Source organism: Solanum verrucosum, unplaced genomic scaffold (genome assembly GCF_900185275.1).
Source record: "Solanum verrucosum unplaced genomic scaffold, falcon-dt-bn FXZP01000299.1, whole genome shotgun sequence".
Lineage (NCBI taxonomy): Eukaryota > Viridiplantae > Streptophyta > Magnoliopsida > Solanales > Solanaceae > Solanum > Solanum verrucosum.
Window position 1 is genome coordinate 793,498 of NW_026019922.1, and position 66,477 is coordinate 859,974.

General features: G+C 39.2%; 1 protein-coding gene and 1 pseudogene across 1 annotated transcript; both read left to right on the plus strand.

Moving 5' to 3' along the window:
- Window positions 1-32,240: 32,240 nt before the first annotated feature.
- On the plus strand, window positions 32,241-39,719 carry LOC125823445 (uncharacterized). The gene is given in 15 exon segments (XM_049502831.1): window positions 32,241-32,299; window positions 32,909-32,987; window positions 33,365-33,545; window positions 33,548-33,602; window positions 33,649-33,688; window positions 34,214-34,299; window positions 34,775-34,854; window positions 34,899-34,981; window positions 34,983-35,739; window positions 35,742-36,398; window positions 36,401-36,634; window positions 36,637-36,677; window positions 36,679-37,255; window positions 37,258-37,370; window positions 37,425-39,719. Coding segments are annotated over 15 exon segments (5,337 nt in total).
- Window positions 39,720-40,289: 570 nt separating this feature from the next.
- Window positions 40,290-47,800, plus strand: LOC125823456 (uncharacterized; annotated as a pseudogene).
- Window positions 47,801-66,477: the final 18,677 nt, after the last annotated feature.

Consider the following 66,477-nt stretch of genomic DNA (forward strand, 5'->3'; position numbering starts at 1 on the left):
TCTTTGAATTATCTTTCCAACGCCACCGAGTTTGATCAGTTTCGAGTTCATATAAGTGAGATATGGCCATTTGAAGTTTCGTTGTCTAGATAAGGAAAGTCAAAACCGGATTTTAGAAGGGTATTATGGACTTTTCACCATCCAATAAATTAAATTAGTTTTTGGTAATTAATATGGGGTCTCAAGATATGGGATTCAGTTTACACTATTGAAAATAAGTTAGGTTTTTGAGAGAAGAGAAAAGAAGAGGAGAAAAGAGAAGGAGAAGCACAGAAATCGCCAAGCTCTTGAAGAATTGCTTGTGGATTTCGCCAAGAGATGATCCCTACGAGGTATGTGAGTTCACATAGCGTTGGGTTCGTTCACCCATGCGCCAAATATGTTTATTTCAATATGATTTTCGTCCTAAAAGATTGAGACTTCGATGTTCTTGAGTTGTGTTCTTGAATTGCTTTTGTTCTTGAATTTGGGATGAGATTGAGGAGTTCTTGAGAGTTTAAGGTCGATTTTAGAGTTGTGTTTGATTAGATTCTTCTGACGATTTGTGATCAAAGAAAACTATACCTAAAGAAGGCAAGGCAGTTATGCTTATAGGGAATATGGACATAGCAAGGCTAATGATCCATGTGCAACAAGTTGAGGAGGAGAAGCTGGGGGATAGAGAAGAGTTTAAGAATAAGAGGGCTAAGAAATCAGGGAATGAGTTCGGGCAGCAGAAGAGTAATGCGAACCGGTCTTCTTTCCAACATAAACAAAAGGGACCTAATCCATCATCTGCTAGTGCACCTGCACCAAAGAACAAAAGTGAGTACAATAGTCAGAATTGCAGAGCTAAACCTACCTATTCTCAAGGTATTATGGCACATGGGAGTAGTAAGCCTCCTGAGTGTGCTAAGCGTGGTAGGAACCACTCAAGGATTGAGTCGTGATGGCTCCACTAGTTGCTTCAACTGTGGCCAGAATGATAATTTTATGCGAGTGTCCGAAGAACAAGTAGGGTAACGGTAATGGGGGGGGGGCAATAGAGCCTTCTTCAGTTGCTCCACCAGAAAGAGCTGCGTCTAGAGGAGCTACTGCAGGGGCATGCGAAGGAGGGAACCGTCTATATGCTATCACTAGTCGGCAAGAGCAAAAGGATTCACTAGATGTTGTCACTAGTATGATCCAAGTCTTTAACTTTAATGTTTATGCTTTTCTAGATCCAAGAGCGAGTTTATCCTTTATAACTCCTTATGTTTGTTGACAACCCATTTTGGCTCTCCACATTTAACTATAATAACTATAATAACAATAATAACAATAATAATAACAACAACAACAACAACAACAACAATAATAATAATAATAATAATAATAATAACAATAATGATAATAATAATAATAATGATAATAATAATAATAATAATAATAACAATAACAATAATAACAATAATAACAATAACAAAAATAATAACAATAATAAAAATAACAACAATAACAATAATAACAACAATAATAATAACAATAACAACAATAACAATAACAATAACAATAACAATAACAATAACAATAACAATAACAATAACAATACCAATAGCAATAACAATAACAATAACAATAACAATAATAACAATAATAATAATAATAATAATAATAATAATAATGATGACCGCACGGACTACTGCCCGTCTTCTGAGATCTTACTTTTACTTGAATCTGGTAAACCAAACTGAGTGCAGAAATCTCATAACTGAGATGAATAGTTGCTGACAACTCCGTCAAGAATAATAATAATAATAATAATAATAATAATAATCGTCGTCGTCATCGTCGTCATCATCATCATCATATCAATAATAATAATAATAACAATAATAATAATAATAATAATAATAATAAATAATATATATATATATATATATATATGTTTTGAAATTTTTATAGGAATACAAAAAGATTCTTAATTATTTATTTACCTGATAAATTTATTTCATAAGTGTTATTTCATATAAAAATTAAATATATTATAATACTACTTACTTTCTCATTTTTTAAATTAGTGTCGTTTTTAAGAATTGAATCTATTTTTGTTCAAATATAATTTTTTTTGTCGCAATAGATATTTTGTGTACATTGTTTAAAATTAGAAAGCTTAATTATTTAATGAGTTACTAATTTATATTTAATTTAATTTTAAGAGTGACTAATTTTATCAAATAAGTTAATCTTGCAAAATAATTATTTTTACTTTAATAAATTATGGCTATTTAATAAAGAAGAGGTTATAATTTAAATGAATTTAATTTGAGTAATTTTGGAAATCCAATTTTGTGTTTCTTGTAATGTTCTGTATGTGGCTGATCTAATCATTCTATGCTTGGGCTGATTGATTTCTGTACTTCTTCCTACTTCTGTTTTGTGTGGAGATTTGTTGGGAATTTCATGCATTAATAGTAGTCAAAAGCTTGGCTCGTATGTGTTGTTGACAGGGGCGGACCCATAGTGGTTCATCGAATTTTTTTGTATTATACATATATAAATTATTTGTAAAGTTGTAGATATAAACAAAATGAACCCATTCTTCAAACAGAGATGGCATGGATCAGTGGTGAATGGGTTCAATTTTACCGTGGGTATCCAAGGTCGAACCCTAGTCAATGTATTAATATTTGTATTTTCCATATACTTTTACTTTTTAAAATTAACTAATAAATATAGACTATTATAGTTCTAGACTTCTAAACTTATTAGTTAAGTTTTCTTTTTATGTTTGTATTTGAGAATTATTTAAAATTGTCAATAATTTACACAATATGTTTATAGTTTTTACATATTCTCTCCAATCCATCTAATTTTATCATTTCCCTTTACACGTATACTAAAAAATCATAAAGAAGAAAAATAATTTTACCAATCCACCCCTTAAAAACTTCTTACGAATTCTACAAATAAATTGAGACGGGGGAGTAGTACTTAGTTGTATTTTTTATAGTATACAAAATTGTGTATTTATTTTCCTTTTTACTTGGGATATACGAAAGTTAGGTTACGTTAGTGTAATTTTCATTTATTTATTTATGGTTTTCAAAGTTGTTATGGTTTTAGTCTAATATATAAGAGTAATAAGTAGCTTGTTAAATTGAAAATATGTGCAAAATTTTCTTATAAGTAGATAAAAATTTAATACAGCATATTTTTTGTTAGGAATATCACCTCAAAATAACTTGTTAAGGATATAATGAAAAAATGAAAATTATTACTATTGACTGTCGCCATGGTTATTTGTAACTCGAACCCACTTGAACAAAATCCTAGGTCCGCCACTGGTTGTTGAATATGTTGATAGCACATGCATTCCAACTCGTTCACTAATGCTTTCTAATCTTGTCGAGTTGATCACTGAATTTGTTAACTCTTAACTTTTTTTTGAGCCAAAAGTTTAAATTACCTTTGCTAATGTTTGGCAGTCAGGTTCAACTTTAATAGCGTTGTTGTAAGACTCATCTAAAGCTTGACTTGCCTAGAATTTTTTTTTTCTTTTCAACTCTTTGTTATACAGTTGCTTTGTCCCGATTCGATTTAGAATATGTTAGCTCCTTAAATTTTGCTCTTCCATTTTGTTCAACGTATGTGTTAAGTAATAAAGAATCAGTTGATCCATTCTAGACTCCTTTATAATTTCTTATTGTTCAAGAATGACGTATTTTGGTTCATAAAAATTGATGAAGTCTAAACACAAAAGTGATCTCATATTTATGCATTAGTTCCCTGTTGAAAACCTTGACATCAAGTTACCTGTTTCCTTTAGTTTAGCATCGTAGCTTCACTTTTGAAACTAGAATCTGCCATTGATTGTTAGTATGATTAAAACAAAATCTTAAAGTTTAGATTTAAATTTTTACCTTCTATTATAGTTCAAATTTAGTCCATGTCTTTCTTTAAACCCCCTCGCATTTGCTCGCATGTAAGAAGGCTTAGCATTAACTGGTTATTATGATCAAGTCATGGTGTAATAAATTAAGTTAGATTCATATTCTACTTCCTGTTTTTAAGATAGTTGTATCTCGTCTTTGACTAAGTGATTCAATTTGATTCTCTATTCTTTCAGTTCTCTGTTTCAATTTTCAAAGTTAGCCAATGATAACTTTTCGTGATCTGCCTAAATTGATAAACACGACTGTATGTATGTGTTAATTTAGCTTGTGCATGTAGTGGAAATGTATGGCATGAGAGGTCAAGCATTAGGAACATTTGATCTCTTCTTTGGTTTGATATCACCTTCCTATGGAGACTCTATAACTCTTCCCTTTTGAAATGACAAATGATAACTTCTTATCTTTCCATGAATTCTTCTTTTTTCCCAAAGTTATTAGTTAAGTTGGTTTAAATTTGGAATTCTCTCAAACCATTCCTATAAGTATACCTTGTGTGATTTCTGTTCCATCTTATCATTGCCATCCTGGTTTCTTTCAATTGGAATTTAGTACGAATGTCCTCCTCAATTACTTACTATATTCGTGCACTTTAACCGGTAACATGTATTATGCTATTCCTTTTCTTTTCTTTATTTCACATGTACACTTGGGAGCGCATTTGGAGTTATGATACGACTCCATTTATCTGCCCAAATCAGATTTGTGCTTGCCTACATTATCGCTTGTGTCTAGCAACCTTCATCGCGTCAATAGTGTCCTACGTTTCCTCCCCACTTCAAAGTTTCACGTGTTTTATATATACATATATGTGTTGCTATTTTGACTAACAATTTCCATATTAATGTTTTATATTTATATTTATATTTATATTTATGCGTTCTTTATTTTTGGGTTTATAGAAACAAATTGAGAGCGATAGTAAGACATAGTCGTTGATCTCCACATCCCTTTAGATATTTAGTTTATTATAGTTATTTAATATAGAATAACATATTTCCAACTAAGTTTATTTGTTACTTAGACGCATTTTTGCAGTCATGAGAACATGCTTTTTTAAAGAAGTTCTTATTTGGGAATAATGTTTTCAAATGTTGTGAATTTATTTTCAGATTTTTCTTTCATAAACAAGTGTTTAGAATACAAGTTTAGAAAATTAAAGTTTGGTATTTTGGGTCTCAAAAGTGCAGCGCTTCAAGCTTGAAAAGTGTTGAATTTTAAGCTCAAAAGGTGCAGTTTTTGAGTCTGAAACTGCAGGTTTTTTTTTTAGATCCAAAACACAACCCTTTTGTGGGCTTTAAAGTGTATGATTTCAGCTTTAAAACGCAGATTTTAAGAGGTAAAAACTGCTGCTTTAAACAGCCCAGCAGCGCAGATTTTTTAGTGCAAAATATATGTATTTTTAGGAATAAAAATGCTATATCATAAGAGCTTTATGATGTGGTGTTTAGAGTTCAAAGTGATGTACTTTGGTGCATATTTTTTTAAAGTTTAAAAGCATCACATTTTAAGGGCTTTAAAGTATAGCAAATTAAGTATTAAAGATACAACCTTGAAGACAAGAACACAAATTTATTAGAATGTATAAATGAGAAATGTTTTGTACAAATATTGATTTATTTAGAGTAAAACACGCAGCTCTTTGAGAGGACTTTAAATAGGCAGCTTTAAGAGATGAAGATGTAGTTTTCAAATGAAATAAAAATACCCTTCTTTTTCAAGTCAAGCATGAGTGTTACATATGCCAAAATTTGGCTTCCTTAGCCCGTAAAAACTTTTGTTACATTAGGTTTTCATGGAAAAGTATCTCTAAAATTATAGTAGACATTGTTTCACTTTTGAGATCCCTTTTTTCAATCCCTTTCTTTTATGGTTAATTAATATTCCGTTGGATGTTTATATTTTTCTTAAATCTTTTTAGTCCTCTCTTAATTAATCTAATTTTGGCCGATTAACTACGTTTCAACAAATCTTAAAAAAAAGAGAGCTTTCAACCCTTCCCTTTAGGATAATCAAATTCTCTTACGTAGAATTACATAAGTTAAATAGACCAATAGGAGTTACTTTAGCATTATTTAGTTAAATATTTAGATGCCTAATTCAATTTCTTTGAAATAATTAGGCGATTTTTTTAGATTCTTTAAAATTAAAGGTAGAAGGATAATGATTTGGGGTGGGACACCAATAACTAGGCACATTTTATATTCTTTAAATCATCTCCTTTATAAAAAAAATTGTATTTGTCACTATTATTATCTCTCAAATCAAATATTACAAATAATATTTAATTTCTTAACACGTTATTTCAAGATTTTAGATATGCTAACAAGTTCAAAATATAAGGTACATACATATATATGTCATATGCAAAAAGGTACAAACTGTATATATTTTTTTAGTTTTCTCTATAGGTAACTTATTATTTTGTTACACTTCATTTTTTTTTTCTCTCATATCTAATATCACTTTTATAAATGTTACTTTTTTTTTAATTTATAATTTATAAATCCCTACACTTTAATATACACATTATTTTTCTACATATTTGCACCCGACTACTATCTCATTTTATTTCACGTCTTAATTCTATATTTATAAATAAAACAAAAATTTTAATATCCTTTAAACTCAACATTTATTTTATATTCATTCATATAAGACACATCTATATTTTTTCAACATATAAAATTGTCATACATTTTTAGTACATTTATTTATTTATTTTCTACCCTATTATAAACATACTACTATTAATTTTATTTAATAGACATATATATGTTGTACCTTGTATTTTACTCTTTTCTTAAACTAATAAAGTTTACTTACCATTGATTTAAAACAAATAAATAAACAAGTTTTCCTAACTACATTTTCCTATATTGAGTTTAAGACTATCTTTGGATAGGCTCTGAGGGATGCTTAATACTTTCCCCTCGAGTAACCAAAACTCTAACTCAGAATCTCACTGGTTTCGCAAATAAAAAAAGAGTTTACATTTAGATATTTCAAAAATGATTTTTCTAATACTTTCCTTAAAATTTAGGTGGCGGTTCTAAAACAAAAAATATGTTTTTTCAAAATTAGAGTGTCAGCCATTTTATGTTGTGAACTGTTTCGGCTGGTTCGAAATAAGGGTGCGACAGCTTGACGACTCTGCTGGGGACTTACTTAGGTTTTAACCTTAGAAAACTTAATTTAGGAATAATACTTGTGATTACTTGTTTATTTCTGTTTGTTTGCTTTTCCGAATTGATATATTGTTTTGACTGAAAGGTTGCAAGTGAAATCCAAACCCGTGTTCCTTATTTGTTTTAAAACACTACTTGTTACTACTTTCTCTACATTGTCATTTGCACTTTCTATCGAATCTTTGGTCGTACACGCACACACTATACATGCGAGGGGTGTTCCTGCACTCCTCGGAAACTCTCTTTGGATTCCTTAGTTTCAGTGTTGGTGCAATTAAGATAGTGCACCTTCTCGCAATTACTCAGTTCCACTCTCAATCATCTAGGAAAAAATCATACTCTTAAAATAGGTCATAGACTTAGGCAAGACAATAGACGGTATTGGCATTGTGTTTAGGAAACAACCCAAATGTCAATGAGTTTCTTCTTTAAAACTCGACGACATACACTTTATGTGAAATTGATATAAATTATAACAGATTTGGAGCAAATGAACTCATCATACCCTTTTACCTTTCTTTCAGATGCAAATCAACCAAAACATTCCTAATATCAGGATGATGACTGAGGTCCCCCGAACTTTGAAAGAGTGGTGGGGAAACATTCGAGTGGCATACGGAAATTAGATTATGCCACACTTGGGGTCATTAACTGATCTACTAAATATGGAGGCAAACAAGTCACTCATTACTCTAATGATTAAATTTTGGCAACCAGTAATAGTGACTTTCCAGTTCATAGATTTTGAAATCACACCAACACTGGAAGAGATAAGTCAAATTGCTAATTTACCATTGGCTGGCAAGGCACCCTTGGCCCCGCGCACTACATCGAGAATTGGTTTTCTCCAGTCTTTGGGTTTGAGGGTAGGCCCATGTTTGCAAAGAGTTGACGAGGGATGGGTTAAGTTGGATTATCTATTTAAAAGGTTCGGTCGTTGAGATAGCTATGATAGGTTCCAACAAGAATTCTTCATCTTTAAGGTTGGTTGGGAAAGGCACATGGCTATTATTTTCGTTATGACCTTTTTGGGTATTATGATCTTCCCAAAGAAAACGGTTTGTGTCGACATCAACCAACTTCCTATGGTTATCTTCATGTTTAGAGGACCTGTTAGAGTGATCATCGTACCCATGATCTTGGCATAAATATTTCGATCATTATCCCTCTGCTCTAGAGGATATGATCACTTTAAGGGAAGTAACCTGTTGCTATAGATTTGGGTGTTGGAACACTTCTATCAAAGACAAGCAAAAAATAGCGTTGAAGCAGACTTACACAACAAAATCAGAATCCATGCGGCGAGATTTAGCATGTGGGATTCCCCAAATAATAAAGATGGTTGGCGCCTTTTCCTGACCCACCTCATAGGGAACCGTATTTAATGGCGACTACTATGGGTCTATGCCCGAGCTCTGTTGAGAACTAACCATGCCTATTTCATTGAGTTAATTGGGTTGGAAGGCTTTCAGTCTTACGCACCTCTAAGAGTCCTCTGATAGTTTGGAATTACCTACGGCGTTCTTCTATGGTAAAATATGGCATTAGTAGAGGTAGATTATGAAGGAAAGATACCAATATAGATGATCTCTACTTTGATACAAGGATGGTATGACATTCTTGACTTATGCATGAAGGTTGAGTCCTGGTGCACTCCTGAATATTATACTTGGTTTATGATGGGAGGAATTCACGCAACGACCAGCTGTGACGGGATTTTGGGGTACACAGACACAGAAAGATCAAATCAAATTGGCACAGAGCTATTGAAGCTCATGCACATCACTACAACCATGTATCATCAGGTGACCCCACGGTCTGTTGACCATCTAATACAGGCAGTTGATGATGAACCAAATGAAGAGATGGAGAAAGACCCAGAAGAGGATCCTAGAGAGCCAACTAAGGAGATGGAAGATGATTCATATTGATATTCAGAGCATGACCCTAACTTGTATGAACCTAGAGATGGATGAGTGATGCATATGGAGAATGATCGGTTCTAACAGTAGAAGATGCTAACTCGGAATATGGTTTCATAGGGTTTGATGAAAGGGAAGATTCAAACAACTGGGAATGGAGGATTGACAAATCCCTAGAGTACCACCCAGAGCCATATAATGATGGGGACGATGATGGTGATGATGCCCCAACTTGGTTGTAGGTCGTCTTTCTCTTTCAAAACTCTCTCCTCAAAGTGTCGTATGGCCTATCCCTCTTGTATGCCTTTTGGCCACCCCTGTACTTTCATTTCTTAGGTTTCTGATTGCCTACCTTAATGGAACATCCAAGACTACCTTAATCAACGAAGTTATGTTTGCTCCAAATCTAAAATGTATTTAAACGGATCATTTATTATCAAACCAATCGTAGCATAGGCCCCTCAGGCAAAAACAGGTTCATCATTAGGACGCGTTGTGAATGTCGCCAAATTGGCGTATATATGTGTTACACTTATATATTTCTTACATCTTTCAATACTTCCCAAACTAACATAGTTTTCATTTTTCTTTGTTTTCTTTTCTTTTTTCATCATTTATCCCAAAAGTACGTTAATTTGTGCCGACTTGTAAACTGACTGACTCACAATACAATCTTCGATCAAAAGGAAAAATGACTGATAAAGACGACTTCAACACTGCTTCAAACATAATTATACCTATTGAGAACCTGAAACATTCTCGAAACATGATAGACATCCAAAGTAAAGAGAAAAAGGCTCGCATGGAGCAAGAACTCGAGATCTTGAGGGAAGAATTACGCCAAGTGCGAGACTTGGCCGAACTGTCGGCTACCACTTTCCCTACTTTCATGACGCCTATCTACTTCACAAAGGATGACTTGCCTTCTGCCAACCTGCCAAATCAGCCAGAACAAACTCAACATGCTCCCGCACACGATCGAGTTCCACTAGCCTCTCCAACCGCAGTCAGGACCATTCCTAACCTCTCTAATCGTGACCCTACCGTACCTACAATGCAGCAAATACTTGGGGCACATGTCGCCGCTCCCTATGAGCCATATGTTCCACCCATATATGCCGCTGAAGCTCCTACATTCACAACGTCAGCTGTGATTAATATCCCATACGAAGTCGATCAATATGCAGAAATGGAGAAAGATGCTCGGTTGAAAGAGGATACATCGATCAATGCCCAACTTCATGGTCTGGAAAAGGCATTGAAAATCTTGCAAATCACTAGAGGAGCAAAGATTCTAGATTATGACGACATGTGCATCCATCCAGACATTGAACCACTGAAGTTTGACACGTTCGATGGAAAAGGTGACCCTCAAGCATATTTAAGGGCATACTGTGACAAGTTAGTCGGGGTAAGGAGAAATGAGAAGATGAGGAGGAAGTTCTTCATCTGGAGTCTGTTTGGAGAAGCATTAACCTGGTATACCCGCCAAGACCCTCGCAAATGGCGTGACTAGCAGGAAATGCCTAAGGACTTCATGACTCGTTTCAGATTCAATACTGAAATTACTGCTGACAGAATCTCATTGGCCAATATACAGAAGAAGCCATCTGAGAATTTCCAGGAATATACTCGATGTTAGAGAACTGAGGCCGTAAGGGTACAACCACCACTAGATGAGAGTGAGCTCTTGAAGTACTTTATTCGAGCTCAAGAAAGTATCTACTTTGACTAGATGATGTCAATGATGGGCCAAAAGTTTGCAGAATTGGTAAAGATGGGAGACTTTATAGAATAGGGTGTTAAATTTGGGAAGATTCAATCTATGGTGGCATTGCAAGCTGCAAGTAGGGCTATACAATCGGGTTCCATTGGCGGCATCAAAAAGAAAAGGGAGGATGTTTCAGTTGTCACTTACCAACAAAGAGGACCGTCACACCGATACCTAGTAATCCCCAAATCGCTGCGTATTCTTCATACGTCCCATAGTCAGTATATAATACACAATCACACTATAATCCACCCCGAGCACTAGCATACCAAAATCCTCCAAGACCATATGTCCTTGTCCAAGCACCAATCCTCCAAAATAGACCAACATATGAACCGAGACCACTTCCAAATCTTGAAGCTATAAATGCTCGCACTTATACACCAATTGTCGAACCCTACGCCCAATTGTTTGAGAGGTTGAGAACAGCGGGAGTGCTGCAACTAGTTGAAGGAAAACTTCCTGATCCAATCCCTCGTAATTTTGAGGGAAACAAGCGATGCGCTTACCACTCAGGAATCCAAGAACACGCCACATAATATTATTATGGTTTGAAGAACTAGATTGAGTCTTTGATCAGAAGAGAAGTAATCAAATGCATTACAGTGCCTCCCAATGTGAACAACAACCCCTTTCCAAACCACGAGAATCGGGAAGTCAACATGGTTACTATAAATGAAGAATAGGGGGGCCCTAACTGCCCAGACATAGATGAAGCAGATGCCATGACATCTTCGGTGTAACTTGTTATAACTGTACAACTAAGGGAAACTCTGATTATTCAAAATATCTCCCAGAGAGTTGTAGTGACCACTCTAATCACTGGAAAGCCTGAATATGACACCAAAGCAGTCCCATGGGACTATCGAGCAGACTTTAAGGGCAAGATGATCCACACTGTCGTAGCTCAAGGGATGACTAGGTCAGAGAGGTTTTATGCCCCAAGGGATCTAAATCAAAGAGCTGTTGGACAAGAACAAAATCCAAAGAAGAATGTTACCGATGTTGAAGCCACATAATTTTGGAAGAAGATGCAGCCTAAAGACTATTCAGTCGAAGAGCAGCTAAAGAAGATGGTAGCCCACATATCCATTTTGTCTTTGCTTATGAGATCTGAAGCTCATAGGAATGCTTTGATAGAAGTGTTAGACGGAGTGAACATTCCGAAAGAGACCACAAGTGAAACCTTAGCTTTAACGATTGGAAGAATAGTAGAAGCTAACAGGATTTATTTCAATGATGATGAGTTCCCTGCAGAATGGGATCGGCATAACAAAGCGCTTCATATCACATTCAAATTTTGTGATAAGATTATGACTCAACTTCTAATTGATGGTGGTTTTGGATGCAACATTTGTCCTTTCACCATTCTGAAGGATTTAGGTGTTAATATGGGAGAGATAAAAGAAAGTCGTGTGAAAGTTAGAGCTTTTGATGGAGCGCAAAGAAGTGTCATTGGAGAGATCTATCTCACTATGCAGGTGGGGCTGACTGAATTCCCCATCCTATTTCAAGTGATGGATGTATTATCCAACTACAACCTGTTGCTGGGAAGACCATGGGTTCACATGGCAAGAGCGGTTCCTTCCACTCTTCACCAATGTGTAAAGTTTGAGTGGGGTAGCATAGAAGTTACCATCCATGGGGAGCTCAGTCACCCCATCATTTCTGTTAATTCTATCCCATTCGCTGAAGATTTAGATGGAGCCATTTTTCACACTTTGGAAATTATGCAAGTTGTAAGGGTCGATGAGGAAGCAGAAGCATGTAATGCAAAATTGTCAAGTGCAACAAAAATGGTTGCGTTAGAGATGTTGAAGTATGGATGTCAGCCTAAGAATAGACTTGGACCTAAGTCCTACGGCATAGTTGAGCCGATCCTGCTGAAGCATTAGAGAGGCACCAACGGGCTCAAATATGAGCCTACCTCGGGAAGAGACCGTCGCGGGTCAAGCGATACAATCTTTGTACCAGAATAAGCTTTGATTCCAGATCAAGCTGGCGTTGATGACATTATAGAATGAATAGGCAATCTATTCGTGGCCATTGTTGGAGAAGAGGAAGAGATAAATCTCAACAAGTTGACCATTCGTGATGCCGAACCTGGAGAAATCTTGCAGATTAGGAACATCAACCCGTCCCTGTTTCAACCAGAGTCCTGGTAGTGTGGAAAAGTAGTATTAATTTTAAAAATTGCATGATCAAATTAAGGCTTGAATCATGCCTAATCTTTTGTTGATTGCCTCTTCTAAAAAGCTAGAATGCTTTGAAATAAAAAGTCTTTATTTTCTTTAAAAAATTTCTCATTTTTTTAAATATTTATTTATCTTTATTTACCTTTTGCACTTTCAGCACTCATATTAATAAAAATCCTCGTTCAATGGTTATGACATGTAACGAATCCATCGAGCAAGGTGAAAATGATGAACAAGATCACGAAGAGTATGATGAAAGCATGATGCTTGAAAATCTACCACACGAGATCGAGCAGGTTGAAAGTCAGAAGAATCCCAATATGGATGAAACAGAGGTTGTCAACATAGGAGATAAGGAAATCATGAAGGAGACACGAGTTAACATACATTTGGAGGCTGAAAGAAAGCAAGAGTTAATAGAGTTGCTTAAGCAGTATGTTGATGTATTTGCTTAGTCTTATGATGACATGCCAGGATTAAGCACTGATTTTGTCTCGCACAAATTACCGACTGATCCCACTTTTCTACCTGTTAAGCAAAATACTAGAAAATTCAAGCCAGATTTGAGTTTAAGGATCAAGAAGGAGGTAACTAAGAAAATTGAGGCGAATGTTGTGAGGGTTACATATTACCCCACATGGTTAGCCAATATTGTGCATATGCCAATAAAGGATGGAAAGGTCAGAATATGTGTGGACTATCGAGATCTCAATAGGGCCAGTCATAAGGATGATTTTCCTCTTCCAAATATCCATATACTCATCGATAATTGTGCAAAACATGAGTTGTGATCATTTGTCGATTGCTTTGAAGGATATCACCAAATCCCAATGGATGAAGATGATGCAGAGAAGACAACGTTTATCACTCCATGGGGAGTGTATTGCTACAGAGAAATGCCATTTGGTCAAAAAAATGTTGGTGCAACCTACATGAGGGCCATGACTACCTTTTTCCATGATATGATCCACAAGGAAATTGAAGTGTATGTGGATGATGTCGTTATCAAATCCAAAAGAAGTTCAGACCAGTTCGATGACTTGCGAAAGTTCTTTGAGAGGTTGCATAAGTATAATCTGAAGTTGAATCCAACAAAGTGTGCATTTGGAGTACTTGCGGGAAAATTGTTAAGATTCATCATTAGTAGGAAAGGCATAGAGTTTGATCCATCAAAGATAAAGGCAATCTAAGAGCTACCTCCACCCAAGACTAGAAAGGACGTGATGAGTTTTTTGGGAAGACTAAATTACATCATTTGGTTCATAGCTCAATCCACAGTGATCTGTGAACCCATATTCAAGTTACTGCAGAAGGATGTTGCCACGAAATGGACAAAGAAATGTCAAAAGACTTTTGATAGAATTAAAGAATACTTATCAAACCCACCAGTTTTGGTCCCACTAGAGCCCGTAAAGCCTTTGTTATTATATCTATCTGACATGGATAATGCATTTTGATGTGTATTGGGGCAACATGATGAGACAGGTAGAAGAGAGCAAGCCATTTACTATTTGAGCAAGAAGTTCACACCATACGAGGCAATATACACCTTGTTGTAACGAATATGTTGCGCTTTGACTTGGATTACGCAAAAAACTAGGCATTACCGATCTGCATACTCCACGTACTTGATCTCAAGAATGGATCCAATCAAGTACATCTTTCAAAAACCAATGACTACAGGTAAGCTGGAAAAGTGGAAAATTTTGTTGAGCGAGTTTGGTATTTTGTATGTGACACAGAAGGCCATCAAGAGACAAGCCTTGGCTGATCACCTCGCAGAAAACCCGGTGGACCAGGATTACAAGCCATTCACGACCTACTTCCCTGATGAAGAGGTCTTGTTTGTAGGAGAAGACATATCAGAGTCATATGATGGATGTAGAATGTTCTTTGATGGAGCATCAAACTACATTGGAGTTGGAATAAGAATAGTTGTAATTTCAGAAATAGGTCAGTATTACCCGACCTCAGCCAAGATCAGGTTTTATTGTACCAACAACATGGAAAAATATGAAGCTTGTATTCTCGGACTCAGAATGGCGATAGACATGAATATCAAAGAACTCTTGGTGATAGGAGACTCTGACTTGTTGGTTCATCAAGTGCAGGGAGAATGGAACACTAAAAATGTCAAGATCCTTCCTTATTTGCATTACATAAAAGATTTGAGTAGGAGATTCAGAAGATTGAGTTCAAGCATGTCCCCCGAGCTTAAAATGAGTTTGTCGATGCTTTGGCAACATTGTCCTCGATGATTCAACATCCAGATAAGAATTACATCGACCATATCGATATAGAGATACATGATCAACATGCATATTGTTTTCATGTAGATGAGGAACTGGATGGAAAACCCTGGTACTATGACATCAGATAATTGATAGAATCACAAGAATATCCTGAAAATGCTACAAGCAAGAAGAAACGGACTTTGAGGAGGATAGCCAATCATTTCTTCCTTAATGGATAAATTCTATATAGGAGAACTTTGGATTTAGGATTGCTGAGGTGTGTGGACGCCGCAGAAGCGACAAGGATTTTGGAATAAATACATGCAAGAACATGTGGACCTCACATGAATAGGTTTGCTTTAGCAAAGAAGATTTTAAGAGCTAGATATTTTTAGATGACCATGGAGAGAGATAGCATCTGGTATGTGAAAAAGTGTCATCAGTGTCAAGTGCATAGAGATTTTATACAGGGTTCCACTGAATGAGGTCAATGTGATGGGTTCCCCCTTGGCTATTTGCCGCTTGAGGTATGGATGTTATTGGACCCATAGAGCCTCCTGCATCAAATGGACATCATTTCATTCTGGTGGCTATCGATTATTTCACAAAATGGGTCAAAGCTTTGACATACAAGGCAGTGACTAAGAAGGTAGTGGCAGACTTTGTTCACAATAACATAGTTTGTCGGTTTGGAATTCCAGAATCAATCATAACAGATAATGCGGCCAACCTTAACAACGATCTTATGAAGGAAACTTGTGAAAGATTCAAGATTGCTCATCAAAATTCCATGGTTTATCACAAATGAATGGAGCAGTTGAGGTTGCAAATAAGAATATCAAGAAGATTTTAAGGAAAATAGTGGACAGTCATAGGCAACGGCATGAGAAGCTACCATATGCTTTGCTCGGTGATCGCACCACAATCAGAACGTCAACTGGGGCAACTCCTTATATGTTGGTTTATGGTTCGGAGGAAGTAATACTTGCCGAGGTGGAAATACCATCTTTAAGGATTATCCAAGAGTTTGGTCTGGACGATGCAGAATGGATACATAGCAGGCATGAACAATTGATATTCATCGATGAAAAGAGGATGGACACGGTTTGTCATGGACAACTCTATCAGAACAGAATGACCAAATCATTCAACAAGAAAGTCAAACCTCGACAGTTCACACCGGGGTAATTAGAATTGAAGAGGATCTTTCCTCACCAAAGAGATGCCAAAGAGAAATTTGCACCAAATTGGCAAGGACCCTACATGGTTCATAGAGTACTCTCTGGAGAAGCAATAATCTTAGGAGAAATGGACGGAAGAGTGAGCACAAAGCCAATCAATTCAGATGCCATCAAGAAATACTATATTTGAAGACCTCAAGATTAGTGTGCATTTCTCGTACTTTTGTATTTTTCAATGTAACAAAACTACGTCTAGACATGACTTCCCACGGCTGGGTACGTAGGCAACCCACATCGGATCTGGCCTCTCTTAGAAAACCCAAAATCATCATTTCCATGTATTTAGAACTACTCTCGACCTGAATTCCCTCAGTGGGATACGTAGGCAATCCTTGTCGGATTCGATCCCTTGCATTTCATATATTTCACTTTCATTTTGTATTTAAACTACGTCCTGACCTGATTCCACTTGGATACGTAGGCAGCCTAAATCAGGCCCGGTCATTGCATGTCATATTTTTCACTCTCCCCTGTTTTATTTGAACTACGTCCTAACCTGATTCCGCTTGGATACGTAGGCAGCCTGAGTCAGGCTCGGTCATTGCATTACATGTTTCTTACTTTTCCTTCATATTTTTCAGTCTTCTATTGTAATTGAACGATGTTACGACCTGATTCCACTTGGATACGTAGGCAGCTTGAGTCAAGCTCGATCATTGCATTACATACTTCTATTTCTCCCACTTGTATTCGAACTACATTATGATCTGATTCCTACTTTGGGGATACGTAGGCAGCCTGAGTCAGGCTTGATCAATGCACTGCATAATTTCCATTTTTTTTCTTACCCTTAGGAAACACTTCCTCATAGTTAGCATAACCCCAGAATATGAAGAATCTCGATTGTCAAAGTGTCTACAAAAGAGCTAGAGAAGCTTCATCATGATGGTAAAAGCTACAAGAAGACTATGTTGGATATAGTCAACAAAATGGAAAGCTCGATGGACTTCGGAACATGTCATAATCTAAAAAACGCTAGAGAATTACTACATATATATACCTAAAATATAAGTAATACACTTATTTTCTAGAAAAAGAAACAAGCTAATTCTTTTCAAAAGATTTTTCTACTCATCCACCTACCAAGTCTCTAGGTTAAGAAACTATGTGCAGGCTAATAAGACGTTGAAAGATTCCAGTGACAAGGCTTCAGCTTGCAAGTCGATACAAATCAACACCCTTTCCCAAACTAAAATTTTTCTTTGAGCACAAGAATATAGGAATCAAGAAAATAACATCAAGTCTCGGGGTACAACTGGAGCCACCATTCGACTTCTATAATCATGAGGCAAAATACTATTTTCCTACTTTATTTCCCGAATGTACTTTAACTAGCATCTTATATCTAAAAATATTTCATTTAAATCTTTGCAAGTACGCTCAAGATCCAGACCAAATACTAAAGAGAGGGGCCCTACGTCGGAAAATAGAATAGTTAGCTATCTGTCAAAATAACTCCACCAATTGGAGACTGTACATAGCTAACATCGTCAAACTCCGCCAACCGGAGGCTGTATATAGCAAACATCAATCGAATTTCACTAATCGGAGCCTGTATATAAGCAAAAGAAGCAACACTCTGCCAATTGTAGACTAACATTGTAGCGACGTCACCGAAGCTCCACCGACCGGGGGCATGCAAGAATAGCGACGCTGTCGTACGCTAATAATAATACGTTACATTACAAGCTTTTACACAGCCGGATCCAGGCTTTTATATTACAACAGCCCTGCCAAGCGGAGGTCTACATTACAAGCTTTACAAAGCCGGATACATGCTTTTACATTACAACAGCCCCACCAGTCGAGGGCCATTACATTACAAGTTACTTTGCTTACATCACATTCACAACACAAAAAAATGGGACATCAACAATCGTTTGAACATCTATACTCTACTCTTTACATTACTATTTCAATTTATAATTTTGAACCGCAACAGGTACTTTTCATTCTTTTACATGTTTAATTTGCAGGACAATGCATTACAATGAGGAACTCCCTTTAAGCAGCAAACTAGGGCAAGTTAGTGCAATGTCAAGCATCACTAGCTATGTCAAGGATTCACTTTCGAAACTCAACTCATCTCGATTTTCAGAAATTCAGATTTAAATCTTACTTATAAATCTCTCAGGTCTCAGTTCATTATTACTCGACACTGGGGCATTCTTTTTAAAATTCATCTATCTACCATGAGTCTTCAGTAGAAATTGCTTCGGAGCATTTCTCGTTCAAGTTTCTTAAGGAGTGTATCCCGTCCCTCGATTCGTGCTAATCTCTTCATACCTCACCATCAAAAGATTATATTATTACCATGATTTGATACTGGTGCACATTTTAATAAAATTTGCTATGTTCCTACACTCTCGAACTACATATGACCTGATTTCTCATGAAGCCTTAGATATGTAGGCAACTCAGAAGTCAGAGTTCGGCCATAACTCCATAAACATTCTTGCCAAGTTATTGCTCAAAGTGTATTTTGGTGGGTCACCTAAAATTGGATTGTGTCAAATTTCTTTGTCCACGTCTTCTTTACTCTCTTCCATGGACAAAGAAAGGGGCAAGCTGTTGACACCCAATTTTGGCTCTCCACATTTAACTATAATAATAATAATAATAATAATAATAATAATAATAATAATAATAACAATAATAATATATATATATGTTTTGAAATTTTTATAGGAATATGAAAAGATTCTTAATTATTTAATTTACCTGATAAATTTATTTCATAAATATTATTTTTTATAAAAATTAAATATATTATATTACTACTTACTTTCTCATATTTTAAATAAGTGTCGTTCTTAAGAATTGAATCTATTTTTGTTCAAATATAACTTCTTTTGTGGCAATAGATATTTTTCGTACATTGTTTAAAATTAGAAAGCTTAATTAATTAATGAGTTACTAATTTATCTTATTTAATTTTAAGAGTGACTAATATCAAATAAGCTAATCTTACAAAATATTTATTTTTAATTTAATAAAGAAGAGGTTATAATTTAAATGAATTTAATTTGAGAAATTTTGGCAATCCAAGTCCCCTTAAACTGGTCAATCCATGTGTGCCACGCCACGTAGGCGAGCACATGGATTGTGCTTCTTAACTTTTAATCTGAACTCTCTATTTGAATCAAACGACATTAATTAATTTATATTTTTAATATATAATTATTATCAATATATATATATATATATATTATTAATATTTTTTTTAACCCTTGATTTTTATTAACTGTCCGATTGGACAGCTTAAATTAAACCCAAGTCTTTTCAGCATAGACTCCTACACTGCCCTTACTCTGTTTCAGCATAGACATCACGTTCTTCTTTGCATCACGCCGCCCACCTTCTCCCTCAAACTACTCGCTAGCTAGCTTTCTCCATAAACACCAGAACGTCCTCTCCCATCAACACCTCACGTGATCCCCCACCCCTTCTTTCAGAGAACCGGCTTTATGTCGCCAGAAAAATTCCCCATCAGTCACTCAGTCTCTCAAATCGACCTGAAAAGGTCGATTTTTGAGAGGTTTTTCACCTCCTTCGTGATTTCTTTGTTTCTTCCTCTAAGATTGGCATTTCCAAGAATTCAAATTTTGAATTCTTGGAGCCCAAATCGACTATAAAATGAGGACTTCTGTTCTCATTCGAGATCATAGATCTAAATCCAGAAATGATCGGGAAATCCAACAAAAATCCAAGGAATCCAGTAAGGGTTCGAAAATTATCCAGCAATAGAGAGAGCGCAACAAATTTTAAGGTTATCTTTGGTTCTCTGTTTTCATTTTTTATTTCTTTTCGAGTTGAAGAGGGATGTTGGAGTGAAAGTATCTTGACGTCAAAGCTCTAGTTTGCTGCTCCAAAGAAGATAATATTTTTTCTCTCTCTATGTTTTTTTTTATAGTTTGTGTTTCCTGTATGTTCTGTATGTGGCTGATCTAATCATTCTAACCTTGGGCTGGTTGATTTCTATACTTCTTCCTGCTTCCGTTTTGTGTGGAGATTTGTTGGGAATTTCATGCATTAATAAGAGTCAAAAGCTTGGCTCGTATGTGTTGTTGAATATGTTAATAGTACTGGATTCGAACTCATTCACTAATGCGTTCTAATCTTGTCGAGTTGATCGCTGAATCTGTTAACTCTCACTTTTTTTGGAGCAAAACGTTTAAATTACCTTTGCTAATGTTTGGCAGTCAGGTTCAACTTCAATAGCTTTGTTGTAAGACTCATCTAAATATTGTTTTGCCTAGAGATTATTTTTTTGAACTCTTTGGTATACAGTTGCTCTGTCCCGATTCGATTTAGAATATGTTAGGTCCTTAAATTTTTCCCTTCCATTTTGTTCAACGTATGTGTTAAGTAATAAAGAATCAGTTGATCCATTCTAGACTCCTTTATAATTTCTTATTGTTCAAGAATGACGTATTTTGGTTCATAAAAATTGATGAAGTCTAAACACAAAAGTGATCTAATATTTATGCATTAGTTCCCTGTTGAAAACCTTGACTTCAAGTTACCTGTTTCCTTTAGTTTAGCATCGTAGCTTCACTTAGAAATTAGAAGCTGTCATTGATCGTTAGTATGATTAAAACAAAATCTTACAGTTTAGATTTAAATTTTTACCTTCTATTATAGTTCAAATTTAGTCAACGTTTTTCTTTAAACCCCCTCGCATTTGCTCGCATATAAGAAGGCTTAGCGTTAACCGGTTATCATGATCAAGTCATGGTGTTGTTGTGCCGTAATTGTCCTATCTTTAGAAAAATCACTTTTTTGAAATATTCTAAGTATAAAACAATTGGAGAAAAATACTTAGAAAAGAGTCGCCACTTAATTTTTTAAAGAAATTAAGTAAAGTTATAATTTTCAAAGATTTAAACAGAAAAATCATTTGAAAATACGAAAGAGGGTTTGGGGTTCGATTTACACTTCGAGCAGGGTTTAAGCATTCGAAGTGCCCGCTAACATGCAGTTGACCTGCGACTTGACTAAAATATATTCGACTATTTTTAGGAAAATAATGATTTAACATAAAAATAATATGTTATAATATTTGATTAACTCTGAGAAAACAATTAAATAAATGACACATTTTTATTTATTTTTATGATTTTAGAGAAAGGGACCTAAAATGAAACACTTGAATTAAAATGCAAGAAATTAAGATTTTAACAAAATCATATTTATTAGAATTTCTTTTTAAAGATAATAACTTTAAACCAATTGAATTAATTAAAGAGAGTATCTTTTAAAAAAGACAAGTGAAAGTTTTGACTAAAATATTTAAGTGTGTAAAAAATACAAGAGTTGATAAAATGAATTTTATTAAAAAAACAAAACAACACAAAGAAATAGTTCATCTTTTGGGGAATGTAATTAAATTATTTATAGTTAGGATCAATTTAAAACAAACAAAGATACGTCACAAAATTAGATTAGAAGAGAAAGGAGCTATTGGGACTTTCCCAAATTTCATTCTCAAGCCCAAAATCAGTTACAGTTTGCGTGGACTGGAATTTGGCCCAAGTTGTTGCTGCAATTTTGGACTTTTAGCCCCATTTTCATCCCGGTATCACAATATATACTGATGTGTATCACAATGTACATCGACTCGTTTTTCTGTTTTTCGAGACACATTTCAATTTTTCAGCCTTGTACACTAGCTTCCGAGACTATATTTCAATTTCTCTTAACTATATGTCAGCTACTAATTCGACTTCGTTGAATCCACGAGGCAGACTCAATGACATAGAGATGCAAAGAGAAGAGAGTCCATTATGGACTCATCGGGAATTGGCAATGCAAAATAAAAGAAGAGATAACGGATAAGAGATCTGATAATCAAGATAGTTTGAAATAAAATAAAGAAAACTTCAACAACACAATTCAACTTGACAAAGATAAATGCATACATAATTCACATGGAGAAATTAGTATTCAATTCAAGTCTAACTCTTAATAAAACACTTGTTTCAGATAGGTGAGCAACTAGAGGGAATGAAAGGTATACTTTTAATCACGATTCAGCAATTACCTTGCGTAAATAAATGATTTCAGCTCACTCAACATCCAAAGAAAAATTTTAATTTATTACAACATGCTTATTTCAAATCATGTAAATGAAACTAAGAAACCACACAAGCAAAGAGGGTCACATTCTTACCTCCAATGTTCACTTTTCAAGCTTACTGGAAAGGTATAGTAAGAAAGAAAAAAAAATATTATATGAAATCATACAGTCAAGTCATCATATTACTTTAAAATTGCCAAAACTAACAAGTCATTATAAGCTTATCACAATAAGAAACAAGTTTGCTTCCTATCCTCAAAACTAAATAGACATTGTCAAAAATGAAACAAATATTAGGCAAATCACTGAAAAATAACTATGTCCTAATTAAGTACAAAGTCATGTTACCATCTAGAACAAATATTGCATATTCTGGAAAGAAGAACCGCACACATACTCAAAGGATTTTTATTTTTTTTTACCATTTTTTTCCTTCTCAATTAAAGCAACAACAAACAGTGAGCATAAAAATTAGCTATAAAAGTATCCTAATTCACCATTACAACACTAATAGAGTTCAAACAAAAAGAAAACAACACAAATACATTACCACTTTAATAAACAGAGAACAAATTAACAATATATATATAAAAAAAACGAGATAAGAGAAGAGAGAAAGTCACCTTTTTTGAGGTAGCGAAACCAGGACTCGAACTTAATGACGAAGAACTTCCACCATTATGAGCCGATTTCGACAAGCTCCAAAAGGAAAACGACTCTTTCTTTTGATGAATTTCCTTCTAATTTTGAGTAGTAGACTAATGTCTAAAAAAAATCCTCTTTTTGATCCAAAAATCCCCCCTTAACACTTGAGTGTAAATGGCTATTTATAGGGGAGATTAGGGCAGATTTAGTGGGGGAAATCGGTTGAGAAGATTGGATGATTTTCAAATTTGAAATTTAAAACTCTCTTTTTGATACGGGTGCTGGATTTCTGCAATTTAGTGGGATTTTCACGTGGAGAAGGCAATATTGTATGCTGTTGGACTTTTAAAATTGGTGGGTGGAAGAAGAAGAAAAAGCAAAGGGTGGGGTCAGTTTTGGGCTTTGAATTTATTAGAAGAAAAATCAAAGCGGGGTCGGGTACTGGTGGGTTTTTGAAAATTGATGGATTTTTTAATTATTTGTTGGATTTGTATGGAAGAAGAAGAATAAAAAAACAAAGGGTGGGGTCGGCTTGGTATATTGTTGTGTTGTTGGAACGTTGTATGTATAGGAATGGGCTGGAATTGGGTTTGGGTCTTTTTGATAATGGTTTAAGAAGTTGGGAATAATAAAGTGGGCTGGAAATTGGCCCATCTTTGGTCTTAAATAGATCCAACAAGTAGAGCAAAATATTGGTTAGATTTGATTTTGAAAAATAGTCAAACAAATTGCAAATTTGGTCAAGACGAATTAATATTAATTAATTAACAAGCTTCTTAATCTTAAGAAAATAAATTAATTAATCTAATTATAAATTACTAACTAACAAAATATATGCCAACTTAAAGTAAACTAACTTAATAAAATATTCAACTAACAAATAAAACCTTTTTTGGGATGATTTTCGAATGTCAAAAAATATAATAATTATATACAAAATTAAGTAAAAAATATATAATATTTAAAAATTATAAAAAAGTGACGAAACTATTTAAAATAACTTGAAAAATCTATTTACTTTATTTTTTTTATAAAACTAATAATTTTAAATCATTTGAAATTGGAGAAGCTCGATGATTAATTTATATTGTGGAGGGTCAAAATTGGGTGTCAACAGGGGTAATAACTTAATAAGTTAGATTCATATTCTACTTTCTGTTTTTAAGATAGTTGTATCTCGTCTTCAACTAAGTGATTCCGTTTGATTCTCTATTCTTTCAGTTCTCTGCTTCAATTTTCAAAGTGAGCCAATGATATTTTTTTGTGATCTGCCTAAATTGATAAACACGAATGTATTTATCTCTTAATTTAGCTTGAGCATGTAGTGGAAATATATGGCATGAGAGGTCAAGCACTAGGAACATATGATCACTTCTTTGGTTTGATATCACCTTCCTATGGAGACTCTCTATAACTTTCCTTTTGAAATGACAAATGATAACTTCTTATCTTGCCACAAATTCTTCTTTTTTCCCATAGTTATTAGTAAAGTTGGTTTAAATTTGGAATTCTCTCAAACCATTCCTATAAGTATACCTTGTGTGATTTCTGTTCCATCTTATCATTGGCATCTTGGTTTCTTTCAATTGGAATTTAGTGTGGATGTCCTCCTCAATTACTTACTATATTCGTGCAATTTAACCGGTAACATGTGTTATGATAATCCTTTTCTTTTCTTTATTTCACATGTACACTTGGGAGCGCATTTGGAGTTATGATACGACTCCATTTATCTTCCCAAATCAGATTTGTGCTCGCCTACATTATCGCTTGTGTCTAGCAGCCTTCATCGCGTCAATAGCGTCCTACACTTCCTCCTCACTTCAAAGTTTCACGTGTTTTATATATACATATATGTGTTGCTATTTTGACTAGCATTTTCCATATTAATGTTTTATATTTATATTAATGCTTGCTTTATTTGGGGTTATAGAAAGAAATTGAGGGCAATAGTAAGACACAGTCGTTCATCTCCACATCCCTTTAGATATTTAGTTTATTATAGTTATTTAATTTAGAATAATATTTTTCCAACTAAGGTTATTTGTTACTTAGACACATTTTTGCAGTCATGAGAACATGATTTTTAAAGAAGTTCTTATTTGGGAATACTGTTTTCAAATGTTGTGAATTTATTTTCAGATTTTTCTTTCATAAACAAGTGTTTAGAATACAAGTTTAGAAAATTAAAGTTTGGTATTTTGGGTCTCAAAAGTGCAGCGCTTCAAGCTTGAAAAGTGTTGAATTTTAAGCTCAAAAGGTGCAGTTTTTGAGTGTGAAACTGCAGGTTTTTTTTTTAGGTCCAAAACACAACCCTTTTGTGGGCTTTAAAGTGTATGATTTCAGCTTTAAAATGTAGATTTTTAGAGGTAAAAACTGCTGCTTTAAACAGCCCAGCAGTGCAGATTTTTTAGTGCAAAATATATGTATTTTTAGGAACAAAAATGCTATATCGTAAGAGCTTTATGATGGGGTGTTTTGAGTTCAAAGTGATGTACTTTGGTGCATATTTTTTTAAAGTTTAAAAGCATCACGTTTTAAGGGCGATAAAGTATAGCAAGTTAAGTATTAAAGTTACAACCTTGAAGACAAGAACACAAATTTATTTGAACGTATAAATGAGAAATGTTTTGTACAAATGTTGATTTATTTAGAGTAAAACACTCAGCTCTTTGAGAGGACTTTAAATAGGCAGCTTTAAGAGATGAAGATGTAGTTTTCAAATGAAATAAAATACCCTTCTTTTTCAAGTCAAGCATGTCTGTTACATATGCCAAAATTTGGTTTCCTTAGCCCATAAAAACTTTTGTTACATTAGCTTTTCATGGAAAAGTATCTCTAAAATCATTGTAGACATTGTTTCACTTTTGAGATCCCTTTTCTCAATCCCTTTCTTTTAAGGCTAGATTATATTCCATTGGATGTTTATATTTTTCTTAAATCTTTTTAGTCCTCTTTTAATTAATCTAATTTTGACCAATTAACTACGTTTCAACAAATCTTTAAAAAAAGTGAGCATTCAACCCTTCCCTTTAGAATAATCAAAATCTCTTACGTAGAATTACATAAGTTAAATAGACCAACAGGAGTTACTTTAGCATTATTTAGTTAAATATTTAGATGCCTAGTTCATTATCTTTGAAATAATTAGGCGATTTTTTTAGATTCTTTAAAAGTAAAGGTAGAAGGATAATGATTTGGGGAGGGACACCAATAACTAGGCTCATTTTATATTCTTTAAATAATCTCCTTTATAAAAAAATTGTATTTGTCACTATTATTATCTCTCAAATCAAATATTACAAATAATATTTAATTACTTACCACGTTATTTCAAGATTTTAGATATGCTAACAGGTTCAAAATACGAGGTACATACATATATATGTCATACGCAAAAAGGTACAAATTCTATATTTTTTTTAGTTTTCTCTATACGTAACTTATTATTTTGTTACACTTCATTTTTTTTCTCTCATATCTAATATCACTTTTATAAATGTTACTTTTTTTTATTTATAATTTATAAATTCCTACACTTTAATATACACATTATTTTTCTACATATTTGCACCTGACTACTATTTCATTTTATGTCACGTCTTAATTCTATATTTATAACTAAAATGAAAAATTTAATATCCTTTAAACTCAACATTTATTTTGTATAAATTTATATAAGACACATCTATATTTTTTCAACATAGAAAATTTTCATACACTTTTAGTACATTTATTTATTTATTTTCTACCCTATGATAAACATACTACTATTAATTTTATTTAATAAACATATATATGTCGTACCTTGTATTTTACTCTTTTCATAAACTAATAAAATTTACTTACCATTGATTTAAAGCAAATAAATAAACAAATTTTCCTAACTATAATTTCCTAAATTGAGTTTAAGGACTATCTTCAGATAGGCTCTGAGGCATGCCTAATACCTTCCCCTCGAGTAACCAAAACTCTTACTCAGAATATCACTGGTTTCACAAATCAAAATAGAGTTTACATTTACATATTTAAAAAATGATTTTCCTAATATTTTCCTTAAAATTTAAGTGGCGACTCTAAAGCAAAAAACAATATTTTTCAAAATTAGAGTGTCAGCCATGTTATGTTGTGAACTATTTCGGCTGGTTCGAAATAGGGGTGCAACAATGTTGCAATGAACTCTTATGTTCTTCCTGAAAAACATAATGAGCCTTTCAGTGTTTCTACACCTGTTGGTGAGTCTATTCTAGCAGAGAGAGTATCGTGATTATCCCATTTTTGTCAATCACAAGAGCACCATGGATGATTTAGTTAAGTTAAACATGATAGATTTTGATGTCATTCTGGGTATGGACTGGCTTCATGCCTGTTATGCCTCAGTTGATTGTAGAACTTGAGTAGTCAAGTTCCTATTTCCTAATGATCCAGTTATAGAGTGGAAGAGTAGTTCAACAGTGCCTAAGGGTCATTTTATTTCGTATCTTGCAGCAAGAAAGTTAGTTTCCAAGTGGTGTGTCTATCACTTAGTCTGAGTTAATGACTTTAGTGTTGGGATACCTCATATTCAGTTAGTTTCAGTAGTAAAAGAGTTTCCAGAAGTCTTTCCATATGATCTTTCCGGAGTCCCTCCTGAGAGAGAAATAAACTTTGGTATAGACCTTCTTCCAGATACTCGTCCTATATATATTCCGCCATATAGAGTAGCACTAGCAGAGTTGAAAGAGTTAAAAGAGCAGTTGAAAGATCTCCTAGAGAAAAATTTCATTCAACCAAGTGTCTCACCTTGGGGCGCTCCGGTCTTGTTTGTGAGAAAGAAAGATGGTTCCCTTAGTATGTGTATAGATTACCGTCAGTTGAACAAGTTTACCATCAAAAATAAGTATCCTCTTTCGAGAATTGATAATCTTTACGATCATCTTTAGGGTGCTTCTTGTTTTTTAAGATAGACCTCAGATCAGACTACCATCAGTTGAAAGTAAGGGAATGTGATATCCCAAAGACAACATTCAGGACCCGCTTTGATCACTATGAGTTTCTGGTCATGTCGTTCGGTTTAACTAATGCACCTGTAACGTTCATGGACCTTATGAATAGAGTATTCAAACCTTATTTAGATATGTTTGTTATCGTATTCATTGATGACATAATGATCTATTCGAGGAATAAGGAAGATCATGCTAGTCATCTCAGAGTAGTTCTACAAACTCTAAAGGATAAGGAGTTATATGCTAAGTTCTCTAAATGTGAATTTTGGCTTGTGTCTATGGCATTTTTAGGCCACATTGTTTCCGGTGATGGAATTAGAGTTGACACTCAGAAAATAGAGGTTGTGCAGAATTGGCCTAGACCCACATCTCTAACAGCTATTAGGAGTTTCTTGGGGTTGGCTGGATATTATAGAAGGTTCGTCGAGGGGATCTCATCTATTTCATCCCCTTTGACCAAGTGGACTCAGAAAATAGTGAAGTTTCAATGGTCTAAAGCTTGTGAGAAAAAATTTCAGGAATTGACAAAGAGGTTGACTACTGCCCCAATATTGACCTTACTAGAAGAAACGCAAGGCTTTGTTGTATATTGTGATGCGTCCAGAGTTGGTTTGGGTTTTTTGTTAATGCAGAATGACAAAGTTATAGCCTATGCCTCCGGGCAGTTGAAAGTTCATGAGAGGAACTACCCAATCCATGACTTAGTGTTGGTTGCCATAGTATTTTCTTTGAAAATATGGCGTCATTATTTGTGTGGTGTTCATGTGGATGTGTTTACCGATCATAAGATTCTTCGACATGTGTTTAGTCAGAAAGAGCTTAATCTCAGATAGATGAGGTGGTTAGAGTTACTCAAGGATTATGAAATAAGTATTCTATATCACCCAGGTAAGGCTAATGTTGTTGCTGATGCTTTGAGCAGATTGTCTATAGGTAGTACCGCCAATTTTGAGGAAGATAAGAAAGAGTTAGCAAAAGATGTGCACAGACTTGTACGATTAAGAGTTCGATTAATGGATTCCACAAAAGAAGGAGTAGTGCTGATGAATGGGGCTGAATTATCATTAGTATCATAAGTGAAAGAGAAGCAAGATGAAGATCCTATTTTTCATGAATTGAAGGCAAATGTTAATAAGCAAAAAATAATGGCATTTGAACAAGGGGGAGATGGTTTATTGAGGTATCAAGGTAGATTATATGTACCAAGGGTGGATGAAATCAAAGAGAGGATCATGGAGGAAGCTCATATCTCCAGATATTCAATTCATTCAGGTTCCACAAAGATGTATCGTGACTTGAGAGAAGTGTATTGGTGGAATAGTATGAAAAAGGGCATTGTAGAGTTTGTTGCTAAGTGTCCAAATTGCCAATAAGTTAAAGTAGAGCATTAGAGGCCCGATGGTATGGCTCAGAATATAGAACTTTCAGAATGGAAGTGGGAGATGATCAATATGGATTTTATTACTGGGTTGCCACGGTCTAGCAGACAACATGATTCTATTTGGGTGATTATCGATAGAATGACAAAGTCAGCCCAGTTTTTGCAAGTAAAGACTACCCATTCAGTAGAGGACTATGCCAAGTTGTATGTTCAAGAAGTATTTAGACTTCATGGGGTGCCAATTTCAATTATTTCAGACAGAGGTGCATAATTTACTGCACAATTCTGGAAATCTTTTCAGAAAGGCTTGGGTTCAGAGGTGAACTTGAGTACTTCTTTCCATCCGCAGACAGATCGTCAAGAAGAACGCACTATACAAACTTTAAAAGATATGTTGAGGGCCTATGTGTTCGATTTCAAGGGTGATTGGGATGATCACCTACCTCTCATTGAGTTCGCTTACAACAATAGTTACCACTCTAGCATCCAAATGGCTCCTTATGAAGTTCTTTATGGGAGAAGATGCAGATATCCTATTAGATGGTTTGAAGTGGGTGAAGCTGGGTTGATAGGACCAGACTTAATCAAGCTCTGGAGAAGGTGAAAGTTATTCAATAGAGGTTGAAAACAGCGTAGAGTCGTCAGAAATCCTATATAGATGTTAGGAGAAGGGACTTAGAGTTTGAAATAGATTTGGGTCTACTTTAAATTTACACCCATAAAGGGTGTTATGAGGTTTGGTAAGAAGGGGAAGCTTAGTCCCCGGTATAGTGGTCCTTACATATTATCCAAGAGGATTGGGAATGTAGCTTATGAGTTGGAGCTACCACAAGAGTTAGCAGTGGTTCATCTAGTATTTTACATCTCCATGTTGAAAAAGTGCATGAAGATCCTTCACTTATCATATCTACTGAATATATTGGTATCTAGGATAACTTATCATATAGGGAGATTCCTGTTTAGATTCTAGATCGCTAAGTTCGTAAGTTGAGGACCAAGGAAGAAGCATCAATCAAAGTTCTGTGGAGGAATCAATTTGTTGAGGAAGCCACTTGGGAAGCTGAGGAGGATATGAAGAAGATATACCCACATCTCTTCGAATCCGGAGAAGTTCCAAATTAAGGTACTAATCCTTTCTTGGCATTTTATTTTAAAGTGGCATGTTGTATTTGCATTTTGCTTGTTGGGTATCTGAACTGAATGTCAGATATTACGCCCTTAGCCTCATAAGATTGATCTCATTCGAGGATGAATGTTCCCAAATGGGAGATATTGTAACACCCCACAACTAGAAAGAGCTTGAATTAGAAAGACTAATTTTTGGAAAGAACAAAAAATCTTGAAATTTGACAAAGTTAAGATAACAATGAGTTTTGAGTCAACTTCAAACGACCATAACTCGTAGCTCAGGATTGTTTAGGCGTGCTACAAGATACCATAGGAATGATCTTTGAATTATCTTTGCAATGCCACCGAGTTTGATTAGTTTCTAGTTCATATGAGTGAGATATGACCATTTGAAGTTGGGTTGTTTAGATAAGGAATGTCAAAACCGGATTTTAGAAGGGTATTATGGACTTTTCACTACCCAATTAATTAAATTCTTTTTTGGTAATTAAGTTGGGGTCTCAACTGATGTGATTCAGTTTACGGTATTGAAAATAAGTTAGGGTTTTAAGAGAAGAGAAAAGAAGAGGAGGAAAGAGAAGGAGAGGCAAGGAAATCACCAAGTTCTTGAAGAATTGCTTGTGGATTTCGTCAAGGGGTGATCCCTACGAGGTATGTGAGTTCACATAGCCTTCGGTTCGTTCACCCATGTGCCAAACATGTTTATTTATGTATGATTTTTGTCCTAAAAGATTGAGACTTTGATGTTCTTGAGTTGTATCTTGAATTGCTTTTGTTCTTGAATTTGGGATGAGATTGAGGAGTTCTTGAGAGTTTAAGGTCGATTTTAGAGTTGTGTTTGATTAGATTCTTTTGTACATATGTTGGGTATCTGAATCTTAAGAGGAATTGAAAAAAAGAATTGAATTTAGGCGAATTGGGTTTAGAAAACGAAGAAGGAACAAGTCGGGCAAATCTGGGTACCAAGTCCGTGTCGTGGACATGTTCCTCAGGATTGACAAAGTTTTCTCCGCGTTGCGGAGTGGTCACTGTAATGACCCTTATGGTCATTTCTGTGTCTTGCCTTCTGTGTGTCGTTTAGAGCGTTCCTATAGCGACCCCAAGTCATTTATGACTTGCTGGGACTGACAGTTCGGTCACCTGGTCGTTCGTTTGGTCTTGGTGCGAGTTTTTGTGTTTTGGAGCTTATGAACCTTGAACGATCATTTTCGATCAAAAGTTCAAGAAGATGACATCAGAATCCAATTCTGACGATTTCATCAGCTCCGGAAGGGTCATTTTAGGCTAGTAGCATGGTCGACATGACTCCCGAGGTTTTCAGTGTGAGTCGGTGCGATTAGGAGTTTTAGCCTTTGAATTTTGGCTTAAGTTTGACTTTGGTCAACATTCTGAGTAAACTCGCTCGGATGAGAATTCCGTCAGTGTGGTTAGCTCTGGAATGTCGAGTTTGGTCTAGATTGACCCTTCTTTTGTGTCTGGAGGTTTTCGATATCTTTCCGAGCCCTTTTGTGGGTTTTGACTTACAAGGGCTTTTGGAAGTGGGACCCACTTTTTATCGAAATGACCTCTGATGGAAATTTCGACTGCGCCGATGAGTCTGGAATATCGAATTTGGTATGGTTGCATATCTCGTTTGCGTGCACGGGGTTCTGAACGAGTTCGGAGCACCCCGTCGGAGTTTTAATTTTTGGGAAATTGCAGAAATTTCTCCAATAAATTGCAGAAAAATCAGCCAAATCCCAAAACCTCAAACCCTCATCTCTCTCTCATCTCTCAACCGATTTGGGTGATCCAAAAGGCAAAGTTGTGAGATTTTTCGAGGACAACGTGTTGGTGAGCTCGGATAGTGATTTGGAGTCCCCGTTTGAGGTAATTTTCGAAAAGTACCTGCTGCCAGACCCCATTTTGTGAGTTTGTTTTTGGGAATTTTTGAGACTTGTTTTCTTAGCCATTTTAGATCCGATTTTGGTGATTTTTGAGGCTATATTGAGTGGTTTTTCGAGGAGAACATTGTGGTGTTGTTAGATTTTACTGTAGATTGCCCGTTTTTGGTAAAAACGCTGAATTAGCTGTTGTCCCATTTCTATTCTTTTGAGAAAAATTGGGTTTTAGTTGCTTGTTGATATTGTGTAGTTCCCGAGCCCCGAATTGTGTCCCATTATGGGAAATGAGCTGGGGGAACTAGTTAGGACCCACTGTAATAATGTTGTGACTCTATTTTTTGATAGCGGGGGCAGCGTTTCGAGGACGTTCGGAAAGGAAAAGCTCCGAAAAAGTAATTTTAGAGCGCGTGTGATCGGCTTTAAGGTAGGCTACGGTTTTCTCTCTCTTAGATTGAGCTCGAGAATGTGAATGCATGTTGATTAGTTGGGATTTGGGTTGGGTAGTCATTGAATTTTGCATAGGTGTTAAGAAACCATGTTTTCGGCCTATTTCGGGAATTATCGGGTAACTGTGAGCATGCTTTGTGTTATTAACGGACCCTCCTCGCTATGTGGGGTGCTTGCATGCTTAATTCTTGTCTATTTGAAGCATTTGGGCCTTAGTTTAGGTTTGACTAGGGCTTGCCTTAGAAATATATGATTCAGATCCGATAGGCCTTAGTTTTGCCCCGACGTCGCTCGGTCAGCTTAGATCCCTGTAGACTGGTGTAGCAGACTTGAGTATGATAGTTTGGGCCTTAGTTAGGTGATACGCTTGCTCCGACTTTAGTTATTCTTATTTTCCCCGATGTTACGGCTTCACGAGTTACATCAGCGACACTAGTTTTGCTTCACGATTTGAATTTGGTTTTCAATTTGGTTCCAAGGACTTATATTGATTGGCTATGTGTGGACGGCGTTTCACGGACATTTATGAGTATGGATCAATTGGACTCTTTCAGCAGCTACATTGGCACCTTTATAGAGCATCCGGTTTAAGGTCCGGCCTCTATTGCCATATACTGATATAGAGCATCCGGTTTAAGGTCCGGCCTCTATTGCCCAGATACTTATATAGAGCATCCGGTTTAAGGTCCGGCCTCTATTGCTCAGATACATATATAGAGCATCCGATTAGAGTTCCGGCCTCTTATACTTGTTACTTGTGATTGGTTACTTGGGTATTTCTTGTGAGCATCCGGTTCGAGGTCCGGCCTCCGTACTGTCAGATTCTACTAATTAGGGTTGAGGTTCTGGTTTGATGTTTTCATTCTTGGGTTCTTTTATGCAATTCTCTTTAGTTATATTTTCTGTGTACTCATCGGGCTTATGGGGGTCCGTTCGGGTTTTTATTTAATTTGCGCACGAGTGTACCTTCTGGGCTTATGGGGGTCCAGTTAGGTGTAGTTAGCTTATAGATTACTTTAGTTAGTTCTTTATACACTCGTGTGCATTCCATTGTTACTTAGATTTTCGCTCTTGACCTTCGGTTTGTGTTATTCCTTCTTTTCATATTGCCTTTACTTTTCAAGTTCAGTCGGCCTATGATGCCTACTGGGTACCTGTTGTTTTGGTACTCATGCTACGCTCTGCATCTATTTCGTGATGCAGGTCCGGGCACTAGTAGCCAGCGTTGATCGAGCTTGGAGCAGATTGATCCGGAGATGGAGTAAGCACACGACGTTTTGTACTATTTCAGTCTCCATCTGTATATATAGACTTGTCTTTTACCTTTCGAGACAGCCTAGTCTCTGTTGTCCACTTTTGGGACTTGTACTCATTTTGTTAGTAGCTCTGTACTAGTGACTTCCAGGTTCTGGGAGGGATCTTTATTTGTATATATGTTTTTGGTTTGCTTCCGCCTGTTTATATTGTTATTTGTCTACTCTTGTTTAGTTTCTACCCTAAGACCCATTACTTGTTGTTCCGGGTTACGGGTTGGCTTACCTACTGGTGGGTTATAGTAGGTGCCATCATGACTTGAGAAATCAGGGTCGTGACAAGTTGGTATCAGAGCCCCAGGTTTATCGGTCTCACTTGTACAGAGCTAACGTCTAGTAGAGTCCTGCGGATCGGTGCGGAGACGTCCGTAACTTATCTTCGGGAGGATACAGGATGTCCTTAGGAAAATTTCCTCTTTTGTTTGGCTTTCGTGCATCGTGTATCTTATTGGTTCCTGGAAATCTCTTTGTTTCACTCTTTCGCAGGATGGCTCGCTCGCGAGGTGGTGCGGCCAGGGGTGGCGCACCCGGGTCTGTAGGCAGAGCCTCAGCTTGGGGTAGACGTCGACCCCGAGGTCGAGGCAGGGCTGTAGCACCAGCCCGAGATAGGGAGGAGGAGCCTCAGGCAGCATATGTACCTCCACAGCCGGTGGGGCCGGGAGCCAGCCCAGCCACCACCTGCACCAGCTGCATCTGCAGCTCCTGATCTTCATGCTCTGCTGACTCAGATACTAGTAGCTATTGGGGAGATGCGACAGGCACCAGCCCCAGCAGCACCAGCACCAGTCCTAGCAGCACCAGCTCCAGCTCCAGCACCGCAGGGTCAGCCTGCCGCAGCGGCACCAGAGGTTCAGCCGCCACCAGTTCATGTGACTGTCGTGTCAGACTTAAAGGACGGGGAGATGCCACTGCGCCAGCAGAAGATGCTCGGGGTATTCCAGAGGTTGGCACCGCCGATATTCTCAGGGGCGATGGGGGAGGATGCCTACGAGTTCCAGCTTACTTGTCAGGAGCAGCTACAGTCATTAGGCCTCTTGGAGTCGAGAGGAGCCGACTTCACTGCTCATCAGTTTCGTGGGCCAGCCAGGCAGTGGTGGCGCTCGTATCGAGAGTCCAGGCCAGTTGGATCGCCTCCTGTATCTTGGAGTGAGTTCTCAGAGGCTTTCTTAGCCCGGTTCATGCCACGGAGAGTCAGGGATAGGACTTCTGATCAGTTCTCCAGATTGGAGCAGGGCCCTATGACCGTCTCAGAGTACGAGACGAGATTCCATGAGTTGTCTCGACATGCTACCATGATCCTACCCACGGAGGAGGAGAGAGTTCGTTGTTTTGTACGTGGGTTGCGGTACCGTCTGAGGGTCGACACAGAGCATTTAGTTTCTGCCGGCCGTTCATTTCTTGATGTAGTTGACCATGCCCATCCATGGAGCATATTCATCGCGAGGCCCAAGGGGGCAGCGATGAGAGGGCACGCTACCAGGGCAGCTACAGCGGGTCCCAGACTAGAGGGAGAGACTCCTATGATAGGCCCCGCCAGAGGTTCCAGCAGGGTCAGTCCAGTCGTCCTGTTCAGGCGGCATTACCTGCTTCTGAGGGAGGCCAGTATCACCAGGGTGGTCCTAGTACGGGCCAGAGTTCGAGGGGATCAGATTCCCTCCCTTCCTACCGCAGTCGGGTTACTTCAGGGCGTTCAGCTTCGGGGTGTTTTGATTGCGGTGCTCCTGACCATTGGTCCAGAGAGTGCCCCCGGCGAGGGCGAGGAGCGATTATACCAGCTCCCCTTGCACCTAGACCAGTTTCAGTAGTGCCCCCTCTAGCTAGAGGTGGTGGTCAGGACCAGGGTCGTCGGGACAGCCGACAGGGTACCAGAGGCGGAGCTCGAGGAGGCAGGCTAGGTGGTAGATCAGATGCATCGGGCAGAGGTGCTCAGGGCCATTTCTACGCAGCCCCGGCGAGGGCGACGGCTGAGGCATCTGACGATGTTATCACAGGTACGCTTTTATTATGCCATCAGCCTGCTACAGTATTATTTGATCCCGGATCCACATTCTCGTATGTATCTATTTATTTTGCTCCCGATTGGGTATGAGGTCTGAGTCTTTGGCAGAGCCAGTTCATGTTTCGACCCCGGTGGGTGAGTCCTTAGTAGTGGATCAGATATTGCGATCTTGCTTAGTGACTATCCAGGGTTGTGATACTAGAGTTGACCTTATTCTGCTAGATATGGTTGATTTTGATGTGATTCTGGGCATGGACTGGTTATCCCCTTACCATGCGGTCTTGGATTGCTACGCCAAGACTGTTACCTTAGCGTGCCTGACATTTCCCCAGTGTTGTGGCAGGGTGCTTATAGTACACACCGACGGGATCATCTCTTTTATGCGGGCTAGACGGTTGGTTGCTTCTGGGTGTTTAGCTTATTTGGCTTATGTGCGAGATGTGAGTAGAGATGACTCTTCAGTTGACTCAGTTCCTGTGGTTAGAGAGTTTGCAGATGTGTTCCCTACAGACCTACCTGGCTTACCTCCAGATCGTGACATTGATTTTGCCATAGATTTGGAGCCCGACACCCGTCCTATTTCTATTCCGCCTTACCGGATGGCTCCTGCAGAGCTCAGGGAGCTCAGTGCTCAGTTAGAGGATCTCTTAGGTAAGGGGTTTATCCGTCCGAGTGTGTCGCCTTGGGGTGCTCCTGTTCTGTTTGTGAAGAAGAAGGACGGGACTATGAGGATGTGTATTGACTACAGGCAGCTGAACAAGGTGACGGTGAAGAACCGTTACCCCATGCCTCGTATTGATGATTTGTTTGATCAGCTTCAGGGTGCCGCCGTGTTTTCTAAGATTGATTTGAGGTCCGGGTACCATCAGCTGAGGATTAGGGCAGCAGACATCCCTAAGACTGCATTTAGGACCCGTTATGGCCACTATGAGTTCTTGTGATGTCTTTTGGGTTGACTAATGCCCCTGCTGCCTTCATGGACTTGATGACACGTGTGTTCAGGCCATACCTTGATTTATTTGTCATCGTCTTCATTGATGACATACTGGTATACTCGCGGAGCCGGAGTGAGCATGAGCAGCATTTGAGGATAGTGCTCCAGACTTTGAGAGATCAGCGGCTTTATGCCAAGTTCTCAAAGTGCGAGTTTTGGCTTGAGTCTGTAGCCTTCTTGGGGCACGTGGTGTCCAAGGAGGGTATTAGGGTTGATCCGGCGAAGATTGAGGCTATTCGTGATTGGCACAGGCCCACCTCAGTTACTGAGATTCGGAGCTTCGTCGGACTAGCAGGCTATTACAGACGCTTTGTTGAGGGCTTTTCTACTATTGCAGCCCCGTTGACTCGATTGACTCGTGTTGATGTTCCCTTTGTTTGGTCAGAGGAGTGTGAGGCGAGCTTTTTGAGGCTCAAGGAGTTATTGACCACCGCTCCTATATTGACTCTTCCAGTTGAGGGTGAGGGCTTCACAGTTTATTGTGACGCATCCGGCGTTGGTTTGGGTTGTGTATTGATGCAGCAGGGCCGGGTTATTGCTTATGCATCGAGGCAGCTTAAGATCCATGAGCGCAACTACCCCACTCATGACTTGGAGTTGGCGGCGGTAGTTTTCGCGCTTAAGATTTGGAGGCACTACTTGTATGGAGTTCGATGTGAGATCTATACCGATCATAGGAGTCTTCAGTACATCATGAGCCAGAGGGACCTTAATTCGAGGCAGCGTCGTTGGATTGAGCTCCTGAAGGACTACGACCTCTCTATTCTCTATCATCCGGGCAAGGCGAATGTGGTAGCGGACGCCTTGAGCCGGAAGGCAGTGAGTATGGGTAGTCTAGCCTTCTTATCTGTTGAGGAGCGACCCTTAGCTTTGGACATTCAGTCCTTAGCTAATAGCATGGTTCGGTTGGATATCTCAGATTCTAGACGCGTCTTGGCCTTTATGGGAGTTCAGTCTTCTTTGCTTGATAGGATCCGTGGTTGCCAGTTTGAGGATGATACTTTGGTGGCCCTTAGAGATCGAGTGTTAGCGGGTGATGGTGGTCAGGCTACCTTAGATCCTGATGGAGTGTTGAAATTTGCCGGCCGCATCTGTGTTCCGAGAGTTGGAGATTTGATACAGTTGATACTTTCTGAGGCCCATGAGTCTAGATACTCTATCCATCCGGGCACAGCGAAGATGTATCGTGATTTGAGGCAGCATTACTGGTGGAGTGGCATGAGGAGAGATATTGCTGACTTTGTTTCCCGTTGCTTGTGCTGCCAGCAGGTAAAGGCCGAGCATTTGAGGCCTGGTGGCGAGTTCCAGAGATTACCCATTCCAGAGTGGAAGTGGGAGCGTATCACTATGGATTTCGTTGTGGGGTTGCCTCGGACTTCTAGAGGTGTTGACAGCATTTGGGTCATCGTGGATCGATTGACCAAGTCAGCACACTTCCTTCCTGTTCATACTACTTTCAGTGCCGAGAGGTTGGCTCGTATCTACATTAGGGAGGTAGTCCGTCTTCATGGCGTGCCTGTTTCTATCATTTCAGATCGGGGTTCACAGTTCACTTCCAGCTTTTGGAGGGCTTTTCAGGAGGAGTTGGGAACCCGTGTCCACCTTAGCACAGCATTTCACCCACAGACGGATGGTCAGTCAGAGCGTACTATTCAGGTCCTTGAGGATATGTTGCGGGCCTGTGTTATGGATTTTGGAGGTCAGTGGGACCAGTTCTTGCCTTTGGCGGAGTTTGCGTACAACAACAGCTACCACTCTAGTATTCAGATGGCCCCGTTTGAGGCCTTATATGGTAGGCGTTGTCGCTCTCCAGTTGGTTGGTTTGAGTCTACAGAGCCTAGGCCGCGTGGTACAGATTTGCTTCAGGAGGCCCTGGATCAGGTGAGGGTGATTCAGGATAGGCTCAGGACGGCTCAGAGTAGGCACCAGAGTTATGCGGATCAGAGGCGTCGACCTTTGAGATTCTCTGTTGGTGACCGGGTATTCCTCCGTGTGTCGCCCATGAAGGGCGTGATGAGGTTTGGGAGGCGGGGCAAGCTTAGCCCCAGGTACATTGGGCCTTTTGAGATACTCCGGACAGTTGGGGAGGTTGCTTATGAGTTGGCCCTACCTCCAGTATTTTCAGCCATCCACCCAGTGTTTCATGTTTCGATGCTGCGGCGGTATGTTCCTGATGAGTCCCATGTGCTCCAGTATGATGCAGTCGAGTTGGATGATCGTTTGACATTCGTAGAGGAGCCAGTTGCCATTCTAGCCAGAGATGTGAGGAGATTGCGCTCGAGAGCCATTCCTGTTGTTAAGGTCCGTTGGAGGCATCGTCCAGTCGAGGAGGCTACCTGGGAGACCGAGCAGGAGATGCGAGAGCAGTTTCCCGGCTTGTTTGAGCCTTCAGGTACTTCTTGATCCTTTCTTTCGCGGACGAAAGTCCTTTTTAGTAGTGGATATTGTAATGACCCTCTTGGTCATTTCTGTGTCTTGCCTTCTGTGTGTCGTTTAGAGCGTTCCTATAGCGACCCCAAGTCATTTATGACTTGCTGGGACTGACAGTTCGGTCACCTGGTCGTTCGTTTGGTCTTGGTGCGAGTTTTTGTGTTTTGGAGCTTATGAACCTTGAACGATCATTTTCGATCAAAAGTTCAAGAAGATGACATCGGAATCCAATTCTGACGATTTCATCAGCTCCGGAAGGGTCATTTTAGGCTAGTAGCATGGTCGACATGACTCCCGAGGTTTTCAGTGTGAGTCGGTGCGATTAGGCGTTTTAACTTTAATTTAGCCTAAGTTTGACTTTGGTCAACATTTTGAGTAAACGCGCTCGGATGAGAATTCCGTCAGCGTGGTTAGCTCCGGAATGTCGAGTTTGGTCTAGATTGACCCTTCTTTTGTGTCTGGAGGTTTTCGATATCTATCCGAGCCCTTTTGTGGGTTTTGACTTAAAATGGCTTTTGGAAGTGGGACCCACTTTTTATCGAAATGACCTCTGATGGAAATTTCGACTGCGCCGTTGAGTCTGGAATATCGAATTTGGTATGGTTGCATATCTCGTTTGCGTGCACGGGGTTCCGAACGAGATCGGAGCACCCCGTCGGAGTTTTAAGTTTTGGAAATTGCAGAATTTCTGCAATAAATTGCAGAAAATCAGCCATTTCCCAAACTTCAAACCCTCATCTCTCTCTCATCTCTCAACCGATTTGGGTGATCCAAAAGGCTAAGTTGTGAGATTTTTCGAGGACAACGTGTTGGTGAGCTCGGATAGTGATTTGGAGTCCCCGTTTGAGGTAATTTTCGAAAAACACCTGCTGCCAGACCCTTTTTGTGAGCTTGATTTTGGAAATTTTTGAGACTTGTTTTCTTAGCCATTTTAGATCCGATTTTGGTGATTTTTGAGGCTATCTTGAGTGGTTTTTCGAGGAGAACATTGTGGTGTTGTTAGATTTTACTGTAGATCGCCCGTTTTTGGTAAAAACGCTGAATTAGCTGCTGTCCCATTTCTATTCTTTTGAGAAAAATTGGGTTTTAGTTGCTTGTTGATATTGTGTTGTTCCCGAGCCCCGAATTGTGTCCCATTTTGGGACATGAGCTGGGGGAACTGGTTAGGACCCACTTTTGGGGTTAATTTCGGAATTTCCTGCGCGGGTCCCACGATTTCCGTTTTGACTCCAAAATTGACCCGTCTCCGTTTGTTGTGATTTTGGTGTCTAAACGACCGTATTAACGTTGTGATACTATTTTTGATAGCGGGGCAGCGTTTCGAGGACGTTCAGAAAGGGAAAGCTCCGAAGAAGTGATTTTGGAGCGCGTGTGATCGGCCTACAGGTAGGCTACGGTTTTCCCTCTCTTAGATTGAGCTCGAGAATGTGAATGCATGTTGATTAGTTGGGATTTGGGTTGGGTAGTTATTGAATCTTGCATAGGTGTTAAGAAATCATGTTTTCGGCCTATTTCGGGAATTATCGGGTAACTGTGAGCATGCTTTGTGTTATTAACGGACCCTCCTCGCTATGTGGAGTGCTTGCATGCTTAATTATTGTTTATTTGAAGCATGTTGGGCCTTAGTTTAGGTTTGACTAGGGCTTGCCTTAGAAATACATTATTCGGATCCAATAGGCCTTAGTTTTGCCCCGACGTCGCTCGGCCGACTTAGATCCCTGTAGACTGGTGTAGCAGACTTGAGTCTGATAGTTTGGGCCTTAGTTAGGCGATACGCTTGCTCCGACTTTAGTTATCCTTATTTTCCCCGATGTTACGGCTTCACGAGTTACATCGGCGACACTAGTTCTACTTCGCGATTTGAATTTGATTTTCGATTTGGTTCCAAGGACTTACATTGATTGGCTAAGTATGGACGGCGTTCCATGGACATTTATGAGTGTGGATCGATTAGGACTCTTTCAGCAGCTACATTGGCACCTTTATAGAGCATCCGGTTTAAGGTCCGGCCTCTATTGCCCAGATACTTATATAGAGCATCCGGTTTAAGGTCCGGCCTCTATTTCCCAGATACTTATATAGAGCATCCGGTTAGAGTTCCGGCCTCATATACTTGATATTTGTGATTGATTACTTGGATATTTCTTGTGAGCATCCGGTTCGAGGTCCGGCCTCCGTACTGTCAGATTCTACTAATTAGGGTTGAGGTTCTGGTTTGATGTTCTTCGTTCTTGGGTTCTTTTATGCAATTCTCTTTAGTTATAGTTATTCTGTGTACTCGTCGGGCTTATGGGGGTCCGTTCGGGTTTTTATTTAATTTGCGCACGAGTGTACCTTCTGGGCTTATGGGGGTCCAGTTAGGTGTAGTTAGCTTATAGATTACTTTAGTTAGTTCTTTATACACTCGTGTGCATTCCATTGTTACTTAGATTTCCGCTCTTGACCTTCGGTTTGTGTTATTCCTTCTTTTCATATTGCCTTTACTTTTCAAGTTCAGTCGGCCTATGATGCCTACTGGGTACCTGTTGTTTTGGTACTCATGCTACGCTCTGCATCTATTTCGTGATGCAGGTCCGGGCACTAGTAGCCAGCGTTGATCGAGCTTGGAGCAGACTGATCCGGAGACGGGAGTGAGCACACGACGTTTTGTACTATTTCAGTCTCCATCTGTATATATAGACTTGTCTTTTACCTTTCGAGACAGTCCAGTCTCTGTTGTCCACTTTTGGGACTTGTACTCATTTTGTTAGTAGCTCTGTACTAGTGACTTCCAGGTTCTGGGAGGGATCTTTATTGTATATATGTTTTTGGTTTGCTTCCGCCTGTTTTATTGTTATTTGCCTACTCTTGTTTAGTTTCTACCCTCAGACCCATTACTTGTTGTTCCGGGTTACGGGTTGGCTTACCTACTGGTGGGTTATAGTAGGTGCCATCATGACTTGAGAAATCGGGTCGTGACAAGTTGGTATCAGAGCCCCAGGTTTATCGGTCTCACTTGTACAGAGCTAACGTCTAGTAGAGTCCTGCGGATCGGTGCGGAGACGTCCGTAACTTATCTTCGGGAGGCTACAGGATGTCCTTAGGAAAATTTCCTCTTTTGTTTCGCTTTCGTGCATCGTGTGTCTTATTGGTTTCTGGAAATCTCACTTGTTTCACTCTTTCGCAGGATGGCTCGCTCGCGAGGTGGCCGGCCAGGGGTGGCGCACCCGGGTCTGCAGGCAGAGCCTCAGCTTGGGGTAGACGCCGACCCCGAGGTCGAGGCAGGGCCGTAGCACCAGCCCGAGATAGGGAGGAGGAGCCTCAGGCAGCATATGTACCTCCACAGCCGGTGGGCCGGGGCCAGCCCAGCCACCACCTGCACCAGCTGCAGCTGCAGCTCCTGATCTTCATGCTCTCCTGACTCAGATACTAGCAGCTATTGGGGAGATGCGACAGGCACCAGCCCCAGCAGCACCAGCACCAGCACCAGCTCCAGCGCCGCAGGGTCAGCCTGCCGCAGCGGCACCAGAGGTTCAGCCGCCACCAGTTCATGTGCGGTCGTGTCAGACTTAAAGGACGGGGAGATGCCACTGCGCGAGCAGAAGATGCTCGGGGTATTCCAGAGGTTGGCACCGCCGATATTCTCAGGGGCGATGGGGGAGGATGCCTACGAGTTCCAGCTCACTTGTCAGGAGCAGCTACAGTCATTAGGCCTCTTGGAGTCGAGAGGAGCCGACTTCACTGCTCATCAGTTTCGTGGGCCAGCCAGGCAGTGGTGGCGCTCGTATCGAGAGTCCAGGCCAGTTGGATCGCCTCCTGTATCTTGGAGTGAGTTCTCAGAGGCTTTCTTAGCTCGGTTCATGCCACGGAGCGTCAGGGATAGGCTTCGTGATCAGTTCTCCAGATTGGAGCAGGGCCCTATGACCGTCTCAGAGTACGAGACGAGATTCCATGAGTTGTCTCGACATGCTACCATGATCCTACCCACGGAGGAGGAGAGAGTTCGTTGTTTTGTACGTGGGTTGCGGTACCGTCTGAGGGTCGACACAGAGCATTTAGTTTCTGCCGGCCGTTCATTTCTTGATGTAGTTGACCATGCCCGATCCATGAGCATATTCATCGCGAGGCCCAAGGGGGCAGCGATAAGAGGGCACGCTACCAGGGCAGCTACAGCGGGTCCCAGACTAGAGGGAGAGACTCCTATGATAGGCCCCGCAGAGGTTCCAGCAGGGTCAGTCCAGTCGTCCTGTTCAGGCGGCATTACCTGCTTCTGAGGGAGGCCAGTATCACCAGGGTGGTCCTAGTACGAGCCAGAGTTCGAGGGGATCAGATTCCCTCCCTTCCTACCGCAGTCGGGTTACTTCAGGGCGTTCAGCTTCGGGTGTTTTGATTGCGGTGCTCCTGACCATTGGTCCAGAGAGTGCCCCCGGCGAGGGCGAGGAGCGATTGTACCAGCTCCCCTTGCACCTAGACCAGTTTCAGCAGTGCCCCCTCTAGCTAGAGGTGGTGGTCAGGACCAGGGTCGTCGGGACAGCCGACAGGGTACCAGAGGCGGAGCTCGAGGAGGCAGCTAGGTGGTAGATCAGATGCATCGGGCAGAGGTGCTCAGGGCCATTTCTACGCAGCCCCGGCGAGGGCGACGGCTGAGGCATCTGACGATGTTATCACAGGTACGCTTTTATTATGCCATCAGCCTGCTACAGTATTATTTGATCCCGGGTCCACATTCTCGTATGTATCTGTTTATTTTGCTCCTCGATTGGGTATGAGGTCTGAGTCTTTGGCAGAGCCAGTTCATGTTTCGACCCCGGTGGGTGAGTCCTTAGTAGTGGATCAGATATTGCGTCTTGCTTAGTGACTATCCAGGGTTGTGATACTAGAGTTGATCTTATTCTGCTAGATATGGTTGATTTTGATGTGATTCTGGGCATGGACTGGTTATCCCCTTACCATGCGGTCTTGGATTGCTACGCCAAGACTGTTACTTAGCGATGCCTGGCATTTCCCCAGTGTTGTGGCAGGGTGCTTATAGTCACACACCGACAGGGATCATCTCTTTTATGCGGGCTAGACGGTTGGTTGCTTCTGGGTGTTTAGCTTATTTGGCTTATGTGCGAGATGTGAGTAGAGATGACTCTTCAGTTGACTCAGTTCCTGTGGTTAGAGAGTTTGCAGATGTGTTCCCTACAGACCTACCTGGCTTACCTCCAGATCGTGACATTGATTTTGCCATAGATTTGGAGCCCGACACCCGTCCTATTTCTATTCCGCCTTACCGGATGGCTCCTGCAGAGCTCAGGGAGCTCAGTGCTCAGTTAGAGGATCTCTTAGGTAAGGGTTTATCCGTCCGAGTGTGTCGCCTTGGGGTGCTCCTGTTCTGTTTGTGAAGAAGAAGGACGGGACTATGAGGATGTGTATTGACTACAGGCAGCTGAACAAGGTGACGGTGAAGAACCGTTACCCCATGCCTCGTATTGATGATTTGTTTGATCAGCTTCAGGGTGCCGCCGTGTTTTCTAAGATTGATTGAGGTCCGGGTACCATCAGCTGAGGATTAGGGCAGCAGACATCCCTAAGACTGCATTTAGGACCCGTTATGGCCATTATGAGTTCTTGGTGATGTCGTTTGGGTTGACTAATGCCCCTGCTGCCTTCATGGACTTGATGACACGTGTGTTCAGGCCATACCTTGATTTATTTGTCATCGTCTTCATTGATGACATACTGGTATACTCGCGGAGCCGGAGTGAGCATGAGCAGCATTTGAGGATAGTGCTCCAGACTTTGAGAGATCAGCGGCTTTATGCCAAGTTCTCAAAGTGCGAGTTTTGGCTTGAGTCTGTAGCCTTCTTGGGGCACGTGGTGTCCAAGGAGGGTATTAGGGTTGATCCGGCGAAGATTGAGGCTATTCGTGATTGGCACAGGCCCACCTCAGTTACTGAGATTCGGAGCTTCGTCGGACTAGCAGGCTACTACAGACGCTTTGTTGAGGGCTTTTCTACTATTGCAGCCCCGTTGACTCGATTGACTCGTGTTGATGTTCCCTTTGTTTGGTCAGAGGAGTGTGAGGCGAGCTTTTTGAGGCTCAAGGAGTTATTGACCACCGCTCCTATATTGACTCTTCCAGTTGAGGGTGAGGGCTTCACAGTTTATTGTGACGCATCCGGCGTTGGTTTGGGTTGTGTATTGATGCAGCAGGGCCGGGTTATTGCTTATGCATCGAGGCAGCTTAAGATCCATGAGCGCAACTACCCCACTCATGACTTGGAGTTGGCGGCGGTAGTTTTCGCGCTTAAGATTTGGAGGCACTACTTGTATGGAGTTCGATGTGAGATCTATACCGATCATAGGAGTCTTCAGTACATCATGAGCCAGAGGGACCTTAATTCGAGGCAGCGTCGTTGGATTGAGCTCCTGAAGGACTACGACCTCTCTATTCTCTATCATCCGGGCAAGGCGAATGTGGTAGCGGACGCCTTGAGCCGGAAGGCAGTGAGTATGGGTAGTCTAGCCTTCTTATCTGTTGAGGAGCGACCCTTAGCTTTGGACATTCAGTCCTTAGCTAATAGCATGGTTCGGTTGGATATCTCAGATTCTAGACGCGTCTTGGCCTTTATGGGAGTTCAGTCTTCTTTGCTTGATAGGATCCGTGGTTGCCAGTTTGAGGATGATACTTTGGTGGCCCTTAGAGATCGAGTGTTAGCGGGTGATGGTGGTCAGGCTACCTTAGATCCTGATGGAGTGTTGAAATTTGCCGGCCGCATCTGTGTTCCGAGAGTTGGAGATTTGATACAGTTGATACTTTCTGAGGCCCATGAGTCTAGATACTCTATCCATCCGGGCACAGCGAAGATGTATCGTGATTTGAGGCAGCATTACTGGTGGAGTGGCATGAGGAGAGATATTGCTGACTTTGTTTCCCGTTGCTTGTGCTGCCAGCAGGTAAAGGCCGAGCATTTGAGGCCTGGTGGCGAGTTCCAGAGATTACCCATTCCAGAGTGGAAGTGGGAGCGTATCACTATGGATTTCGTTGTGGGGTTGCCTCGGACTTCTAGAGGTGTTGACAGCATTTGGGTCATCGTGGATCGATTGACCAAGTCAGCACACTTCCTTCCTGTTCATACTACTTTCAGTGCCGAGAGGTTGGCTCGTATCTACATTAGGGAGGTAGTCCGTCTTCATGGCGTGCCTGTTTCTATCATTTCAGATCGGGGTTCACAGTTCACTTCCAGCTTTTGGAGGGCTTTTCAGGAGGAGTTGGGAACCCGTGTCCACCTTAGCACAGCATTTCACCCACAGACGGATGGTCAGTCAGAGCGTACTATTCAGGTCCTTGAGGATATGTTGCGGGCCTGTGTTATGGATTTTGGAGGTCAGTGGGACCAGTTCTTGCCTTTGGCGGAGTTTGCGTACAACAACAGCTACCACTCTAGTATTCAGATGGCCCCGTTTGAGGCCTTATATGGTAGGCGTTGTCGCTCTCCAGTTGGTTGGTTTGAGTCTACAGAGCCTAGGCCGCGTGGTACAGATTTGCTTCAGGAGGCCCTGGATCAGGTGAGGGTGATTCAGGATAGGCTCAGGACGGCTCAGAGTAGGCACCAGAGTTATGCGGATCAGAGGCGTCGACCTTTGAGATTCTCTGTTGGTGACCGGGTATTCCTCCGTGTGTCGCCCATGAAGGGCGTGATGAGGTTTGGGAGGCGGGGCAAGCTTAGCCCCAGGTACATTGGGCCTTTTGAGATACTCCGGACAGTTGGGAGGTTGCTTATGAGTTGGCCCTACCTCCAGTATTTTCAGCCATCCACCCAGTGTTTCATGTTTCGATGCTGCGGCGGTATGTTCCTGATGAGTCCCATGTGCTCCAGTATGATGCAGTCGAGTTGGATGATCGTTTGACATTCGTAGAGGAGCCAGTTGCCATTCTAGCCAGAGATGTGAGGAGATTGCGCTCGAGAGCCATTCCTGTTGTTAAGGTCCGTTGGAGGCATCGTCCAGTCGAGGAGGCTACCTGGGAGACCGAGCAGGAGATGCGAGAGCAGTTTCCCGGCTTGTTTGAGCCTTCAGGTACTTCTTGATCCTTTCTTTCGCGGACGAAAGTCCTTTTTAGTAGTGGATATTGTAATGACCCTCTTGGTCATTTCTGTGTCTTGCCTTCTGTGTGTCGTTTAGAGCGTTCCTATAGCGACCCCAAGTCATTTATGACTTGCTGGGACTGACAGTTCGGTCACCTGGTCGTTCGTTTGGTCTTGGTGCGAGTTTTTGTGTTTTGGAGCTTATGAACCTTGAACGATCATTTTCGATCAAAAGTTCAAGAAGATGACATCGGAATCCAATTCTGACGATTTCATCAGCTCCGGAAGGGTCATTTTAGGCTAGTAGCATGGTCGACATGACTCCCGAGGTTTTCAGTGTGAGTCGGTGCGATTAGGCGTTTTAACTTTAATTTAAGCCTAAGTTTGACTTTGGTCAACATTTTGAGTAAACGCGCTCGGATGAGAATTCCGTCAGCGTGGTTAGCTCCGGAATGTCGAGTTTGGTCTAGATTGACCCTTCTTTTGTGTCTGGAGGTTTTCGATATCTATCCGAGCCCTTTTGTGGGTTTTGACTTAAAATGGCTTTTGGAAGTGGGACCCACTTTTTATCGAAATGACCTCTGATGGAAATTTCGACTGCGCCGTTGAGTCTGGAATATCGAATTTGGTATGGTTGCATATCTCGTTTGCGTGCACGGGGTTCCGAACGAGATCGGAGCACCCCGTCGGAGTTTTAAGTTTTGGAAATTGCAGAATTTCTGCAATAATTGCAGAAAATCAGCCATTTCCCAAACTTCAAACCCTCATCTCTCTCTCATCTCTCAACCGATTTGGGTGATCCAAAAGGCTAAGTTGTGAGATTTTTCGAGGACAACGTGTTGGTGAGCTCGGATAGTGATTTGGAGTCCCCGTTTGAGGTAATTTTCGAAAAACACCTGCTGCCAGACCCTTTTTGTGAGCTTGATTTTGGAAATTTTTGAGACTTGTTTTCTTAGCCATTTTAGATCCGATTTTGGTGATTTTTGAGGCTATCTTGAGTGGTTTTTCGAGGAGAACATTGTGGTGTTGTTAGATTTTACTGTAGATCGCCCGTTTTTGGTAAAAACGCTGAATTAGCTGCTGTCCCATTTCTATTCTTTTGAGAAAAATTGGGTTTTAGTTGCTTGTTGATATTGTGTTGTTCCCGAGCCCCGAATTGTGTCCCATTTTGGGACATGAGCTGGGGAACTGGTTAGGACCCACTTTTGGGGTTAATTTCGGAATTTCCTGCGCGGGTCCCACGATTTCCGTTTTGACTCCAAAATTGACCCGTCTCCGTTTGTTGTGATTTTGGTGTCTAAACGACCGTATTAACGTTGTGATACTATTTTTGATAGCGGGGCAGCGTTTCGAGGACGTTCAGAAAGGGAAAGCTCCGAAGAGTGATTTTGGAGCGCGTGTGATCGGCCTACAGGTAGGCTACGGTTTTCCTCTCTTAGATTGAGCTCGAGAATGTGAATGCATGTTGATTAGTTGGGATTTGGGTTGGGTAGTTATTGAATCTTGCATAGGTGTTAAGAAATCATGTTTTCGGCCTATTTCGGAATTATCGTGTAACGACTCGGAAAATGATAGAGTGAAACTAAAGCCTCACATGTGAGTTTGGAGTCGAGAACTTAATGAAATGATTATATTTGAATTTGACCCAAAAGTTCTTAAAAATGTGCTTCGGAAGTTACCGGAAACTTGTTTAGCTGTATATAAAAAGATCCGTTTCGTTTTTCAAAAATCCGACTTCATATTCTTGTTTAGGGGGTCAAATTGAGTGGGAAATGGGTCTAACCCAAATTTTAGAGCAACCGTATCAAAATCCGAAATTTCCAAGTGAAGCCTTTTTCGAGGGTCTACTTGGAGGGTCATATCTCCTAGCACACAAATTATTTGGGTGGCCAATAATATATCCATGGAAAGCCCTTTGAGTTAGCTACCTAACTCACTTCATTTCACCTCATTCGGAGTTCGGAAGAAGAAGTTATGCCCATTTTCGTAAAGTCTGTCCGGCAGAAAATGCAAATTTCAGTAGCTGATTTTACTGTTCACCCGCCTGATTTTTTTCTAAGTGTTGGACCATTTTTTTCAAAGGACTTATATTATTTCCTAGATACCATAATCCAATTCCCATCCCTAAAAACATTTCCCTCTCTACAATCCTCCATTTAAGAAAGTCAAGAACTTGGAGCTAGGGCTTGGTTTGAAGGTGGTGTCTTCATCAATTTTCGTGGGAGATCATAGCAAAGGTATGGTGGTCTTGATCCTTGTCTAATTTTCCATTCAAGGAGCCAAATCCAAAGTTACTTCAAAGTATGAAAAATCTAGGTTCTCACTCAATCTCATGGGTTCTTCCACCAAATGGTTTTAAAAGGTTTCTAATGGCACTTTATGGTTATATTGTTGTTGTATTGACGATTTAAGATGAAAATACTCCATGAACCCATGATTTCTCTCTATTCCTAGTTTATGTCTTTATGAAGTGGGTTGCTAGATAATGAATGTATATGAATCAAACTTGTTTAAAGGTCTTTAGATTGTTGAAGTATGTCATTACCCATGCTTATTTTATGGTGTATTGTTGGTGTATTGGTATGTGAGGCTTATGGCCTTAAAGGCATAGTATGAGAAATTGGAGTGTTACCATGACATTATACGAATGAGAATTCAATGAAGATAATGTGATCATGTTATGAATGTAAAGGTGTTGTTGTAGGTTGTTCACTGGTTTGGTTGCATAATTACTACCCCATTTTCCATGCTCTTTGATTCCATTACATGCCTTCAAGGTGTTTGACAAAATGTCCAACTATGGAGAATTGATGAATCGATGCTTTAAAGTTTGAGTTATGAGATGTATGGAAATCCAGAGATGTGTTAATGACACTCATGAATGTTGATGATATAATATGAAGGATTCTTCAATATAAAGTATACCTTGAATTGGTAGGGCTTATGCATCATTTTCTTGTATAAATGATTATATTGTTGATTGTTGAATCCTTAGATCGGTAGGCTTATGGCACCCTTCCACACATGCTTATAATGAACCTTGGATCGGTAGGCTAATGGCACCCTTCCATTAATAATAAGTAATGAATCTTGGATTCGGTAGGCCTATGGCACCTTTCCATAAAGGTTAATGATGAGACTTGAATCGGTAGGCCCATGGCACCCTTTCAAGAGGAGTTAATGAGCTTTCCTAAATGTACCTTGAATCGGTAGGCTTATGGCACCCTTTCATGTGTTAAATAATGTACCTTGAATCGGTAGGCTTATGGCACCCTTTCATGTGTGATGATGTCAAAGTAATGAACTATTCTATGGGAATGTAGGCTAAGCACCGAGCGGATTTGGTTAGATGGAAACTCCCCCGACAGTTAGGCATGAGTTTCAATGATCGTCTACCTTATCCCATAAACTATGTGCCCGCATAGGAAGCTAGTGGATCCATTAAGCTATATATACCGGTCTTCCTTAGGCAAGTAGACCACCTCTTTTCGGTGTGGGGACTCATGACACTGGATTCCATGACAAGCTCTCATGGTCTATGTCGGTTAAACGCTTACTTCCCATCATGTGAGATTTCATTATGGTTTCTTGACAGGTTCTACAAAGTGTAGGTAGTAGTATGGGATGCTACCTATACATTGCACGAGTAGGCTTGGAGAGGGTCATAGTGAGTTTCTCTAAATCCTAATGACTGTGACATGAATGTACCCTAAATGAGGTTATTAAAGAATGTTGGCTCTTAAATGCTTAATATGTTATGCATGTTATACTTGGGTTATATTACGAGTTATTTTCCCTTGTCATGTCTTAATTAATGATATACCTCTTATGTATGAATATTGTGCAAAGGTGAAAGAAAGGAATGATAAGTTACTTTAAGTGACCTAAATGTGGTGCCTTAGTATGGATGGTGGTATGGGACGTCATCCATACATTGCACGAGGTATAGCATAAGGGTTTCTTGAGGTGAAAGTCCAAGGTAAAGGTTTTCATGTTGATATTGTTTAAAGGTGATATTATGACTTACTTGATTTTATGCTTGTCTTGTATGTCTTTTATGCTATTGTTCATGATATTTCAAAGAGGTGGCATAATGCATGGTGTCTAACTAAAATGTCCCTTTTTAAGCATGTTTTGCATGGTCATCATACTTAGTACATTTTGTGTACTAACCCATATTCTTCATATTTTTACTATAAGTGTAGGTTCCGACAAGTGATCCCTCCTAGCTAGTTTGAAGTGTTGGATTGCTTTCCTCCAAGACTTGGTATGTCCTCATGGATTCGAGGACAAGACTTTTAAGTTCTTTTGTTCATGTAATAGACTTCTTTTGATTGTAAAGGGCCGTGTCCCTACTTATGTTTTGCGACTGTGTCTAAGATGGCCATGTGAGACTTAGACTTCCGCTGTGTGTTTTTAAAGTTGTTTTAAGAAGTTTAAATGTGTGGATGTAAATAAGTTTTTTTTTATTCCGCACTATTTTCATTATTGAATGCAATGAATGACTATGTGGCTTGTATAAGACCCCTTCGGGGTTGAGTACGCCTTGTTACGACTTGGGGGTGCTCCCGGGTCGTGACATATCGGGTAACTGTGAGCATGCTTTGTGTTGTTAACAGACCCTCCTCGCTATGTGGAGTACTTGCATGCTTAATTATTGTTTATTTGAAGCATTTGGGCCTTAGCTTAGGTTTGACTAGGGCTTGCCTTAGAAATACATTATTCGGATCCAATAGGCCTTAGTTTTGCCCCGACGTCGCTCGGCCGACTTAGATCCCTGTAGACTGGTGTAGCAGACTTGATTCTGATAGATTGGGCCTTAGTTAGGCGATACGCTTGCTCCGACTTTATTTATCCTTATTTTCCCCGATGTTACGGCTTCACGAGTTACGTCGGCGACACTAGTTCTACTTCGCGATTTGAATTTGATTTTTGATTTGGTTCTAAGGACTTACATTGATTGGCTAAGTATGGACGGCGTTCCACGGACATTTATGAATGTGGATCGATTAGGACTCTTTCAGCAGCTACATTGGCACCTTTATAGAGCATCCGGTTTAAGGTCCGGCCTCTATTGCCCAAATAGTTATATAGAGCATCTGGTTTAAGGTCCGGCCTCTATTGCCCAGTTACTTATATAGAGCATCCGGTTAGAGTTCCGGCCTCTATTGCCCAAATACTTATATAGAGCATCCGGTTAGAGTTCTGGCCTCTTATACTTGTTACTTGTGATTGGTTACTTGGGTATTTCTTGTGAGTATCCGGTTCGAGGTCCGGCCTCCGTACTGTCAGATTCTACTAATTAGGGTTAAAGTTCTGGTTTGATGTTCTTCGTTCTTGGGTTCTTTTTTGCAATTCTCTTTAGTTATAGTTATTCCGTGTACTCGTCGGGCTTATGGGGGTCCGTTCGGGTTTTTATTTAACTTGCGCACGAGTGTACCTTCTGGGCTTATGGGGGCCCAGTTAGGTGTAGTTAGCTTATAGATTACTTTAGTTAGTTCTTTGTACACTCGTGTGCATTCCATTGTTACTTAGATTTCCGCTCTTGACCCTCGGTTTGTATTATTCCTTCTTTTCATATTGCCTTTACTTTTCAAGTTCAGTCGGCCTATGATGCCTACTGGGTACCTGTTGTTTTGGTACTCATGCTACGCTCTGCATCTATTTCGTGATGCAGGTCCGGGCACTAGTAGCCAGCGTTGATCGAGCTTGGAGCAGACTGATCCGTAGACGGGAGTGAGCACACGACGTTTTGTACTATTTCAGTCTCCATCTGTATATATAGACTTGTCTTTTACCTTTCGAGACAGTCCAGTCTCTGTTGTCCACTTTTGGGACTTGTACTCATTTTGTTAGTAGCTCTGTACTAGTGACTTCCAGGTTCTGGGAGGGATCTTTATTTGTATATATGTTTTTGGTTTGCTTCCGCCTGTTTATATTATTATTTGCCTACTCTTGTTTAGTTTCTACCCTCAGACCCATTACTTGTTGTTCCGGGTTATGGGTTGGATTACCTACTGGTGGAATATAGTAGGTGTCATCATGACTTGAGAAATCGGGTCGTGACAGATATGGTTCAATTTCTTTTATTCTTTGATATTCTACTGATTTTCTTAAGGGTTGGGACGTATCAATATTTTTATCTATGTTTTTTATTCTTTTTGATGTACTTATCCTATCACTCACTATTTCTAGATCCTCTTCTATGTCTATTTCTTTGTAACTATAATCATTATTATCTATCACTGTTACAATTTGTTCAAAAGGATTCTCTATTTTTATTTTATTTATCTTATTTTTTGCTGTTATCTTATGTTTTGTTGTTAATACATATAGATTTTTACAGCGGGCTGTAAATATTTTACTTCCTGGGGCTAACTCTATTCCTGACATTTTCCAATATAATACTAATGATTTGTCTATATTTCAATCATTTATTGCTACTGAATAATTAGCACTTATTATAAACTTAAATTTTTGGTAGATTAAATTTCCTTTTACCGCACTTATTATACTTCTTTCTATTGGTTCTACTATTCTGTCATCCGCCAAATATATTTCTATTGGTGTATCTATTCCTTCTCTAAAACAAGCTTTTATTAATATTTCTGTTCCACCTAAGTGTACGTATTTTATTGGTTCTTTAGCTTTAATTCCTTGTATTTCTTTATTTATTATCCTTTTATTTATTATAGGTATTCTTGCTTTTCCTTTGGTATATTTACAATCTATTATATGTTCTTTTTGACTTACTACATAGTATTCTTCTTTTTGTCTTTTAAATATATTCCTTATTAATGGTATCTTAAATATTTTTTCTACACTGAGATCTAATTCTTTTCCTTTTATTTGTTCAAATATATTAGTATCAAATATTACCTTTTGTTCCGTAGATTCTTCATTTGTATATTCTTCTTTATTTATCATTTGTACGTCTTTTTCAGTCATTATTTTCTTCTATTTCATTTTTAGATATTTCGTTTTCAAGTGATTCGAATTCATATATACTATCATCACTATCTGGTTCATAATCTATATAATCTATTTGTGTATATGTTTCATCATTAATTATTATTTCAGATATTTGTTTTTTCTTTGGATTTTTGGGTAATTTACAATCTTTAGCAAAGTGTCCTGGTTTTCCACAATTATAACATGTACATTCTGTTATTTTTTTCTTTGGTCTAAAAGGTCTTTTTGCTTTAGTATTTTTTATGTAATATCTTCTTCTTGGTCTTTTATACCTATATTGGGATTTATATTTTTATATTTCCCTGGTTTTCTATATTTCTTTTTATAATAATTATCATTGCATCCGAATTGAGGTGCTATTTTATCTTTACAACATGCTAGGTTTTTAATTATTGTTTTTTCCATTTTTATGTCTTCTCTATATTTTTCGCATATTGCTGAATACCATTTTTGTAGATATCTCATTCTTGCTCCAAGTGTATCTTGTAATCCTGCTTCGTTCCAATCTTTTATTATTTTAGAACTAAATGGTTCTGGTAATTTTGTAAAATATAATTTTCTTATTTCTTTTGATTCTTCTGCATTATATGTTCCTTTATAATAATATTCTCTAAATACACATGTATATTCGTCTATGTAGCACATGTTACATATAGCTAATTTTAGCATTAAATTCCTATGTAACTGTTTTTCTTTATTTTGTTCTTCTACTTCTGTAGTTGTACTACTGAATTCATTTCTTATTGCTATTTCATATTTATTTAATATGTCGATTGGTGTGGTTGAACTATCTCCGTCTATTTTTTTATTATTTCTTAATGTTTTTATGTTTTCTTCTGCTAAATTTTGTAACCATAATTTTACCGTTCCTAAAAGTGTTCTTTCTATATATCCTGGTACTTCTGACATTCCAATTTTATTATCTATTAGTTGTTTTGCTATATATCCTACCCATAATTGTATTGTTTTATTTATATCTGTTACACAATCTAGATCTAAAAATCCGTTATTGTGGGATGTTGTTGATGGTGTCCATTTTTTGTTTAGTCTCTTATTCCATAAACTATCATATCTGTCAGAATCTTCATAACTAATTGTATAATAATTAGGTCTTAGTGTTTTTGGATTTTTTACTTCTGGTGTACTCGTACTTGCTTCATTTTTAACTTCTTCTGTATTTATTTCTATCTTATTGTTAATTGTTTCGGTTTCTTCTATTTTTTCTATTATTTCCGTATATGTTTCACTTATATCTGAGCCTTGTTCTGAGTAGTTTTCATCTATATCATCATTATCAATTCCTATATTTGGGGTTTCTTTAGTTAGTTGTTCCTTAAATTTTTCTATCTCTATTTTTAAGTTCGTTTCTATTTCTATTTCTTTTTCTTTTTGTTTAGCCGCATATAATTCTTTAAGCATAGTTAATTCTTTTTCTAAGGCAATTATTTTATCATTTTTTACTTCTTCAATCTGTTGTATTTCTAATTTTGCTTGTTGTTTTATTGTGTCTATTTCTTTTTTCCTATCTATTTCTTCATTTTCTCTAGTTATTCGTACAATTGCAGTTAGACTATCTTCTATTCTTACCGTTTCTTTTTCTATCATTAGATATAAATTTTCACTTATTTTTTTATACCTTCTTCCTAAATTTGAAAATATTATTTTTATTTTTAATCCTTCTGGATTTTCGTAGGTTTTTTCTTCTATAGCAAATTCTTCCTTATTCATTTTAAATTATGTTTTAATTTATACTCTATTTTTTGTATATCTAATTGTAATTTAAATATTACTTTTCTTTGTGCTACCAAAGATTTTTGACATACTTCGCATATATATTGTATTGTAATCTTTTTTGCTTATGTTTTAACTCTTGTCGTTTTGTTATTACTGTTCTTATTAATTCGTATCTATGATTCTCTTTATCATCCATTTTTATATTCCTTTTTTATTACTTAGCTCTGATACCAACTTGGGGGGAGTCCCGATTCATAAATATATTATGAATTAATTTTTTCATAATACAGCTTTTCTAGGGGTATTAATCTTATAATTTCTTTTATGTTTTCTAATATATACTCTATGTATTGTATGTCGTGGGTTTGTTGAAATTCTTCTATATTTTCTTTAATTAAATTACTTAATAAAGTAATATCTATTATAGTTTGTTGCCAATATTCTAAGTATTCTTGATTTATCATTAATCGGAATATTGAATTTCTAAATCACTTAAGTTAAATTCTGGAATTTCATCTTCATACCATACTTGATTCATTAATTCTTCTTCTTCTTCTTCAAATATCAGCTGCCATATCATTTGTTTTAGTTCCGTAATTTCTATGTTTCTTAATACATACAAGATTAATATTTTATATGCTAATACCATTTCGTCATGCAAATTAGGCATAATAATTTCAAAACATAATTCCCTTATACCATAGTCTTGACGAATATTATTCATATTAGATTACTATAAACTAGATTATTTTCAACATGTTTTCCTGTCACTGTTAACATCGTACTTTCGAAAGTATTTTCTTCCTAACAGCGCCATATGACACGAATGACATCTAGACTTGACCTCAATGCTTTCGGGCTATTTTTCTAAATTAGGTCTTGATAAGTATGGTATCCGGATATGCCATCAATGATTATAGATCATGCTTTCAAACAATTTCCATTAGTAGTAGGGCATTTCTAGTTTGAAGTGAATGACTATGGGCCTTAAAAGCTATTATGAGAAGATCATGGATGCTGAAATATTTTCTCACGCATGGTCTAAGGAGCTATCCTATGATAAGACAAGTGGCTAATACCCATGTCTCTTAATGAAAAGACAAAATAAGACTGATAAATATTATGTGGGATTTATGCTTAGAACTGAGAAGATATTGAGATCGTAACACTTCGGAAAATGGTAGGTTGAACTAGAGCCTAAACGTAAGGATGAACGTCTTGAATATGAGTTATAGGGGTCAAGGCCATGAGGCAAGTGCCATGGCCAAGGGGCTAAGCCAAAGCAAAAAGGCCAAAGCTGCCCCTAGCCATTAGTTGCTACCCCAACCTTCACGAGAAGGACCACGAGTCGTGGTCCTCATCATGGCTCGTGAAGGTGGGAGTGGTCTTGCCTTGGCCATGAATGTTTGGTCACCAAATTCCCTAGCTACTGCCTCAAATTCACGGCCATCACCATGGTTCGTGGTCTTGACCACGACCAAGGGAGGCTCTCGTGAAGTTGCCTCAAGCAAATAGCCAAATTGCCCCAAATGGCAAAGTCACTGCCCCAACTCCACGGGCATGACCATGCATCGTGGTCCACTTCACGAGCTGTGAAAAGGCCCGTGGAGATGACTTGGGCGATTGAACTTTTGTCACAAAAATGAGGCCACATCCTCACCTTCACGGGCAGTACCACGGGTCGTGGTCCTTACCACGGCTCGTGAAGGTGACCTTGGTGTATGGGCATGAGTTTTAAATGAGGGTTAAACAAGTCTTTTCCTATTTTAGTCCAATTAATGCTGGGGTGTTTTAGGTATTTTAGGGGTAAAATATATATTTTGTTTAAATCAAATTTCACAAGACTTAGTCATTTTTCACAAACACCCAATTCAAATAAAAAACCTCCCTCTTCTCTCAAAAATATTCTCTCTCTTGACTCAAGAGAAAGAAGAACAACACATTGGAGCTAGGGTTGCTAGATTTTCAAGGTTCTTCCCCAAATTTCTTGGAGCTTCTTAGTTGAGGTATGGTTGATTTTCATCCTTGGGTAGCTATCACCCAAGGAGCCCCTTCAAATTATGTTTTCAAGATATCACATCCCCCAATTTCTAGGGTTTTCATTCTATAACATGGGTCTTCTTTCCAAATCATTTTCATTGCTTAACTATGATTGTTTATGTTTTTTTATGACGAATTATCAATATATTGATGGAGAGTTGAGGTTTATAATGAGAATTCCCCTTATACCCATGTGTTCCCCATGTTGATAGATCTTGAATTGATATTGTGGGTTGGATGATATTATGAATGTGTCAATTGATTATGTTTATGTTGATTAAGCTATTGAATCATGAATTCATTCTACATTATGGAGTAATTGTATGTAGTTGGGTTGATTGTGATTTCAAGACCCTTGAAGGGTAAAGGTATGAGGGTTATTCCTTTTTATAGGAATTATGTATGAGATGGTGATGTACTTAGATAGTAATATATATCTATTGTGTTGTTGTGGTATTGATGGCAAGATCCTTCATCCCTATACCACATATACTTGGTTGTGCATGAAGTATGTATGTATGTTTATGGAAAGCTTGTTGTGTTGGTTGAAAGGACATTCTCATGATCACAATACGATTATAATGTGAAGGGTTTACTCACATGCTAATGTTTCTAAAGTGAAAGGAGCATTCTTACTCAAGGAACTTATGAGCGATTATGATGTTATATTTGCATGAGTGCCTAGTGTATTCTTTTATGAATGTAAACTTAAGTAAAGACTAAATGTGAATCTTAAAGGAAATTATGCTCAGCCCCGAGCGGATATGAATATGAGATGGGTTCCTTCACACTAGTCGGGGTGTTCACATTATGGTGTTTCATGGGATGGAAGCCTCCACGTTACAGTGCGGGTTTCTAGAAGCAATCTTTGTATCCCATAACTATGTGCCCACATAGGTCTTAGCTAGTGGATCCACCTAGAAGCTAACATATACATTCTACCTTAGGCAAGTAGGACACCTCTTTTCGGTGTGGGGGTAGAACACCGGATTCCATATAGCTCACATGGTTTATGTCGGTTAATCAAATCTTTCCCTAAATGATATGAATATGAATCATGGTAAGAACAAGGACTTTAACTATGACTTCTTAAAGGGTACTACTTATTGTGAGTGGGGGTATGGGACTTCACTTATGCATTGCACAAGCGGACTCTAAGAGGGGTTGGGATAAGGTTCTCTTGTGTTATGACGATATGATGACTTATGAACTATGTATGAAATGGTATGTATGAATGTTATGAATATGAATGTCTTCACTCTTATGTAGGTGGGATATGACTATGGTAAGATATGTATGTTGTTGGTGACCTATTTGTGATACTTAGCATTTGGTAGGGTTATGGAATCTTACCTTTGCATTGCACTAGTGTGGCTTTGGGTTGCTTATATGTTGAGATGGCTTATGTTTCTTCATAAATATGCATATGGGTTTCCAAACTTGGCAAAGGCATGATTTCAACTAAATGTCCCTTTTATGCATGTTTTATGGATTTTTGTGCATGGCATCCATACTTAGTAAAATTAATTGTGCTAACCCATATTTTCTACTTTACTATGAGTGTAGGTTCCGGTCGTTAATACTTACTACTTCCTTGAAGGTGAAGCTTGGGTCGACTATTCCCTAGGCTTGGTGAGTCCTCAAATTCGGGGACAAGATGCTATTGATTCTAGTTTCTAGTTTACTTCCTATGTTCAAAACTATAATGTATTCCCCATATTTGGAGACTTTATTGATGTAAGGGCTTAGACCCTAATTGTACTCTTATGTTTAGATGGTGATTGAGACAAGTCTAGTTCCTATTTTCCTTATATGAAAGAAGTTGACTTCTATTTTTTAAAAATATTTTCGTATTTTTCTATGCCTTTTTGTGATGATGAATGCTAAGGTCTTCTATGCGACCCCTTCGGGGTCAATTACGCCGTGTCACGCCTACGAGGTACTCTTGGATCGTGACAAACTTGGTATCAGAGCACAAGGTTATAGAATTATTCTAGGATAAAGTCTCATAAATCACATCTAGTAGAGTCTTGTTCATAATTTTGAAGCGCGCCACACTTATGAATGAGATGCTATAAGATGCTTAGGAACTTTTCACTTTTGTGATTATTCATTAGTCATGCCTTAGAGTTTTTACTCTATGAAGTCCTTTTTCTAATATTTTTCTTGTGCATATAGGAATATGAATACAAGAAGAGCGGCCGCAAGAAGAGTGGAAGAGAAGGTTGCAACAATAAGGGAGTTCCTCCCCAAAGTTCATGAGGGTCTCAAGTTCCTCAAGTTCCTAATGAGGAGGGGGCTATGACCAATGTGGAGATAAGAACGGCTCTCCAAACCATAACTCATGTTCTAACGGCTCAAGTCACTAGAGATGCTAGGGTCCAAGTGAACCCCAATGCAAGTACTACCGCTTCAAGGATAAGGGATTTCACAAGAATGAATCCCCCTACATTCTATGGTTCCAAAGTGGATGAAGACCCACAAGGGTTTATTAAGGAGGTGTTTAAGTTGCTTGAAGCTATGGGAGTGTCTCCAAGAGAGAAGGAGGAACTAACCACCTACCAATTGAAAGACGTGGCTCAAGTGTGGCATGAGCAATAGAAGGAAGAGAGATCCATTAGAGAGGGCCCAGTTGATTGGCTAGTGTTTAAGACGGCGTTCCTTGATGGGTTTTTTCCCCTAGAGCTAAGGGAGAGGAAGATGCAAGAATTCATCAACCTCCGCCAAGGAGGTAAGAGTGTGAAGGAATATAGCCTCAAGTTCACGCAATTGTCTAAATATGCCCCAACCTTGTTGGCGGACTCTAGGGCTAAAATGAACAAATTCGTTATGGGGATATATGATCTTGTGGTGTATGAATGTAGGTCAGCGATGCTTATTCCAACCATGAACATCTCACATCTTATGGTTCATGCCGAGCAAATTGAGGAACAAAAGCTCAAGCAAGTGGGTAGAGAAGTGAAAAGGGCAAGAGTTGATGATGGTAATTCGTCTAAGAATAGATTTGAGGTTCAAGGAAAACCAAGGTTTAAGAAGAGGTTTTCTAATCAAGGCACTTCTAGCACTCCAAAGGTCAACAAAGAGAGGGTGCCTACTCAAAAGCCACAAGGTGGTAGTGGAGGTGGTTCTTATGTTGATAGACCTACTTGTGCAAAGTGTGGCAAAAGCATGATGGCAAGTGCCTTCTGGTCACGGATGAGTGTATTAATTGTGGAAAAAGTGGGCACATGAAGAGGGATTGTCCTATGTTAAAGGCTCAAGGAAAAAAGGGCAAGCAAGTCCCTCCTAGTGGCTCAAATTCCAATGCTCCCAAGAAGAATCGCTTCTATGCTCTCCAATCTAGAAGTGATCAAGAGGGTTCTCCGGACGTTGTCACCGGTATGCTACAAGTATTTTCCATTAATGTCCATGCATTGTTAGACCCCGGTACCACTTTATCTTTTGTTACCCCTTTAGTAGCTATGAAATTTGATGTACTCCCCGTAAAGTTAGAGGAACCTTTTTTGGTTTCTACCCCCATAGGAGACTCAGTTGTTGCTAGAAAGGTTTATAGGGATTGTCCTATTTTCTTGTCTAATAGAGTCACTTTGGTTGTTTTGGTAGAATTAGATATGTTGGACTTTGATGTCATATTGGGGATGGATTGGTTGCATGCTTGTTTTGCTTCCATTGATTGTAGAACTCAGGTAGTAAAGTTTTAATTTCCAAATGAGCTCGTTTTAGAATGGAAAAGGGGAAGCTCAATTTCTAGAGGTCATTTTGTTTCATTTCTAAAAGCTAGGAAAATGATTTCTAAGGGGTGTATCTATCATATTATGAGGCTTAAGGACCTTGAGTCCAAGACTACTCCTTTAGAGTCGGTCCCCGTAGTAAGGGAATTTCTGGAAGTCTTCCCTAATGACTTACCCGAAATCCCTCCTGAATGGGAAATAGACTTCGTCATTAATCTTTTACCGGATACAAAACCCATATCAATTCCCCCTTACCGAATACCTCCGGCCGAATTGAAAGAATTAAAGGAACAACTAAAAGATTTGCTAGATAAGGGTTTTATTCAACCAAGCATATCTCCATGGGGTGCCCCGGTATTTTTTGTGAAGAAGAAAGATGGTTCACTCCGGATGTGTATAGATTACCGCCAATTGAACAAGGTCACTATAAAGAATAAGTACCCTCTCCCTAGAATTGAAGATTTGTTTGACCAACTCCAAGGGGCGAGTTACTTTTCAAAGATTGACTTAAGGTCGGGTTATCACCAACTTAGGGTGAGAGGGGTTGACATTCCTAAGACAGCCTTCCATACAAGATATGTTCACTATGAATTCTTAGTTATGTGTTTTGGTCTAACAAATGCCCTAGCGGCATTCATGGATCTTATGAATAGGGTATTAAGGCATTATCTTGATTTGTTTGTGATCGTATTTATTGACGATATTTTGATCTATTCAAGGAGTGAGGGTGATCATATGAACCATTTGAGGTTAGTATTGCAAGTCCTCAGGGACCACCAACTTTATGCTAAATTTAGCAAATGTGAGTTTTGGCTAAGGTCAGTTGCTTTTCTTGGTCACGTTGTGTCGATTGTGGGTATAGAGGTTGATCCAAAGAAAATGGATGCGGTGAAGAGTTTTCCTAGACCCCTAAGTCCCACCAATATACGAAGCTTTTTGGGTTTGGCCGGGTATTATAGGAAATTTGTAGAGGGCTTCTCATCCATTGCTTCTCCATTAACGGCCTTGACCCAAAAGAAATCCAAATTTGAGTGGTCGGAGGTTTGTGAAAAAAACTTCCAAGAATTGAAGGATAAACTCACCTCTGCTCCGGTATTAGCCTTGCCGGAGGGTACCGACGGATTCGTAGTATAATGTGATGCTTCGAGAATAAGGTTGGGGTGTGTGCTCATGCAACATGGTAAGGTAACTGCCTATGCTTCAAGGCAACTTAAGGTGCATGAAAAGAACTATATGACCCATGATCTTGAATTAGCGGTGGTGGTATTTGCTTTGAAAATATGGAGACACTATCTCTATGGGGTGCATGTAGACGTGTTTACCTACCACAAGAATCTTCAATAAGTGTTTAGCCAAAAAGATTTGAATCTCCGACAAAGAAGGTGGTTAGAGCTTTTGAAGCATTATGACATGAGTGTACTTTACCACCCCAGCAAAGCTAATATGGTTGTGGATGCCTTAAGTAGATTATCCATGGGTCGTGTGGCTCATGTAAAGGATGAGAAGAAGGAATTGGTTCGTGATGTACATAGGTTGGCCCGGTTAGGTGTCCAACTAGTGGATTCCACCAAGGTTGGGTTTATGGTTAATAATAGTTCCGAATCGTCTTTTGTAGTCGATGTAAAGTCTAAGCAACATCTTAATCCTATTTTAATGGAGTTGAACGAATCGGTTCTCAATAAGTCCATTGAGGCTTTCTCCCAAGGGGGAGATGGGGTGCTTAGGTACCAAGGTAGATTATGTTTTCCGGATGTTGATGGCTTAAGGGAGAAAATTTTAGAAGAGGCTCATGTTCGCGATATTCTATTCATCCGGGAGCCACCGAGATGTACCGTGACCTACGGGAAGTCTATTGGTGGAATGGCATGAAAAAGGATATAGTGGGTTTTGTAGCCAAATATCAGAATTGTCAATAAGTCAAGGCCGAACAGCAAAAACCCAGAGGTTTGTCCCAATATAAAGAAATTCCTACTTGAAAGTGAGAGGATGTTAATATGGACTTTGTGATGGGGTTGCCTCGTACTCAAAGACAACATGATTCTATTTGAGTCATTATTGATAGGATTACTAATCAGCCCACTTTATTCCGGCTAAGACTTCATTTTCAGCGGAAGACTATGCCAACTTGTACATCAATGAGATAGTGAAGTTGTATGGGGTTCCTTTATCTATCATATCGGATCGGGGTGCCCAATTTACTTCACACTTTCGGAAAGAATTCCAAAAGGGGCTCGGTACCAATGTTAAACTTAGTACTGCATTCCACCCTCAAACGTATGGTCAAGAGGAATGCACCATTCAAACCTTAGAGGACATTTTGAGGGCTTGTGTGATAGATTTCAAGGGTAGTTGGGACGATCATCTTCCTTTGATAGAATTTGCCTACAATAATAGTTACCACTCAAGCATTGACATGGCTCTGCTTGAAGAACTTTATGGTAGGAGGTTTAGATCTCATATGGGTTGGTTTGAAGTAGGTGAGTTTGCTCTAATTGGTCCTGAACTAGTTTATGATGCTATTGAAAAGGTTCGACTCATTAGAGAGAGGTTGAAGACGGCCCAAAGTCAGCAAAAGTCCTATGCCGACCATAGAAGAAGGGATCTTGAATTTGAGGTTGGTGATTGGGTCTACTTGAAAATCTCACCTATGAAAGGTATGATGAGGTTTGGCAAGAAGGGGAAACTTAGTCCCCGATTTATGGGCCCATACAAAATCTTGAAACGTGTTAGGAAAGTTGCATATGAATTGGACTTGCCAAATGAGTTGACTCTGTTCACCCAGTGTTTCATGTTTCCATGCTCAAGAAATGCATTGGTTATCCGGTATCCATCCTTACTTTAGAGGGTTTAGGAGTTGGTGAGAACCTTTCCTATGAAGAGGTTCTGGTTGAGATTTTGGACCGGCAAGTTAAGAAGTTAAGGAACAAAGAAGTAGCTTTCGTTCAGGTTCTATGGAGGAATCACTTAGTTGAGGGTGCTACATTGGAGGCCGAGGCCGATATGAAGTCCCGTTACCCTCACCTTTTTACTTCTACTCCTATCCCTACTTGAGGTAAATAGTTTCTTGAGTTTGGTGTTTTGGAAATCATTTGTGCTATGAGTTTTCTTTATGATTTCCTTACGATGTGCATGTTCTTTTGAAGATTCATGTTTAGCATATATTGAGTTTTCATGAATTATATGTTCCTCATGTTGGTTTGCACTTTAGTATGGTAACTGCATATTTGACTTCATGAGGTGAAATAATGAAAATGTTTGGCTATACTTGTGATGATATGGATTAATGGCTCTTTATTAATTGTGTTGAGCTTGTTTGAGTTGGAGAAGGCAGTTCCTCCTAAAATGATATGAAATGATGAAGTTTTGTGCATGTTGGGTTGTGGATGAAGTTCCTACTTCCTTGTAATTGCAATGTTCATGTCTTGAAATGGAGTTGATGTTTCCTCCTATGAATTGTGCATTGTTTAGATGTTGCATGTTTGTTGGGTTGCAAGTCTTGAGTCTTTACTTCCATAAGGTCTGTAGATCACCATTCGAGGACGAATGTTCCTAGGGGGTAGATAATGTAACACTCCAGAAAATGGTAGGTTGAACTAGAGTCTAAACGTAAGGATGAACGTCTGAATATGAGTTATAGGGGTCAAGGCCATGAGGCAAGTGCCATGGCCAATGGGCTAAGCCAAAGACAAAAGGCCAAGGCTGCCCCTAGCCATTAGCTGCTGCCCCAACCTTCACGAGAAGGACCACGAGTCGTGGTCCTCACCACAGCTCGTGGTCTTGCGTTGGCTATGAAAATTTGGCCACCAAATTCCCAAGCTATTGCCTCAACTTCACGTCCATCACCTTTGTCCGTGGTCTTGACCATGACCAAGGGAGGCTCTTGTGAAGTTGCCTTAGGCAAATATCCAAATGACCCCAAATGGCAAAGTCACTTCCCCAACTCCACGGGCATGACCACGTGTCGTGGTCCACTTCACAAGCCGTGAAGAAGCCTATGGAGATGACTTGGGCGATTGAACTTTTGTCACAAAAATGAGGCCACTGCCTCACCTTCACGGGCAGGTCCACAGGTCGTGGTCCTTACCACGACTTGTGAAGGTGACCTTGGTGCCTGGGCGTGAGTTTTAAATGAGAGTTAAACAAGTCTTTTCCTATTTTAGTCCAATTAATGTGGGGGTGTTTTGGGTATTTTAGGGGTCAAAT